Genomic DNA, 72,089 nt, shown 5'->3' with positions numbered 1-72,089 from the left:
AAACATCCATATCAGCAACATTATTTCTGGATGTTTATTGAAATGAAATGGAAGCTGTACAAGTGATAGCCAGATCTTTCTCTGAAATTTTACAAGGTCTCTTTGACATGAGTAAAATATGTTTCTGATAATCTTACATCTTCCTAGGAAAATTGTGAAACTACAAAATACCTTCTTAATATGTGTATAAAAGTTAATCCAAAAGGCAAAAGCAAAATTTTAAAATCAAAGTTGAAAGATAGCATATTTATTTTGGAAGCAACATGATATAGTGGGGAAAGCACCAGTTCTGGTGTCAGGGAACTTGGATTTAAATTCTATCTCTGACATTTGCAACCTGTGCGATCTTAGTCAAGCCATCTAACCTACTTAAGCATGAATCTAATTGAAGAGTTTGGACAAGATGGCATGTCAGGCTTTTTCTATTTCTAGGCCTCTTTAAACCATTATTTCTGTTCTCCTATCATCATTCTCATCTCCTTCCCACTAGAATCTTAGAATCTACTTCTAGAATGTAAATCTTCATTCCTTAGGACTGAGTAAACCTTGTCAAATATGGGAAAGAATTTAGTATTTTTATAACAATTGATATCTACTCTATCAAGCTATGCAAATAATCCAAAAACTGAGAGAATATTTAATTAAAGGAGACAGAGAAAGAGGAAAGATGGAAGGAGAGAGAGACAAAAGGAAGAAGAGAAAGCAATAAGGATGAGACAAAGTTGGCAGCCCTAGATTATCAGCATGACAAAATGTCAAAATCTCATGTGCCTATTACCCCTGGATTTAGGGGAAGAGAGCTCTCCCAAACTCTGCACCCATGACTTACCAATGAATGAATCTCCAATATATATGGGGCAATACCCGATGTGCAAGGGAACACAGGCAGTATAAGCATATAAGAAGTACAGAAAGCAATAATCGGAAGCACTGAATAAATGTTTGTTAATTAATTTACTGACAATTAATTGTTTTCAGTTCCTTTATCTGAATTCCGTTTGCTGCTCAAACTTCTGTATCTTGAGTTCTGGACACCATTCTCTGGGAACAGTTTCTAGATTGTTTTTATTGTTAGGAATTTTGTGTCAGCTCCCCCAAACCATGTGTCCATCTGGCAAAAATCTGGTTTTGAAATGAATTCAGCCCCAAGGAAATGTGAAAACTCTACCTAAGCATTAGTGACAGCTCTTCCTACTCCAGGTCCACAACAAATGCTATATGAAGGTGGCCATGGGAACATATTATAACTAATTTCATGTCATTTGCCTCCTCAAAAATTTCTTTCAAAAGTTAGGGATCCTTGCCAGTGCCAGAAAGACCATAATTAGATAGATATGAAAAGGAATAATGTGTTGATGAGATTGTGGGAAGCTACTACCCAAATTCCCATAGAAACCTTATCAGTATTTTACCCTTTTGTCCTAAGACAGACATATTAAAATTAGCAGCAGGATTCACAAATGATTGAACAGAAAGAACATGAATCCAAGGGGCTACTTTAAAATCAAAAGAATTATATACTTAGCTATAATAACTAGATCATAAAGCTGACACATCTCTAAGCAGAAGAGTCCTGGGGGTATCAACCCCTTCCCCAAAATCTACTGACCCTGCATCCAACCTCGCCCTCACAGCCATTATTCAGGAAAGCAAGTCCTGTGGAGAAGGGGCCAGTCATCCTCACCTACTAACAATCACAAGGCATGAAGTTCAACCTAGCTGAAGAAATGAGGCACCCGGAGGAAAATATGAGAGGAACCATGTGCCTGGAGTCAGACTGTTATCACTGCCTTGACCCCGTCTCCCCTTAGACAATGACGGAGACTCTCAGCAACTTGAACTAAGAGTTTTTGGGGTGGCCATGCTTCAGGTTCAATTCTTGTAGCTATTTTCCTGATGAACAATCCCTGTGGAGAATCATCTTGAAAGCTCTACAATCATATCCATAGAAAAGAAAGCTCTTGTCATCAAAGTCCTTGACACCATCTAATAGTTCAGTATTAGAAACTGATATGATCTTATCCATGGAAATGATATTATAGAAGAGACATTACTAGCTTTTTTTTCCCTTCGCACCTAAAGGACCTGAGATACTTTCTATCTGACTTGTAGCTGACATCTGCTTTGTCTCCCAGTAGAATATGAGCTCAAGAAGAGAGATTGTCTTACTTTTCTACTTGTATCCCCAGAATTTAGCAAATGGCTTTATATCCAATAAGTGCTTAATAAATTCTTCATTCATTCATCATTCTTAACTAAAAGAAATTCACTAGAACATACACAGGTAACATTCACAGGTTTGGTAAGGGACAATTAAGTGGCATAGTGGATAAAATGCGAAGTCTGGAGTCAAGAAGAGCTGAGTTCAAATCCAATCTCAGATTCCAACCAACTGTGTGACCCTGGGAAAGTCCCTTAACCTTGTTTGCCTTGGTATTCTCCTCTATAAAATGAGTTAGAGAAGGAAATGGCAAACGATTCCACAATCTTTGCCAAGAAAACCTCAAATAGAATCGAGAGAATCAAATAGAATTAAAACAATGGAGCAATAACAATGTTATGGGACCCAAGAGGGCAGAGTGAAGCAATGAGGCTGCTCAACCTCTTTCAGTTTCCCTTGAAAACCACATGAAATCAAACCTCGGAACAGAGTCTGATGGAATGAAATCACTCTCCATTTCAAGACAGATTGGAAGAACTTCAATGTCAGTGAGAGGATCTTAATCACAGCAGATCAGCAACTGGGACCTGCAGTTCTGGCTCAGTTGAGGAACAGACCAGTAGGACAGCTGCCTATTCCAGCTCAGAAGGCAAATCCTGGGAAATCAGGCTATTTCCTGGAAAGAGAAGATAAAGCTATTCCTGCAAGCCCAAGGGATCTCTGTGCTCAAAGCCAAGGCTCAGAACTATACAGGAAACTTGGGACAGCTCCTCCTTTACCCTAGGAGCAGAGTTCAATCATAAAGTTGAAAAAAGAAAAGGAAACAAAATGAGCAAGAAATAGAAAACTACCTTGATCACAGAATGTTGCTATGGTGACAGAGAAGATCAAAACACCAACTCAGATCAGGACAAAATATCCCACGGAGGAAATCTCAAAGAGGATATGAATTGGTCTCAAGCCCAAAGAGGCTTCTTGGAGGCACTCAAAAAAGGTTTTAAAAAACAAATAAGAGAGGTAGAAGAAAAAAAAAAAAAAAGGAGAAGATAAATGAGAAATATGCAAGAAAGATTCATCAGCTTGGAAAAGGAAGGCAATTCCTTAAAAAATACAATTGGCCAAATGCAAAAAAAAAAAAAAAAAATCCACTGAAAAAAACATGTTCAAAGGTAAAATTAATCAACTGGAAAATGAGATACAAAAGCTAACTGAAGAAAATTACACATTTAAAAACTAGAATGTGGCAAATGGAAACTAATTACTCTATGAGATATCAAGAATCAGTCAAACAAACTAAAAATAATGAAAAAAAAAAAAAGCAAGAAAATGTAAAATGCCTCATTGGAAAAACAGTCAATCTGGAAAATAGATCCAGAAGAGACAATTTAAAAACTATTGGTCTACCTGAAGGCCATGATCAAAAACAGAGCCTGGACTGCATTCTTCAAGAGATCATCAAGGAAAACTGACCCAATATTCTAGAAACAGAGGGGAAAATAATCATTGAAAGAATCTACTGACCACCTTCAGAAAGAGATCCCACAGGGAAAACCCCAAGGAACATTGTTGTAAAACTCCAAAACTATAATCTCAAGAAAAAAATACTTCAAGTTGCCAGACAAATGCCTTTCAAATATCAAAATGCAAAAGTCAGGATTACTGACAACCTGGCAGCTTCTATAAAAATGATAAGAAGTCCTGGAATACCATATTCCAAAAGGCAAAGGGGTTGGGGTTACAACCAAGAATTAGAAGGGAAGACAGAAACATTAGGGGGAAAACTAAGAGAAAGGGGAAGGATTGAGAGAAGGTAAGGTAATGAGTGGGGTGAGTTAAAAATAGAAAACACTGCTAAGGACAGGGTGGAAAGAAAAAACAAAAATATAAACAGGGGAGAAAATAGGATGGAGGAAAATACAGAGCAAATAAATTCACAAATCATAACTATGAAGGTGAATGGGATGAACTCTTCCATAAAATGGAAACAAATAGCAGAGTGGATTGAAAAACAGAATTATACAATATGTTTACAAGAAACACATTTGACATAGAGAGACACCTAGAGAGTAAAAGTAAAAGGCTGGAGTAGAATTTATTATGCTTCAGCTGAAGTTTAAAAAAAAAAAAAGCAGGGGTAGCAATTTGGATCTCAAATAAAGCAAAAGCAAAAATAAATCTAATTAAAAGAAATAAGAAAGGAAAGTACATCTTGATAAAGGATACCATAAACAATGGAGTAGTAACTATATTAAATATATATATGCACCAAGCATTTGTATGCTGAGAGAAGAGATTAAGCCAGGGACAGGAAGAAATAGATAGCAAAACAGTATTAGTGGGGGACTTCAACCTCTCCCTCTTGGAATCAAATAAATCTAACCAAAAAAGAAACAAAAAAGAAACTAGGGAGGATAAGAGAATACTAGAAAATCTAAATATGATAGTTATGTGGAGAAAATTTAATAGGGACAGAAAGGAATACACCTTTTTGTCAGCAGTATGTGGCACCTACACAAAAAATTGACCTTGTATTAGGGCATAAAAACCTCACAATCAAATGCAGAAAGGCAGAAATAGCAAAGTGCTTCCTTTTCAGGCCTTGTTTCAATAAAAATAATATTCAATAAAGAGCCAGGGAAAGATAGGCTAAAAACCAATTGATAATTAAATAATCTAATTCTAAAGAATGAGGGGATCAAACAGTAAATCACTGAAATAATACACAATTTCATCCAAGGAAATGACAATAATGAGACAAATGCAAAAACCTATGGGATGTAGCCAAAGCAGTTTTCAGGGAAATTTTTATATCTCCAATTAGCTACATGAATAAAATAGAGAAAGGGGAGATCAATCAATTGGGCATGCAACTAAAAAAACTAGAAATAGAACAAATTTAAAACCTCCAATTAAATATCAAATTTGAAATTCTGAAACTCAAAGGAGAAATTAATAAAATTGAAATTAAAAAAACATTTGAACTAATAAATAAAACTGATTTGATTTTATGAAAAAAAACAACAAAATAGATAAACCTTTGATTAATTTGATTTAAAAAGAGAACAAAAGAAAAACAAAATTACCAGCATAAAAAATGAAAAGAATTAACTTACTACCATTGAAAAAAAATTAAAACAACAATTAGGAGTTATTTTGCCCAACTGTATGGCAGAAAATCTGAAAATTTAACCAAAATGGATGAATATTTACAAAAATATAAATTTCTCAGATTAACAGAAGAGGAAATAAATTATTTAAATAGTCCCATTTTAGATAAAGAAATTGAATAAGCCATTAATGAACTGTCTAAGAAAAAAATCTCCAGGGCCAGATGGATTTACAAGTGAATTCTAGTAACATTTAAAGAACAATGAATTCCAATACTATGTAAACTATTTGGAAAATATGTAAGTAAATAAGTAGTCCTGCCAAATCCCTTCTATAACACAAATATGATACTGCTACCTAAACCAGAAAGAGACAATTAAACAAAGAAAGAAAGTTACAGACCAATCTCCCTAATGAATATTTATTCAAAAATTTTAAATAAAGTATTAGCAAAGAGATAAAAGCAACATATCACAGGATAATACACTATGACCAAGTGGGATTTAAACCAGAAAAGCAGAGTTGTTCAATATCAGGAAAACGAATCCCATAATTGATAATATCAATAACAAAATCACCAGAAATCATATGATAATCTCAATAGATATAGAAAACACAGCACCCATTCCTTTTGAAAAGCATAGGAATAAAGGAAGGTTTTTGACAAACAATAAACAGTATCTATCTAAAAACAACAGCAAGTATTATTTGTAATGGAGAGAAGCTGGTGTGCTCTCAATAAGAATAGGGATGAAACAAGGATGTCCATTGTCACCACTATTATTCAAGAGTGTACTAGAAATGTTGGCTTTAGCAATAAGAAAAGAAAAAAGAAATTAAAGGAGTTAGAATAGGCAATGGGGAACTATCATTCTTTGCAGATGATATGATGATGTACTTAAGAGAATTCTAGAAAATCACCCAAAAACCTACTCAAAACACTTAACAGCTTTAGCAAAGTTGCAGGATGTAAAATAAACCCATACAAATCATCAGCATTTCTATACTTTACTGATAAAGCCGCGTAGCAAGAGCTATAAAGAGAAATTCCATTTAAATAATTGTAGACACAATAAAATATTTGGGTGTCTACCTGCCAAGACAAACCCAAGAACTAGATGGACACAATTACAATGCACTTTTCACATAAATAAAGTCAGATTTAAACAAATGGGAAAATATCAATGGCTCATGGGTAGGCAAGCTATTATAATAAAAATGATAATTCTGCCTAAATTGATATACTTGTTCAATACCATGCCAATCAAACTGCCAAAAAGTATTTTGTAGAACTAGAAAAAATAACAAAATTCATCTGGAAAAACAAAAGGTCAAGAATATCAAGGAAAATAATGGGGAAAAAATACAGAGAATGATGGCTTAGCAGTACCAGACCTAAAACTATATTATAAAGCAGCATTCATCAAAATCATTTGGTACTGGCTAAGAAATAAAGTGGTGGATCAGTGGAACAAGTTAGATACACATGACACAATAATCAATGCCTATAGTAATCTTGTATTTGATAAACCCCTAAACTTCAGTTTCTATATAAGAACTCACTATTTGACAAAATTGCTGGGAAAACTGGAAAATAATATGTCAGAAACTCAATATAGACTTATGTCTCACCCCTTATACAAAAATAAGGTCAAAATAGATGCATGATTTGGGCATAAAGAGTGATACTATAAGCAAATTAGGAGAGCAAGGGATAATTTATCTATCAGATCTTTGAAAAAGGGAGGAATTTATGACCAAAGAAGAACTACAGAACATTATGAAAGGCAAAATTAGTAACTTTAACTAGATTAAATCCAAAAGTTTTTGAACAAACACAAAGAAAGTGCAAAGTTGGGGGAAAAAAATTTACAGCCAGTGATTCTCATTTCTAAAATATATGAAGAACTATGTCAAATTTATAAGAATAAAAGTCATTGCCCAATTGATTAATGGTTAAACGATATGAATAGACAATTTTCAGATGCTGAAATTAAGCCATCCAACCCTCTTTGTAGTGGCCAGAAACTGGAAACTGAGTGGATGCCCATCAGTTAGAGAATGGCTGAATAAGTTGTGGTATATGAAAGTTATGGAATATTATTGTTCTTTAAGAAATGACCAGCAGGATGATTTCAGAAAGGCCTGGAAAGACTTATGTGAACTGATGCTGAGTGAAATGAGCAGGACCAGGAGATCATTACATACTTCAACAACAATACTATATGATGACCAATTCTGATAGATGTGGCCCTCTTCAACAATGAGATGAACCAAATCAGTTCCATTTGTTCAATAATGAAGAGAACCAGCTACACCCAGCAAAAGGACTCTGGGAAATGAGTGTGAACTACTACATAGCATTTCCACTCCCTCTGTTTTTGTCCACTTGCATTTTTGATTTCCTTCTCAGGAAGGAAAATTTTTTTTTATTTTTACCTTATGTCTTAGTCCAATTTTTCTTGTGCAGCAAAATAACTGTATGGATATGTAAACATATATTGTACTTAACATATACTTTAACATATTTAATATGTATGGGTCTATCTGCCATCTAGGAGAAAGAGGAGTGGGAAAGAGGAGAAAAGTTGGAACAGAAGTGTTTGCAGGGGTCAATGCTGAAAAATTACCCATGCATATTATCTTGTAAATAAAAAGCTATAATAATAATAATAATAATAATAATAATAATAATAATAATAATAAAGAAATGAAAGCCATCTATGGTCATATGAAAAAATGCTCTAAATCACTATTGATTAGAGAAAGGCAAATTAAAACAACTCTGAGATACCACTTCACACTTCTCAGATTGGCTAAGATAATGATAAATATTAGAGGGATGTAAGAAAACTGCAATACTAATGCATTGTTGGTGGAGTTGTGAGATGATCCTACCAATGTGGGGAACAATTTGGAATTGTGCCTGAGAGGCTATAAAACTGTGCATACCCGGCAATTGTCAATGCTCTAAAATTACCCATGTATATAACTTATAAATAAAAAGCTATTAAAAAAATAAAAACAAAAACAAAACAAAACAAAAAAAAAAAAAACAAAACTGTGCATACCCTTTGACTCAGCAGTGCCATTACTGTCTGTATCCAAAGGAAATCAAAAAGGAGGGAAAAGGACCCACGGATGCAAAAATGTTTGTAGCAGCTATTTTGAGGTTAGCAAAGATTTGGAAAATGAATAGATACCCATTAATTGGGGAATGGCTGAATAAGTTGTGGTACATGAAGATAATGGGATATCATTGTTCTATTAAAAAATGATGAACAAGCTGATTTTAGAAAAGCCTAGAAAGATTTACATGCACTGATGCTGAGTGAAACAAGCAGAACGAGGAATACATTGAACAAAATAACAGCAAGTATGTGCAATGATCATCTATGAAAGACTTCTTTCTTCTCAGTGGTTCAGTGATCCAAGGCAATCCCAACAGATTTTGGACAGAAAATGTCATTTGCATCCAGAAAAAGAATTATGGATTTTGAATGTAAATTTACAGATGGTATAGGTTTACTTCTTTTTTTTCTGTTTTTTTTTTACCTCTCCCTTGGTTTTTCCCTTTTGTTTTGATTTTTCTCTCCCAACATGATTCATAAAGCAATGTACATTAAAAATAATTTTTTAAAAAAAGAATGGTATGGTAGAGAGTTGGGTCTAGCACTGGAGGACCTGCTCTGTTATTTAGGCTTTGAGGGACAAGGCAAATTAGTTTAACTTCTCCAGGCCTTAATTTATTTTTCTACAAATTGAGGGGATCAACAAGTTTCTTTTGGCTTTAAATCTATTCCTCTATGATCCCACAAACACTAAAGATATCTTTAATTTTCGTATCTATTGCATCTAGAACAAAAAAGAAAGAGAAATACTCAAATGGATCAGTAATTTCATAGATTTTAATGCTCTCTTCAATGATTTCAACTGAACCTTATTATATCCTTGTCCTTCATATCCTCCTATAAATTCACTGTAGGTGCCCCTCGCCCTCACAGTATGCTGGGCTTCCTCACTTTCTCCTCACCTTGTAAAAATTCCTGAAGCTGCCCACTTCTCATTTCTCATGTTCACCACCTGACCAGCCCATCCTCTTTTTTGACCTGGCATTTCTTTGATGGTCTCTATTACTCCAATTCTTGTCTGAAGATTTTTGTTGGGCATATGTTCTGGTTCTTTCACACTTGTCATGTACCTCTTCATTGCCTTCTGTACGATCCTTCTTTCTAATTCTTTAGGAACTATAGTGTTTCATGACATGCAGTTAAAGGAACAACCTGTAGAGCTTTTCCATGTCAGTGATTATATGTACATGCATGTGTATGTGAGAAAGGGAAAGACAGAGACAGAGAAAGAGAAAGAAAAGGAGAGAGGGAAACAGAGAGAAAGAAAGGGAGAGAGACAGAAACAGAGAAAGAGAAGGGAGGGAGGGAGGGAAAGAGAGAGACAGAGAAAGAGACAGACAGAAAGATAGAGACACAGAAAGAGAAACAGAGAGAGGTACAGAGACACAGAGAGAGAGAGAAGAGAAAGGAAGAGAGAGAGAGACAGAGATAGAGAGACAGAGAGAGAGAGACAGAGAGAGAGAGATGTGTTTGAGGTTTGCCAGGTTTCAGAGCACCAAATAATATGTTCAGGGTAGCAATTCCTAGTTCCAAATGATATGTTTTGGGTTTCAGCATCAAGGGATGGGATTAATATAGGCACCAAATGTTGGCGTTAGATCATGTGAAGAATTCACAATTTGGTAAAAAGTAAGTTTATTTAGGAGAAAAGATTACAGACAAAATGAAGAGATAATAGACATCAGGAATGATTAATATAAAACAGAGTTGGAACAAGATGATTCAAGGCAATTCCAATAGATCATGATGGAAAGAGCCATTTGGATCAGAGAAAGAACTATAGGGATCATTTTCACCTTCTTTTGTTATTGTTCTTGTTTGTTTGCTTTTTTCTCATTTTTTCACTTTTTGCTCTGATTTTTCTTGCTTTGATGAATATATAAATATGTTTAGAAGAATTGCACATGTTTAATCTATATTGGATTGCTTGCTGGGTATGGGAGTGGGTAAGGGGAAGAGAGGGAGAAAAAGTTGGAACACAGCTTTTGCAAAGATGACTGTTGAAAGCTACCTTTGCATGTATTTGGTAAAATAAAAAGATTTAAAAAAAAAAAAAAGAAAGAAAGAAAATTGGGAGAGCATATAACAATAATGGAAAAGACAAATTCCCTAGTGAAACTCACAATTATTAGGAGAAAGAGAATACCTTATGAAATTGGAGTGCCTAGCCAGCAGGGTAAATCCATAGAGGAGTTTAGCACCCCAAAAGAGTTAATTAGCAATAAGAAAGAGAAAGACACCATGAGGCATGGGAGGGGGGGAAGGGAAAGACATCATGAGGTAGAAGGCCATATGGACTGATCCAAAAGGGATTCAGCAATGATGGCATGAACCATAGACAGATTTATAGGGGAAATTTAACCTCAGGGATTTAACATAACTTGAATTTCTGACTGCACATAGCAAAGTGGGGCTACATGACATCCATTGTGGGTGGGAATGTAAGGTTGAATTGATCCCCATCAGTGCTCTTCCCTGCTTGCCGCAGGGAGCAATTGTATCAGTATTTTAGTCTTTCTCTGCCAACCTTACCTAGTATCTCAGGACTTATCATGTGTACAAGAACAAAAGCACAAATGGACAATGAGTTGGGCCAAGTTAAGCAAAAGGAGAAAAGTAGGCTGGATTGCATTCAGGAATTTCTTAAGCTCCCTTAATACCCTTATTTCTCTCAGAAATAAAAGGCCAACTTTTAATATCATTATACGTATTTTATGGCGACATATCAAGGAACACTATAATCACCAAAGAATACTATAAAAACAATGTCTCTCTCAGAAGTATTCAGTTTCCTAATATTGCCCTAAATCCAGATATTTAAATGTAGTTGTTGAGTTATTTCAGTCATGTTTGATTCTTCATTGGGGGTTTTTTTGGGCAAAGATACCAGAGTGGTTTGCCATTTCCTTCTCCACCACATTTTACAGGGAAGGAAATTGAGGCAAGCAGGGTTAGGTGATTTATCCAGAGTCACGCAGCTAATAAGTGTCTGAGGTCAGATGAATTCAGATCTTCCTGATTCCAAGCTGAGTGCTCTATCCATCCACCTAGCCACCCCATAAGTGTAGGTCATTGTAACTCATAAATCTATCAATAAAAAGAAAAAAACAAGTATTGATTAGCATACTTCATCACCTATTATCTACACAACAATTTCAGTTTTCATTTCACCCCAGGTTTCCATTGGCAAAGATGCTACTGATGAGGTTTGAGATTTGAGGGTAAGAAATCCCCTCTGGATGATGTCACAGATTCCTTGCCCAAGAATTCACAAACCTGAAGTTTGTGGCAAAATGGGATTTATTTGCACTAAGAAGACAGCTTGCTAAGACAGCAGCTTTCTTAGTGGGCAAGGTCCTGCTAGGACTATTGTAAAAATGGGTTGATACTGAGAAGAATATCTTCATCAGTGGGCTAAGTCTAGAAGAGCAAATAGCTCCTGATTAGGAATTAGCAAATGTTCAGGATTCAGAATTGTCTTTTATTAGCCTTCTAAGTCTTTACCTAGGTTTACCCAGTCCCTCCCCATCCCTCACCCCCCCCCCCCAAAGCTGGAGCTGTTGGAGGGAATAATCTTTAATTCAATAGAGGGTAGTGATTATGCCCATGACCAAGATTTCCAACTGAATGAGATTACTTATCTTGGGAAGAATGTTGTCGTGGAAAGGTGTCTCTCTTCCGGGGTTTGAGATCAGGAATTCCCACCAAAAGGGACACAGTTTACATCTGGGGCCCCCCAAATTTAAAGGGAACACAATTTATATCACTACCTTTGCAACCTTAACCTCTGATTTTCTCATCTGTAAAATGATAGGGTCCTTAATGTTTCCTTCCAACTATATATATCTATGCCCCTATTATTTTAAGACTAAGACTGGGTCCAATCCATTTTATAGCTAGCTCCCATTTTTAAGTACATGATTTTTTCTCTAACCTGATAGAATGGGATAGAGTTTTTTTTTTCTTTTAGAGGGAGGGTTTCTCATTTCTTTTAGGAAAGTCTTATATAACTTAGAAAGCATGGCATAGGACAAAAAGACTTGGATTTGGAGCAAAAGGACCTTCCAGGCTTCAAAATCTAGTTACTTACCATCTATATAACTGTTAATTTATGTGATTGAGATTGAGGCACTGAGTGATGTGATCTAGGAAAGCAATTGCTAGTTTCAAATGATGTGTTTGGGTTTCAGCACCAAATGTTGGGGTTCAGTCATGTGAAGAATTCGCAATGGCCATTCTTTCTAGCAAAGGGTAGGTCTGTTTAGGAGAAAAGGTTACAGACAAAATGAAGAGAAACAATAGGCACCAGGAATGGTAATTATGATATAAAATTGGGAGAGCACATAGTTAGCAAGGAAAGGAGTTTTAACAATTAATAAGAAAAAAGACAAGTTCCCTAGTGGAACTCACAATTAACCAGGAAAAAGGGAACACCCCATGAGGCTGGAATATTCTCTTAGCTGGCAGGTGAAATCCTAAAAGGGATTTAGTACCTTAAAGGAGTTAGCTACGAGAAGGAGAAAAAACTAGAGGCAAGATGGGGGCTGAGAGGAGAGAATGACATGGGAGATGGGGAGGAAAAAGAAACCGTGAGGCAAAATGCCCTGGCAAGCAGAACACAAAGAAGTTCAGCAAAGATGGCATGAGTCATAGACAGATTTATAGGAAAAATTTAACCTCAGGGGTTCGACAAAACTTGGATTTCTGACTGGACGACCTCCATAAAGGATAGGACTATAAGGTTAAACTGATGCCCATCAGTGTCCTTCCCTGTTTGCTATAGGAGTAATTCCATAAATATTTTGATCTTTCTCTGCCAACTTCATCTAATTACTCAGGACCTCATCAGTAATCAGTTACTTAATGGTTCCAATCAATATTTCCTCTGACTTTCAAGACCAAAACATGCTTCATTATTTGTATTTTCTTTCTTATTAAAATAGAAACTCCTTAGAATAAGAGACTTTCACACTTAATTTTGGATTGTCCATGCTTAGTGCAGCGCCTGGCTACAAATGCTACATAGCAAACATTTCATTCATTCATTCATTCACTTAACAGTAGTGCCTTACTATTACACTTAAAGTTATTGCTGTTTATCCTATTCTGTTTTCATCAAACTGGCCTGTGATGTCCTCAGGTTAGCTTGCTGCAGCTGTTTGGAAATACAGGAGAATTTAAATCCTTTTCTTTCTTTACCACCCCAATTTAGACCACTGCAGCATGGAGAGAAGGAACCAAAATGGATAAAGAAAACAGCCTGACACCGTTGTCTATAGCAAGCATTAGCTAAACTCTTATCATACAAACAGCACAAGTCTATTTTAGACATAACCAGAAAATCACAAAGCTGTCTCTTAATTTTCCTTCTTTTAAAGTCTCTCTCCAGGAGAAAATCTCTTTCCTCTGGAATCTCCCTTTTTGGTAATAGTGATTCTATGGATTTAAATCAGTATTTCATAAAGAACTGACAGGGATAAACTACCTATCTTTCTTTTCCTACTACTCTGGGAAACATCCCTTTGGTTTTAATTCATATTCCTCTAAAAGAAATCTCAGTATACACAAGAAACTATTTAACTCAGCTCTTTTACTTTGAGAAATGTGAATTTGATAAAACATCTTTCCATGAATGTTTGCCATTCTCTTAATAAGCACCTTTCATTTTTAGTCCTTTTGTCCCACAAAAAGAATCTAGTTATTCCTTGGTCTTGAGGCCTACTACTATCTGGCCCATCAAAAGTGAACCAGTCAGCAAATAAAGAAAGATGAAGAGTCTCAGAAAAGTCCTTTTTTTCCCCCTCAGCCTTTCATTATTATTAAGCATTGATGTAGTCATTTGTACTTTACTAAGTCAATCGAATTCATTGTTTCTTGTGGCAACCCTCAGAGGTAAGTTAGAATTGTTCATTTACATTTATAAAGCACTTATCACCATAGTACCCCAGCTACTAAGTCACTAATACTAAAATATTTGAATAAAAACCTATTAATCACCTCTTAAATCTCCCTGAGGAATTAGGTTGGCCTTATTTCCCCCCCAGCCTACAAATGAGAGGTTGAATATCTATATAAAGATCTTACAAAGACCTGAAGCTGAAACAAGGACGCAATAGTTTGTGATTATGCCATGTCTTCTTTCTTGTTGGATCCAGGAGATAATTCTGGAGAAGGAAATAGCAAATCACTCCAGTATCTTTGCCAAGAAAACCCCCAAAGGCAATCGTGAATAGTCAGACATGACCAAAATCACCAAACAACAAATCCTTTAGGCTGGAAAAGACTCTCTCATGCTTCCCTACAATCACTTTGTGAGTTGTCTGTATATGCTCGTGAGTTGTCTGTATATGCTCATGAGTTATCTAAATACAGCTTATGGGAAGGCATGTAATCTTGCCCACCCTTTCCAAGAAAGACTCCATTTCCTGCCGGGAAGCTGGAAAGGGAACCACAAGTCTGCTCTCCTCTGGGAAAGGGTACCAAACTAGAATTTTTAATATCTGCCACTCTAAATGGTACAGGTTTAGGGACACAATTTTTAGATTCTATCTATTTTCCTGGCTGTTATTTCATTGCTGTTATCTCATTCTTTCTTTCTTTTTTGTTAATAATAGCTTTTTATTTTTCAAAATACATGCAAAGATAGTTTTTCAACATTTGCCCTTGCAAAAACTTGTGTTCCAAATTTTTCTCCCTCCCCTAGAGAGAAAGTAATTTAATATAGGTTAAACATATGCACTTCTTCTAAACATATCTCCACATTTATCATGCTGCAGAAGAAAATCAGATGAAAAGAGGAAAAAATACAAGAAAGAAAAAAAAAAAACAAGCAAACAACAAGAAACAAACAAATAAAAACCTTTGAAAATACCATGCTTCCATCCTCACCTAATCTTCATATTTCTCTCTCTGGATGCAGATATCTCCTTCTATATCAAGTCCAATGGAATTGCCTTGAATCACTACATTGCTGAGAAGAGCCAAATCCATCACAGTTGATCCGTTACATAAATTTGTAGTTATTGTGTGTAATGTTCTCTTGATTCTATTCACCTCACTTAGCATCAGTATGTTGTGCCACAGTTCCCTTTAATTGTCCTGACTCAGTTTCCCAAATTGTCCTGACTCGGTTTCACTGAATTGTTCTGCCTCAGTTCCTAATTGTTCTGTTCAATCCTATAACACCACTCTTCCCTCTCAATCATCAGAATGATAGGATAAAGATCTTATATCTTAGAATATAGGGTACCTCTCCTCATCTCAATTAATTAGAATATCAGGTGCCTCTCACCATTATGTCATCCGAATTTATCAGAATGTCCCAGGCCTCCTCCCACCCTATCAGAACCGGATTGATAGTCCTGTTCCCACTCTCAATGCTCTGACCCCGCCCCTGCCTCGGTCTACCCCTGTAGCTAAGCCACATGTGGCTATGTATGTATATATGTATGTATGTATGTGTGTGTGTATATATATATATATATATATATATATATATATGTCATTAAGAACTCACATTGTTTGCTGGATTCTTGGAGACAATTAGTCTCATTCAGCCCTGGGACCAAACCATGGATCCATTTGATTCCAGTAAATCTCTCCCTTTCAAATAAAATATTAAAAACTCTCAAATCTCAATCTTGCCTCAGTTTCTCCAGCATTACAAGTTCATGTAAGTCTTTCCGGGCTTTTCTGAAAGTAGCTTGCTCATCATTTCTTATATAACAATAATATTCCATTACTTTCATATACTTATTCATCCATTCTCCAATTGATGGGCATCCACTCAGTTTCCAGTTTCTAGCCACTACAAAAAGGGCTGCCGCAAACATTTTTGCACATGTGGGTCCTTTCCCCGCTTTTATGATCTCTTTAAGATAACAGGCTGAAGTCTGTTCAGAGAAGGGCCACATACAAAGTTTGACAAATAGATTTTATGCACATGTCCCCTTGGGAGGCTTCACGTTGCTCTTGGTTTTTGTTGACACCTTTACTAATTGGGCAGAAGTCTTCCTTTGCAAGGCTGAGAAAGCTGAGGAGGTATCAAAGTGTTTGTTAAAAGAAATCATCCCTGCTTTGGCCGTCCCAGCTCTTTACAGAAGGACAATGGTCCAGTCTTCACTTCTCAAATAACCCAAAATATGGCTAAAGCATTTAAGATTACTTATCATCTCCACTCAGCCTGGCGGCCTCAGCCTTCTGGGAAGATGAAGAAAATGAATCACATCCTCAAGGGAGCCCTTACTAAACTGTGCCTGGAGACTCGAGAGAATGGGCAAAGAATTTCCCATTAAAAAGGACTATTTAAAGTCATTCTGACTACTCCAATTTCAGTCAACCTTGAAGGCTTCCCCAGCTGGACTCATGTTTCTAGAATTAAAAGTGCTACTCCTGTTACTTCTCAGACATTCCTGAATATTCCTTGTGAATCTCCAGAGGACCTAAAACTACTCTTCCACAGGACTCCTGGAAATACTGGAGACATAGTGGTTAGAGAAGGGTGAAACTGTCTGTTCTGTATAAAACTGCTTGCCATGGGGAGGGGGGGGTAGAGGGAAGGAGGGGAAAAATCAGAACAGAAGTGAATGCAAGGGATAATGTTGTAAAAAATTACCCTGGCATGGGTTCTGTCAATGAAAAGTTATTAAAAAAATAATAAATAAAAAAATAAAGAAACTGAAAAAAAAAAAAAAGAAAGAAAGAAAGAAACTGACTGTGTTCTCTTCTCCCTCACTCTACTTTTCTTTCTTTTTATTTTCCACTTTTTCCAGGTGTACCTTTAACAACACTCCAAGGATGAGAACTTTGCTCCTAGTATTTTCTCTCCAGCTCTCTCACTCTGTGGACCACACCAGTGGGGAGATAGTTCCTTGGTCTTTAGTCAGTCCAGGGGGCATTCAGGATTGTTGGTTGTGCCCTCAACATCCTCAAGTTGACCTGATGCATTATTTGCAAAGACCCCATTCCCAAATGTCACCATCCTCACCCCATTTGTACTAGCTAACCACCCCCCCCCTCAGAAGAATAACTTTAAGCTGACTATCCCCTGTCTTCTTGCCGGAAAGGATCTCTTACCCACATAATAATTGTGGGACACCCATTCCAAAATTATTCTGGCAAACTCACTCATAATGTTTCTGAACCACCTTCCTTGAAGCTTCTTCATCAACCTCCTGAGAACTAACATTCCTTTTGGTAGATTTGTTTCCTCCAGACTCCACGCTATGAGCTTCGAACTATTTGTTCACCCTGCATACCACTGGCTGATTCTGACACTCAACACCCCATCATGTCTCCCCTCCTCAATCTGGACCCCACTGGACAGGGACAACTCTACACCCCTTATCAGCATGAAGCAGCTCCAGAAGATAAAACCTCTCTCCCTTTCTCCCTTTCCCACCTTGGGGTACAAACTGCTTGAGAGGGGAAATGATGGAATATAGCAATAATTGTAGGGTCCCCTGACCTTAGAGTGCTTCTGTCCTAACAATCTGGCTTTGAAATCTGTGATCCTGAGGCTTTCTGGTCTAAGAATGCTATTGTTCTGTCAATGATTGTAAAAGTCTTGTGGTCCAGGAATATAATAATATTTCTTCTCTTAAACTTTAAGGAGACATATTAGTGATCTTGAGACTCTCTAGCCTTAGGATTTTATTGTTCTAACAATCTTGTCTGTCAATGATTCTAAAGTCTTCTAGCTTTGGGATAGTCCTAAGTCTGCTGGTCAGTGATAACCAAATTCCTGAGACCACTCCTCAGTTCTACCTAAAATTAGCATATCGATAACATGAAGAACTAATTAAATGTGCCTCCTTGCTTCAGTTTGCTTGCTAAATAAAATCTTTGGGCTTTAGCCCACTTCATTTGACATTACAATTGCAATAAACTTTGCTCCTTGACTTGGATATGGGTTCAAGCCTGCAAATTCTTTTGAGACACCTCATGACACCAGTTTGTGATCTCCAACTTTTTTGGGTCTCAACAATGAGACTTTTGGATAAAAGAACATACACAGTTTATAGCCTTTTAGGTATACTTCCAAATTGCTCTCCAGAATGGTTGGATCGGTTCACAACTCCACCAATAATGCATTAGTATGCCAATTTTCTCAATTCCCTGCAACATTTATCATTATCTTTTTCTGTCCCTTAGTCAATCTGCAAAGTGTGAAGTGGTAGCTCTGAGTTGTTTTAATTTGCATTCCCCTAAACAATGGTGATTTAGAGCATTTTTTCATGTGACTAGATATAAACCAACAAATTCTTTTTAGACACTTCTGCAACACTGGTCTGTAATCCCAATATACTTTTGGAGTCTAATCCTCCCTAACCACACTTCTCCCTAGTATGTGGTGAAACTCTATCATTTTGGTGGTACTGTACAGAGAGAGTCAAAATCAAATCCCATCACCCAGACATGAAAGACTATCAAAGAGAGAATAGTGAGTAAATCTGTCCATCCAAGCAGATATAAAAAAAAAAAAAAAATTTTTTTTTAATTGGAGAAGTTATACAGATTAAAATATACAAACAAAACAAAACAAAATAAAAAAAAACAGAGTAAATGAACTCTCCCAATGGAAATGAGATCTTAACTGCACAAAGAAACCCTAATATCACTGGAATCATAATTCTGGACCAAAAGAAATAAATATAAGAATTTATACCATACCATTTCATAAGTTTTTCAGAGAAATACTATATCTAGACAATGGAAAATAAATTGGCTTTTAGGGCAACCAATATAAGATAGTAAGCTTTTAGGATAGTCAACAATTTTTGCTAGTTGGCATAGAGCATTATAAGACCTGAAATTCTTGGCTCAGACATTTATTGCCTATCTAACCCTAATCACTGAAATTTTTTGAAAGTCAATTTTCTTATCTGTAAAATGGATCAACAATCACACCTATCTCTCAGGGTTGTTATAAGTATCCTCAAAAGTGCTATGTAAATGTTACCTCTTTGACCTCTATGCATGATTTATGTGATTAAACGAAACAGAAAGAAGAAAATCAAGTGTTTTGTTAACATTTATCTTTGTCAAACATTGCAGTAGCAAATCTCCCTGACTTATTTTCATTCTCTGTAGTTGTGTCTCTAAGACAGTCACTGCCATTGAGAAATTTACAATTCAAAGAGTGTTTATACAAATAATTGTAATGCTATGTAGGATATAATCAGTGCATAAGAAAGTGCTAGTCAAGAAGAAATGCTAGTGGACAAAAAGAAGAAAATAATTTTACTACAATCAGTTTTTTGCCCTCCCTCTGTCACAGAGTACAAATTATTATAGCATCAGAGTCTAAGTCAAGAGCTTTGCTTCCATTTGGTCAAAAGACTTGTGTGGTTATTCAAAGCATCACTCTGGTAGAGTGGGAAGAGTACTGGCTCTAGAGCCAGATAGATTAGCCTTAAGTCTGACCTTTGAATCTCACCAGCTGTATGACTGGGCAAAGTCACTGAAATCTCTGAGCCTTAGTTTTTTCATCAATAAAATGGAGAGAAGAACCTCCAACCATCTATCTGACAGGATGGTTCTAAGGAAAGTACATTGTAAATCTTAAGATTCTTTTGCAAAGATATTTAGCTATTATTATTTGTCTTGGACTTAGATTCTATGCCAGTCAAGCAAAAATAATGTCAATCTACTATGAACATATTAATTAAAATTATACCATCATTTCCAGGTTAAATAAAGTGGCTTCCATTGACTTTTAAAATTTTTAAGTGATTAAATTTCAATTTTTAAATGTTGTCTCCCCGTCTAGTTCTCAATATTCATATTTAAACAAGGATTCTTCTTCAATCATTTCAACCATGAGATTAAAAGCTCCTTCAGGGCAGGAGCTGTCTTTTGTTTCTTTTTATATCCCACAGCACTTAATACAGTAGGCACTTATCAAAATATTGATTGATTGATTGATTGATCTGTTTTACTAGGGACTGGGAATAAACTACACTTGATAGGGGCAAACTAAGGGAGGTTAAGGCAGGGTTACCATAGCTTCCGATCAAAGTGCATTCTGGGTCTGTATCATCAATTACAACTCTTTCTTATACCCTATGTTCTCCTTCTAGTAGAAAGTACCTCTCTATACATTTCAAAAAGTTTTAAAAGATTAGATTATAATTTTTGAATGCACTTCATCAGTAAAGGACAATAATTCTACTTAGCAGAAGTAAACTAAAACCAAAAACTGATTCCATTTATATTCTGATTGATGGATTAGATTTACTACTAACTGATGCACTGTTTTGGTGACCCAGACAAATTTTCTGCTTATAGATAATACGCCAACGAATGTTGGCATTTTGCTACCTGACAGGTATGAGGGTAGGCAGTTTTTCTTCAACAGTAGCCACCATTCAGAAAAAACAGGAGGTTTTTCTTTAGACCCAGAGAAACTCCAAATATGCAGCCATTACATCAGCTTGCTTCTTCTCAGAAAAAAAAATAATAATAAAGCAGCATATTACTCTCCATGTTCTTGTGAAGTCCTTGAAATCACATGGCTTTCATCGCCACAGGAGAACTCAATATAGGCTGCTAAAAACAGAAGGGCTGTCATTATATCACATTATAGGGGTTATTTCCTAAAAGATATTTTCATGACAGATCTGAAGTGTTATTTTCTTAACATGTTTTGCCTGCTGAATAAGAATTACACTCTGGAGGAGGCGGGTCAGAGAAGAAAGCATGCAAAGGCCAACTCTCCTAGGGCACCACAGGTTCTGTGTAAGGCAGGAAATTCCAGGCAAGCCCCTAGAATTATCAAGCCATCCGTTTTTCCCTTTAAAAGTGGAAACTCCAACATATAGACACTCATTCTGTCTCACTTGTATTGAGCTTGGAATTTTTTCTTTTCAGGCAAGGAAGTAGCTCAATGAACAGTTTTAGACTTAGAATGAGGAAGATGAGTTTAAATTTTGCTGTAGACATTCATTAGCTCTCTGACCCTAGGAAAGTCACTAATCTAGCAAAATTAATTTTCTGATCTGTAAAATGGGGATAATAATCAATAGCATTGCCTCACAAGTTTGATGTGATGCTTTGTTTTGCATATTTACATTTCTATGGCTGGGTATTATTGTTCTTTAAAGTGTTGGTCAATTTATTTGGGTTCTGTGAAAAGTTAGTCTCTTATTTTGGGATCAATCTCACTCATAAAAGCTTATGTCTTCCTTGAGTCCAACAAATATTTTACAATAAATTTAACTGCTAATCCAGAATCATCCTGAATAATAGTAACACTAATAACTAGCATTTAAATAATGCTTTAAGCTTTACAAAATGCTTTATATATCTTATGTCATTTGATTCTCACAATAATCCTGGGAAATGCAAGTTATTATCCACATTTTACAGATGAGGAAACTCAGTCTGAGAGCAAAACCCAGGGTGACGCAGGTGACTGAGCCAGGATTTGAAATCAAATCTTCTTGACTCCTAATCTGGCATTTTATCCATTGCACTGCCTAGGTGCTTCTAGCAAAGTATCAGAGTTTTTACTCTGCACTACTACCCTAATAAAAACAACTAGTATAGTATAGAGTAAAACTGAGCTGTGTTCATGTCAAACATACTGGTTGTGAGAGCCTGAACATGATATTTTCAATGTCTCTTTCAGTGTATCAGTTTATATCTATGATACTATACTACAATATACAGTCCACAACTTTCACAGGGATTATGTTCCTAGAAAATAGCACAAAAGTAAAAAGAAAGAAAAATAAAAAGAAAACCCACCTCATTCATATTATACAGACCTATAAAAAGTTCAAGAGACACTGTTTCTGGATAATTAATCATTTTATTAATCACATTAGCTAATAATTAATAAAAGGGGTCAGTGGAAATCTCAAATGTTAAAGACCCCTCATGAAACCCATTCCATGCTTATATTCCCTTAGAAGAGTGGGTATGCCTGAGAGTGGCAATCAACACTGATTGGTTAACAGTTAATGATAAAAATGATTATTATAATAAGAAGTGGAGCTATTTAATAAGGGACTGGGGGATGTGACTGATTAGTCTCACTCCCAGATCATCCTAGCCTCAGGCAATCTAGACAAAAGCTCTACTCCCTTGCCTAAACCAGCCTAAGGAGAACACAATGGGCCAGAATTCATCTTAGATTAATTTTTTTGTAAGTTTTTTCAGTTAGTGAGGGTCTCCAACCCAGGATCAAAGGAGGTACGTCAGAGATTTGGGCATTTTCATCCATCAACAATGTTTCTGAAAAAACAATTTCTAAGAAGAAAATCCTGGTTCTAATTCAATAACTGATTACTTATAAGAGAAATAATTATTTCTCTCAAATCTACAGGAAAATAGACCTATAAATTCTATGACCACCAAAACCTGTAAATTTTCACTAGCAATTGCTTCAAAATACACTTTTTTGCATATAATTCTTTTAAACAAAACATTGATTTGGATAATATGTACTTTTTCTAAATCAGTAACCAAGAAATAATCCATCAAATGCACTATGTAAAATAAAATTGGGAACATGCAAAAAACATCTTTTCTCACTAATAATTCCCTAGAATTCTGTGATCTTTTGTAAAAAACAAAACAAAACAAAACAAAAAAAAAACCAATGATTTCAGCCAATATTCACTTTTCATAACATGTGAAATCTATAGTACCATAAATATTTTCTTCTGTTTTGCAAATATAATATCATCCATTCATTAATGTCAAACCCATGGCCACAAGCAGCTGCAGAACATTCTAGTACAAAGTTATTTAACACTATTTTCTCTCTAAGCCGTGTCACTGACTTGGCATAACTTGGGCTTAGAACCCGAAGGACTTGCACTGTGCTTTGACAGCATAATTGAAACACAAAACTTGAATTTTAAAGATAAGGAAAATATGCAATGAATACCTGAAGAGCCCTTTACTCTACATTGGTAGGATGAACAAGACCAAAGAAGCACCTAGTAGGAATTAGGATGAACAAGACCAATGAAGCACCTAGTAGGATACCAGCTATTCCACAAACTTGAGGGCATCATGTGGTTGCCAATGCAAAAGTGAAAATAATGTTATTAATAAATGCTTGAAGTACCAAAAATTAAACTGGCGAATGTTGAGGATTGATTGTAGATGCACATTTGTATTAATAGGGGCAGTTTCCTTATCAGGGAGATAATTATATTACTAGAGAAAAAAATTGTGTAAAACTATGTCTGCATACAGAAATCTGTAGTTATATCAACTAGAAAGATTGGAAAGCAAAGACTAATAGCAATAAGCAACCTTTATGGTCCTTAGCAACTTAAGGAATCTGTTGAATGGCTGAAAAAAATCCATCCCAGTTGGTAATTCTAACTTATTTATTTAGATACCTACTCTCTTATATGTCATCTCCTTCACAACTTTATCATGGAAAGAAAACCAAAAAACAATGTTTTCTCTCAATAATCCCTTTCCTTTTAAATGTACTGCTGTTTTGAAATGCTAACCAGGCTTCTAACCACTCAATGCTTCTCCAAGACTTGAAAAAGATCTCTGCTAATATAAATGCTAGCATTTTTTCCAAAACTAAGTTTTTCTTCCATAATGCTGTTTTTCTTCCCCTGAACTCCTATGGCATCTACTATCTGCAGCACTTGTGTACCGCTAAATATTATTTGGATTATTAGCCTTTTAAAAATATATATATAGTTAACATTCATATAACATCTACTTTGTTCCAGGAACTGTGCTTTTACAAATATTATCTTGTTTGATCCTCACAACAACTCTATTTTGAGAGCATTCTCATTATCTCCATTTTTCAGATGAGTAAACTGAGTTAAAGCAAGATTAAGTGATTTGTCCAGGGCCACACAAGTAGTGTCAGAGGACCAATTTGATCATATCTTTCTCATTCCAGTTCTGCACTGCATCACATAAGTGCCTACTGTCCCCACTCCCTCATTTCTGAGATCAGCTACTAGAGCAACTTTCCTTCCTTCTGAATCCTCTCAGACAGTAGTGTGCTAATAAATATTTAACAATCAGCTTTACAGAGTTGAAAATACATCTATAGCACACTTTTAAGTTTAATATGCATTATTAATATCTTCTTCATCACTTTCTTAAGACTAGAAAACAATAAAATAAATCAACTCTTGATCTGTAGCATTTGCCAAATGCTCATACTGAAATTTAACATGGACTGTGTGTTTTCCTGGCATATTCTAATGTGTATAACTTCTCTGGTTTTTTTGTTTGCTATCTGCTTTAATAAATGGTTTTATTCACTATTTATTGTGTTTGTTGTTCTTTGTGTAACTAACATTTGGTGGAAAGGGAATCAATCTCCATATACAGCTTGGGACACAAATTCCCTTTCAAAATATAGTAACCATTTGGTCGGGTATACTTATTGTGTATCTAATTTATATTTTAATATATTTAACATCTACTGGTCATCCTGCCATCTAGGGGAGGGGGGGGTAAGAGGTGAAAAATTGGAACAAGAGGTTTGGCAATTGTTAATACTGTAAAATTACCCATGTATATATCATGTAAATAAAAGGCTATTAAATAAAAAATATATATATATAGTAACCAGGAAAGTGACTTGAACTTAAAAATTATTTCCCTTATGCTGATAATACTTAGCGTGGCAGATAGACACTGTTCTAGTTAGGTATCCCCTCTCTGAGGAGAGTATAATCAATCAGTCTCATGGCCCCAGTCTTCTATTCCCCTCCAAGAAGAAATCAAAGTTTCTCTTGCAGAGGGATGGGGAAAAATTCTAGACGAATCTATTTATGCCTTCTTTAAATTTACTTTTGAACAAACTCAGATGGACATACATAACCTACACAGGCAACAGATACACCTGACACTTAATTAATTATTTCTATTTCTCTTCTATCAGTCATATACCCCAGCTATAGAGTTAATAGGCATCAAGATTAACTGATAGCAATCTTTGATAACTGCTAATTAAGCCAATTCTGCCAGAGTACAAAGTGTGATGACTCAATCTAAACTTACGGAGAGAAACTAAGAACTGGTACAGCAGCACTACCTGACTTTTCTTCTTCCTAAGTCAAGATCAGGAATCTCTCTACACCAAACTTTGAAAGAAAAAAAAAAAACCCTAAATATATAGACTATCTTTATACCTACCTGCAAATCACTTTAAAATTTCTCTCTCTCCTAAACTTCCACAAAGATAAATCAAATATCATCTTACTTTCTTTCATCAACACACTGGTGTGCACATACTAACAACTTACTCTGGATGATTTCCATTGTATTAGCTTCCATGAAGTACTTGTTTTTTTTCTATATAGCACATTTTAATTTTGCCCCTAAAATAGTACAAAGGGACAAAAGGACAAAGGGAGGAGAAAGGGAAAGAATTTATATCTAGCTATTATCTTGATCATTGATGGATACATCACTTTGAGTGAGTCATTCTATAACAGTCAGAGGACTTCACATAATAGATCCTCAGGAATTTTCTGTTGATTTATTGACCCAGGAACTCAAACCTGGTATTTGCAAAAGATTCCCACCATTTTGGGGAAAAATAATCACTCAATACTCATGAGTATGTGAGGGAAGGTTTTAGTTGGCAAAGGCTTAGTCCTCCACCTGGGAGAAAGAACACATGAAATTTCATCAATTCCTTTTAATGTTAACTGCTCTGGCACTTCAGTTTCCAGAGAAATGGAAAGAAATGAGAAAGTCAGACTAGATTACTGCTAATGATCCTGTGATCTCAGGAATCTCAATAAGAATTGATGAACATTATGAAAGAACAGGATACCAACTTCTCTGTCTCTTATTTCTAGACAACCCCCCTCAGTCACCTTACACTTTAAATATGAGATTTAGAAGAAGTTATAGTTCTTTCTCTAATTTGTCTAGACCAGCAACAATATAAGCAGAAGCAGACAATGGAAAGAAGATTGTCTTGATAAAGGATTCTTAATCTGGGATTCATAAATTTCAGGGGGTCTGTGAATGTAGATGGGAAGAAATTACATCTTTATTTTCACAAACTTCTAGCTAAAAGTTAGTATTTCCTTCAATTATGATTTTTTTATTGCACAATATGAAAGAAAGAAAGGAAAGGAAAGCAACCCCTGCTAGGGACACTTTATCATGGAGTTCTTTAAAATTTCTCTCTCTTCTGATCCAAGGCAATTCCAATATATTTGGGATTGAAAGAGCCATCCGCATACAGAGAAAGAACTGAATGGGTATCAAAACAGTATTTTTACCTTTTTAATTGTTGTTGTTTGCTTGTTTTTTTCTTTCTTGTGTCCGTTTTTTCCCTTTTTGACCTAATTTTTCTTACAGCATGATGAAGGAGATGTGTTTGGAAGAACTGCATGTGTTTCATTTATATTGGATTGCTTGCTGTCTAGGGGAGAGGACAGGAGAGGAAGGGAGGAAGAAAAATTTGAAACAATGTTTTGCAAAGGTGAATGTTGAAAACTATCTTTGTGCATATTTAGAAAAATAAAAAGCTATTAAAAAATTTTTTTCTCCCTCTCCTAAACATCCACAAATACAAATCAAGTACTTTCTAACTTCCTTTCATCAACACAATGGCATGCAACTAACTTGTATCCTAACAACTTCCTCTAGACACTTTTCATTATATTGGCTTGCTGAAGCACTTTTTTTTAAAATACTATGTGGTACATTTTAATTTTGCTCCTAAAATAGTATTTTCCTAGAACAAGAACACAGAAAGGATGTATATCTTTCCTTTATCTTGGCCACTAATGGATGCATCACTTTTGATTAAAAACTTGAACTTTTGGGGGATGGGATAATATTCTGATAACTTTATTCAGTATAATTGAATCTTGTATTTTATTCTATTCATTTAAAAACATTACTTTTTTGAAGAGATCCATGGGTTTTACTAGACTGACAAAGAGGTCCATACTACAAAAAAAATTTAAAACCCCCCTGGACTAAGATGGCTATTATGGAAATACATTTTACATAATTGCAATGGCTTACCATTTTAGGAAGGGAGAGGGAAAGGAAGGAGACAAAATTTGGAACTCAAAAAAATTTAAATGAATGTTAAAATATGTCTTACATGTAAATGGAAAAAATAAAATAATATTAAAAAAAAAAAAACCTGAACTATAGAGAGTTAATTTCAAAGAATCTAGATGATACAATGGAAAGAATACCATGCCTGGAATCAAATCACAACCTTTGTTTGCTTCAGTTTCCTCATCTGTAAAATGGGGATTATAATAGTGATTATCTCCCAGGGTGGTTGTGAGGATCAAATGAGATAATATTTAAAATACTTAGCACAGTATTTGTTACATAGTAAGAGCTACATAAGTTTTAGCTATTATTATTCTTATTTTTATAGCATCTAGTTGAAATACTTCAGAAAAGGGGAAATCATTACCTTGACCTGTCTATACAATGCAGATGGGAATGACTTATAAAGCCCTCAAATGCAGAATATGTGGTCCAAAAAACAGGTAAAGAAGCAACCGTTAGCCACCTGATTTAACAGTCATAAATAATGGAAAAGCTGGATTTATATGCTCCACTAAAGCTAGTAGCAAACAGATTAGTATTATAAAAAGGAGTCAGCACAAAATCATAAAACTTTAGACCTCATGGTAATTATAGAGATCAAGTTCAGTATTTACCAAGTCATTTTGATCACAAAACACTTTGAAACTTGTAAAATATTGACAGAATTCAAAAATACTATTCAGAGTAGCCTTAATCTATTTAGTACCTCTGGGGAAAGGAGGGTTTGTGGAGAAGACTGGGAATATTTTAGAGGAAAGATCAAGAAAACTGAGTTTACGTTTGTACTTCACATAATGAGAATATTAATCAGCATAATTGGATACTAAATGTTTTAAAAGAGAAACACTTTTTTTTTTCTCAGAAGTTACACAGCAAAGGACTCCAGAGTTTCTTGTCATTTTATATATAGGTAAAATGAAGCCCAGAGGTACAATGACTGGTTTAAGTTCACATAGTTATCACTGCCATAATCAGGACAAGAGGATCCTCTCTAAGCAAACATCTCCCTCTGATCCCCAGTCTTGTGTTCCTTATGTGAAGCACTGCACATCCTCCTCCCCATTCATACAAGTACCTAAATTCTATGCATCAATGCTTCTGTTGGATGACATTGCATGCAAATGGTTTTGCTTAATAGATGACATAGGAAATGTCAAGTGTATGTTTTGAATGGAACTTGTAAGAACTGAGTTTAGATGTAATAAGAGTTGGGTGGATTTCAAAGAATGGGTTTTGATTGATTTGATTTCACGAGTCAACTGCCTTCATGGTTTCTTCCTTTCAAAGCTTACAACAACCACCAAAAAAGGAAGGGGTCCTAATCAAACCATATCATTTTGTAGAATCATGGAAGAGACTTTTAGATTCATTAGTCTAGGAGTTCTATACGTGACATTCACAGAAAGGGTCTATGGATGGATTTAATTTATAATTTTTTACAAAGAATTTAGAATTTTTTTATTTATCTAAATAGTATTCTACTTTTCCAAATACATGGAAAAATAGTTTTCAACTAAGATTTAATTTTCCAAATTTTTCCTTTCTCCCTTACCTATCCCCTCACCAAAACAGCAGGCAATCTAATATAGATTATACATGTACAATCCTTTAAAACACATTTTATGGATAGATTTTAAAGAATCTGGGAACGTGAGGAGGAAGATTACATCTTTATTTCTACTTGCCTCTAAGTAAAACTTATCATTTTCTTCAACCACGAATTTTTTAAAAGAATATTTTTTGTGAAGAATCCAAAAGCTTCACATTTTCCAAGGGGATCCACAACCCAAAGAAATATTAAGAACCTTTAATCTAAACAAACCTTTTCATTTTACAAAAAAGGAAGCTGAAGCCCAGAGAGGCTGAGTTACTTGTTCAATATCACATAGCTAATAATAGGTTAGCTCTTCGGTCTCTACTTTTAAGGTCTGAGTTCATATTCCTTTTGATTTTGAAAGAGGACTGAGAATTATAACTGTCATTTTCAAAGTACTTTAAGGCTTTCTAAATAATTTAAAATGTCACCTATTGGAGCCTCATAATCACTCTGTGAGTTAGGCAGTTAGTTTTACGGATCAGGAAACTGAGGCTGAGATAATAGGTGACTTGCCCATAGTCTCACAGCAAGAAAGAATGAGAGATAGGATTAGAAACCATATATTTTCTGATTCTAAGTGATTGCCTGTAGCACATAAATCCTTCTCTGATCTGGTGCTAGTTTGCCAATCAGACTCAGCTCCTTTCTATGTGAAATGCCCTCATCTTACTCAGTAGGGTCCAGGGATGATGGGGTTCTATTGCCCCACAACTAGGTCGGTGCATGTTCTTCTACACTACAGGTTTCTCTCTGTCACATATTCTATAACAGTCTACACCTGGGCTGTTTCCTAATTGATAATGTAATTATCAGCAGAGTCATATTGCTTCACACGAAGCATTTCCAACCATTTATCACAATGTTGATCTTTATTTTAAATATAAATCAGGCAATCATTTATGTCTTTTATGTTCTTTGTATTTATTCAAGAATATTTAACTGTAGACAAAAGGTGACTTATTCATTATTCATCCTGAACAAGGCGAGTATGGCAATTTGAAAAGCCTGACATTTGAGCTTTTTGCCAACACTAGCAAAATTATATCCTTCCCATTGTAAATCAATGAAGTAGAATCATTGTGCACAAAGGAATTAAATTGCCTTGTCACTTTAATAAGGCCACCTTATATACAACCTTCAGCCAATGCCATTGTACAGAGAAAGGGAGCATGGTCTGCCTCAGCTGCCTTAGATCTCAGTTGGCTTTCCAATTAAATGAACATCCTCTTAGTCTTTCACTCGACTCCACTCCTTCTCTTTCTTGAGAGACAATGTCAGAATGTCACAGGCACAACTTGCTATCAGTGGCATGCATACATCAGTGTGAATTAACTTCACCGGATGGAAGGCTTGGCTTTTTCTTCAGTTTGCTAACTTGCTAATAAATGTATGCTCCTGAACCTAAACCCTTCTCAATGTACTATTTTTTCCCCTCATCCTGCCACCATAATAAAAAATGGTGCTGGTAGGGATGTAAATGCAAGATTATTTGGCAGACAAAAGAGCAAAAATTGAAAGAAAAAAAGGCACAGGAGACTAAACAGAATAGAGCTCAGGAATGGATAGTAGTCCAAAGGCAAAGTATCTAGTTGATCCATTGTGGATTATAAAGTTCATCAGGGCAAGAATAATGTTTCATTCATTTTTTTTTTCAACAAATACTTATTAAGAAACTGCTGGATGGAATGCAAAAAGCTGGGTTTTTCTTTTTTTTAATTTTATTACTTTTATTTTTCAAAAGACAAGTATCTGTCCCTCCCTCTATGATTTTCATTGCTCAAGAAGCAAAGTTAAAGAAAACAAAACAAAACAAAAAGAGAAATTCCTCTGTATGTACTTCCATAACCCAATAGAACAAATTCTCACATTAGCTATGGCAAAAATGTATGTTTCTTTCTACATTTTATACTTCATCCCTCTCTGGCAGGAAATAAGTATCTTCTTACATCTGCATTCTTTTGATCATGGAGTTTATTAGTGTATTGATATGGATTCTAAAGGTTGCAAGATTATTGAAATATTGTTCTTATCTATGATATGGTTATCATGTATATAGTTCTCCACAATCTGCTCATTTAATTCTGCATCGGTTCATAGAGATCTTCCCAGTTTCCTCTGTAATTATCCATTTCTGCATTTCTTGTGGCACAATAATATCCCATTGCATTCGTATATTATAATGTGTTTAAGCATTTGTCCATCAGGAGAATACCTTCTTGAGTTTCCAATTTTGGGCCACCATGAAAAGAGCTATTATAAATATTTTTGTACATGTAGTTCTTTCTCCTCTTTATTTAAGTTCTTTGGAAGAATAGACCTAGTAGAGGTAAAGCTAGTCAAAAAGAATATGCACAGTATTTTTTCTAGGCATAGTTACAAATTGCTTTCCAATTTAGACCAGTTTTCACTTTTACCAACAATGCCCTAGTAAGCAAAGTCAACAAGTCAAATCAACAAGTCAATAAGTATTTATTAAATGCCTAATAACCCAAAGAGTTAGGAGTACAGCATGGGGAAAAGTAAAGACCATACCTGTCTTAGGCATTTCCTACAAATGAGGATTACAGAAGGAACTCAAGCTTCCTTGAACCTGAGTTCCAAACATAGTTTTGGAAGCAAGATGGTGTTCATTTTAGGATCATGACTTCAGATGATTGCATAATATAGCGAAAAGCGTACTAGATTTATTGTCAAAAGATATGGTTTCAAATCCTAGCTTTGATTCTTAATACAAATTACATTTATGGCCTTCTACAAGTACCAAATCTCTATGAGACTTACTAGTTTTCTTATCTGTAAAGTAGGAGACTGGACTGCTAAGATTTCTTCTAAAGAACTGGTTGTTCTTTAAATCATAGTATATAGAGTTGATTAACTATATTGACTATTTAGTTAATTATAAAGTTGACTGAAGGGTAGAGAGACTTTAAAGACCAGATCAAGGAGTACAATATTTATTACAATTATGCTGCACAAGAAAAAAAGAGAAGCAAAACAAAATGCAATTAAACAACAACAAAATGAGTGAAAATGCTATGTTGTGAACCACACTCAGTTCCCACAGTCCTCTCTGAGTGTAGATGGCTCTCTTATCACTAAACAATTAGAACTGGTTTGAATCATCTCATTGTTGAAGAGAGCCACGTCCATGAGAATTGATCATTTTATAGTCTTGTTGTTGCCATGTATAATGATCTCCTGGTCCTGCTCATTTCACTTAGCATCAGTTCATGTAAGTTTCTCCAAGTTTCTCTGTATAAATCCTGCTGGTCATTTCTTATAGAATAACATTCCATAACATTCATATACCATAATTTATTCAGCAATTCTCCAACTGATGGGCATTCATTCAGTTTCCACTTTCTTGCCCCTACAAAAAGGGCTGCCACAAACATTTTTGCACAAGTGGGTCCCTTTCCCTCCTTTAAGATCTCTTTGGGATATAAACCCAGTAGAAACACTGCTGGGTCAAAGGTATGCACAGTTTGATAATTCTTTGAGCATAATTCCAAATTGCTCTCCAGAATGGCTGGATCCACTCACAGTTTCACCAACAAAATGTATTAATATCCCAGTTTTTCCACATCCCCTTCAACATTTGTCATTATCTTTTCCTATAATTTTATCCAATCTGAGAGATGTGTAGTGGTATCTCAGAGTTCTCTTTGCATTTCTCTGCTCAATAGTGATTTAGAGCACTTTTTGATATGACTAGAAATAGTTTCAATTTCTTCATCTGAAAATTGTCTGTTCATATCCTTTGGCCATTTATTAATTGGAGAATGGTTTGAATTCTTATAAATTTGAGTCAGTTCTCTAGATATTTTAGAAATGAGGCCTTTGTACAAAAATTTTTAAACTTAATATAATCAAAATTATCTATTTTGTGATCAGTGATTATTAGAATCCTTACAAAGTGTTAACTCACTGGAACTGATAGAAACAATGCTTATGTACTTAAGTTTACACCTTTGAGAGGTCACACATTAGCTCGCATGTTAGAGTTTACACTTTTGGGAGATTCACAAGTCAGGATTCAGTATGAGATTCACAAGTTACACCTCCCACAATCCCACTCTCGGAGGAGGTGTCAACCTTTGAGTTCACACCTCTAAAAGAGCATAAAAGGATGAACCTCAATCGAGAGTCAGTAGAACCAAGATTCAGAGAGAGCTGAAGGCTGAAGCTGGCAGACCAGTTTTAAAAAAGCTGCAAGAGCTCTTGAAACCAAGGAGAGAGAGGCCTCTAAGAAAGCTAACCAGGCTATTTTGGAAGAGACAATAAAGGATTTGAACTTTTAACAGCTGGCTGCATTTGAGGTGATTATTACACTTAACTGAAACTAAGGCTGCCTCCAGAAGCCCCTCAAGAAATCTGCTCCCATTCTTTGACAAAGAGACCTAATTCAGTTTCAATTGATCAATGATGGACAGAAGCAGCTACACCCAAAGAAAAAACACTGGGAAATGAATGTAAACTGTTTGCATTTTGTTTTCTTCCCAGGTTATTTTTACCTTCTGAATCCAATTCTCCCCGTGCAACAAGAAAACTGTTTGGATCTGCACATGTATATTGTATCTAGGATATACTAGGACATATTCAACATATATAGGACTGCTTGCCATCTGGCAGGGGGAGGGTGGAGAGTGGGAGGGAAAAATCGGAACAGAAGTGAGTGCAAGGGATAATGTTGTAAAAAAATTACCCTGGCATGGATTCTGTCAATAAAAAGTTACTATAATTAAAAAAAAAAAAAAAAAAAGAAAGAAATCTACTCCCAAAGAATGATCATATTTGAGAAAAGAAGAGAACACTACAAATAATGATCTTCAGTTTTTCTTTGGTTACAAATTCCTTCCTCCTCCAGAGATCTGAGAGGTAAACTATACTATTTTCTTCTAATTTGTTTATAATATCATTTTTTATCTCCAGATCATGAACCCATTTTGACATATCTTGGTATACAGTGTTAGGTGTGAATCTATGCCTAGTTTCTGCCATGCTAATTTCCAATTTTCTCAACAGTTTTTGTCAAATAGTGAATTCTTATCCCAAAAGCTGGGGTCTTTGGGTTTGTCAAACTAGATTACTATAGTTATTGACTATTTTGTCCTGTGAACCTAATCTATTCCATTTGATTGAGACACTGTGGAGCTTGGTCAGACACTGAAAACCACAAGGTTTTCACACTGTTGGAGGGCCAGACTATAGTAAAAATAAAAACTTTGTTTTGTGGGCCTTTAAATAAAGAAACTTCATAGCCCTGGGTGAGGGGGATAATCATCCTCAGCTGCTGCATCTGGCCCACGGGCTGTAGTTTGAGGACCCCTGCTATGGGTACCAGCTGCCCACAAATTATATATACATATATATGTGTGTGTGTGTGTGTGTGTGTGTGTGTGTGTGTGTGTGTGAGAGAGAGAGAGAGAGAGAGAGAGAGAGAGAGTCACACAGCTAGGAAGTGTTAAGTGTCTGAGAACTGATTTGAACTCAGAACCTCCTGACTTTAGCTCTGGTGCTCCATCCACTGCACCACCTAGCTGCCCCCTCATTTTGCTTTTTTGCTCTTTTTTTTTTTTTTTTTTTTTTTTTAAAGTTCAGGTCTACTTTTAGGACAAGGGAGATTCTCTAAACTTCCTCTACAAATGGAAGTGGATGCTCTGGGTCAGTGCTGACTGACTTCTGGTGCTAAGTGAGTGTGACCAAGTCCCATGAAATTCTGGCATTTTGGGGTTCACTATTTACCTTTTGTGTTTGTGTTGGATGTTTTATAATTTCTCTGATGACCTACTGGCTTGCAACCAGGGCAGAGTAGCCAATTCTGCTATAAATTCCTCCCTGTAGATTCTCTGGCTGGGACTGTGCACTGCCTCAGTGTCTGTGCTTAGCCTGCTTGCGCTTGGCCAATCTCCCTGCCCAATTGAAACAGACCTTTTCTGGAGATGTTAGAAATTATCTTCTGCTGGTAATTTGTTACACTTTCAATATCCATGGGTAACAAAGCAAAAATGATGGAACAATTGGATTTGGTCATTTTGGTCATTGGTGGAATGTTATGATAGGGTCCTGCATCTCTACATGAGTGTTAGTGGGAAAAGCTTGAAGCAATGATAGGATTATAATACTCCCTAAGACAAGCAGAAAAGGGATTATTATTTCTGCCTTTTGTTCAAGTGAACTTTTCACTGCCATGGTGAGGGTGAAGTGGGGTAGGGACCTCTAGAAACCCCTAGATAAGAGAGAGCTTTTCATCTAAAGCAAAGATAACAGGATAACAAGAATTCAGGAAAATTCAGGATAATAGGAATTTGAGCAAGGTAGAGTCAATGGTCCAGAAGCTTTACTTAACACCTTAAGTAGTCATGAAACACAAATGAGGGTGAGCAGTTTATGGTAAAGTAGATGAAGAAGAAAGGGTTATTGTTAGCCAAAAAAGTAACTATTGTTTATATATTATATTATATATTATATTTATATATTATAACTTTCAGTTCAACATGTACTCTTGTCCCTTCTATTGCTATTCCTTAGGACAAACAAATTTTTGAGAGAGTAAATACAGTTATTATATTAAATATAGTTATTATATTAAAAAGTAAAACCATTATATTTTAAAGATGAGAACACCACAATGGTTCTCTCTGGGAGCAGGTTTCTTGGGGAGGTTTTCTGAAGACAGCCTTAGTTTCCGTTCCAAGTAATAATCACTCCAAATACAGCCAGCTGATAAAATCCAAATGTTTATTTTCTCCTTCTTTAATTCCAAGAGCCCTTGCAGCTTGTCCTTTGCCTCTGCTTTCTTCAGCCTCCAGCCAGCACAAAGGTGGAAGGAAGATGGAATGAATCTGACTCCACCTCCGAGAGTGGGCTTATGGGATTCTGTATCTCCCAGAGTGCTCTTTGGCCCTAAGAGCTTCTTAGCTTATATGCGCTCTCTAAAGGTGTGAACACAAGCATTGTTTCTAATAGTTCCATTTAGTACCTTGTTTCAGGTTCTGGTCCATAACATATCCTTGTAAGAGCAGATCAATCATACTGAACCATGCTAAATTAGATAATTATTGTCTCTATCAACTCTAAAGAGTTAACATTTTGTAAGGATTACAACATCTTCCCCTTTCTTTTGATTTAGAACATAGATGGTCATGACCTTCCTGACTTCTCAAGGAGGTGATCAGGCCTTCCCTAACTGCTCAAAAAAGAAGTAAAAACACCATAAAAAGGAGGTGGTCACACCCTCCCTGACTTCTCAGGAAGGGAGATGAAAACATCAAAGGAAATGGGAAATCAAATCAGATTAGTGGGTTTCTGAAAGGGCTCACTCTTAAAATAGGTATACATAAATCCATCAATATGGGAGACATTACACATGATTACATAGATTACATAAGCACATAGCAATATAAACACAGGCTAGTAGTGATGTAACAAATAACATGAATCAACATGAGAATTTATACATGTCCATAAGTCCTAGAAATAGTTCAAAAGGAATCCATTGTCCATTAGTTCATGTGCCAGGAATCCAATAATTCCTGCAAGCTTTGAAGTACTGCAACAGTCTCATCAACAATTTTTCATCTCAAGGAATCCAATGATTCCTGCTGAAACAGTCTCACTGTCAGCCATGCTCTTTCAGTGTCAGATGTTTCTTAAATCCTCCTTTGTTTTGAGGTTTTTCTCTTTTTCCGTCTCTCTCCAGGTGCTCATTGCCATCCATCTGTTTCCTTCTCCATCTGTTTCCTTCTCTATCTGCAGGAACATAAGCAAATCCTCTCTTCCAGGCAGTTAACCTATTTACCACTTTTGGGATTTCTCCTTATCAACTGGCAATTATATTGGAGCTGTTTGCACTGGACACTGCCTTGCTGGGTTAAAAGGCCTGTATATATGCAGGTCCATTATCTGTTTTTATTTCTTGTGGCACACCTATAATCGCAAATGCTTGGATAAAGAATTCAGTGACCACTCGGACTGTCTCTTTTGCTGCTGGTATTGCAAAAGTGAATCCTGAAAAGGTGTCTACCACAACATGGATAAAAGACAGAGGACCAAAACATTTATAATGGGTCTCCACTACTACCATCCCACATTTGAATTAAGGGCATATTTTGTATTGCTTACCCCAAATATTTTTTTAAATATTTACCCAAAATTAGTTGGCTCTGATGACTAGTTTGGGAAGGTTTAGTTTAAAAAGTTCACAAGCTATCACTGTGAGGACTAATTAAAATTCTGTATAAACATCCCAATCAGAAAAAAAAAAAATCTTTGTTCAGAAAATCCTATACCTGATGACATATTTAGCACAATGTAGTAGAAAGAGAATTAGAATAGGCATCCAAGGACCTAAATTTTTATCCTGGATCTGCTACTGACTGTGTAATACTGGAAATGTCATGTTACTTCCCTGGGCCTCAGTTTCTTTTGATGCAAAATGAGGGATTTAACTGTATATGATTTCCAATGTCCTTTCCCAAATGTAAAATTTTATGAGTCTTGGGATGAAAAATGTCACCTGCATCAAGAGAGAGTCTAAATGTTGATTGAAACATAGGATTTTCACCGTTTTTGTTTGTTTTTTCTTTCTTGTGGTTTTTTTCACCTTTTGGTCTGGTTTTTCTTGGACAACATGCCAAATATGGAAAAATGTTTAAAAGGATTATACGTGTTGGAGCTATATCTAATTACTTGCTGTCTTGGACAGGGCAAAGGTAAAGGGGGAGAGAAAAATATAAAACACAAAATCTTACAAAATTGAATGTTGAAAACTAATATATATATATATATATATATATATATATATATATTATATAATCATATATACGTGATTCTATTTGAAATTTCTATCATTCTTAAAGGGGTAATTTAATGGTGCTCTACACAATGACTCTAACATAATCATAGTACCTGGCACAAACCAAATAATTAATAATAAAAAATAAAAATGTCTATTAATCTATCCCTCTGAGACAGTTGCCCTCACGTTTGGGAGAGCAAAGAATCAAGTTGACATCATCCTGTGGTGGCTGAAAGCTCTTCAAGAACTAGGTAGTTCTGGTTTCTTGCCTCCAGCCTCAAAAACTAATGGATGTCAGCCATTCTGGAAAGCAATTTGGAACTACACTCAAAAAGTTATCAGACTGTGCATACCCTTTGACCCAGCAGTGCTACTACTGGTCTTATATCCCAAAGAGATTTTAAAGAAGGGAAAGGGACCTGTATGTGCAAGAATGTTTGTGGCAGCCCTTTTAGTAGTGGCCAGAAACTGGAAACTGAATGGATGTCCATCAATTGGAGAATGGCTGAATAAATTGTGGTATATGAATATTATGGATTCATAATGACCAACAGGATGATTTCAGAAAGGCCTGGAAAGACTTACAGGAACTGATGCTGAGTGAAATGAACAGGACCAGGAGATCATTATATACTTCAACAACAATACTATATGAGGATCAATTCTGATGGACCTGGCCATCCTCAGCAATGAGATGAACCAAATCAGTTCCAGTGGAGCAGTAATGAATTGAACCAGTTACACCCAGCGAAAGAACTCTGGGAGATGACTAAGAACTATTATATAGAATTCCCAATCCCTATATTTTTGTCTGCCGGCATTTTTTATTTCCTTCACAGACTAATTGTACACTATTTCAGAAAAATAACTGTTTGGACATGTATACTTATTTTGTTTTTAATTTATACTTTAACATATATAACATGTATTAGTCAACCTGCCATATGGGGGAGGGGGTGAGGGAAAGGAGGGGAAAAGTTGGAACAAAAGATTTTGCAATTGTCTGAAATTTAATTGCTGAAAATTGCTGAAATTGCTGAAATTGCTGAAATTGCTGAAAAATAACCCATACATATATCTTGTCAATAAAAAGCAAAAAAAAAAAAAAAACAAACCTAATGGATGTTGCCCTCCCCCCACTCCACCCCACCCCACTCACAACTGAGCATAACATGTGGTAGACTCTTTACAATTGCTTTAGATTCCTTTCCTTGAGCTGTCTTGCTTCTCATCTTGCTAATTCCTTGCTTTGGCTCCTGGTCTGGAAGCTTTCCTGGATTCACCACTGACTCTATTCCTTTCTTATCTAAATATATCCTTTGGACACAAATATGGTTAATCCAGAAAAGAATTCCTTGCTTTAAATAGCTCCAGTTTCTGCTCTTGACCTTAATCACTATCTTGTCCATCCCAGTTGAAAGCTCATAAACCCACCTTTGTTTTCTCCACTGGATGGAGCTTAATGGGACAGAATAAGGCAACATTAGCTTACCTTTAGCAAATGTGTTACTCCCTTCTGACACGAATCTCATGGGGAAAGGGAAATAGATTAATACAGTAATAAAAAGGCAGAATCTACATAACTCCTCATCAGTAGTTGAATCACAAGAACCTAAATCAACCTCTTTATTTTCAAAAACATATCCACATACATGTTATAACAGTAAAAAACTTTTCTATTCTCAATATTGTGATCTGTTTTGATAGTTTCTTGAAATGTATATGGTTTAAAAAAAAACACATGTAAGTAGAGCATGTGGTGACAATAGTCTTGATGCTGCTTACATTGCTGGCTTTAGTCAGAAAATGTTAATGCCAAATGACCTTTTTCTGAAGGGTATTTTAAGGAGACAAAGCAATTTTCTGTAATATGGTTACCATAGTGATTGGCCCTTTAAAAAGACTGAAAAATTGATGTACATCTGTAATCAGCCAGCAACTGCAACAACAAATGGGTTGATAAAACAACATTTGAGGAGATTAATTTGAAACAGGAAAGTCTGTGTGTTTTAAAAGTCAACCAGGAAAAAAAAAATTGAACAAGGTTGAACAAGCAGGGTCTAGGTAACTAGCACATCTCAGTCAGGCAGAACCGGGAACATTTTACTGTGTAAAAAGACATGATGCAACACAAGTGTCTCAAGTATTGCCTCAAATGTGTCTTCCTCATCATGTAGCCTAAGGTGGATGAGCTGCTTGCAGAATAAAGGTGAGTGCTCTTATGACTGCTTCCAAGCTGCCTCTCCTGGCTAGGTTCCAATTTGCCCTTATTAATTATGCTTTTAAAATTTTAAAAAGCCAAAAAAAATCTTTAGAAAGTTTATTATAAATCTCCAGTGTACAATACTGAAGGCTCATTGTTTTTCTATAAGCACTTCTAAACTAGATACTTTTTCTAAATTAATCATCCCATTAATTAAATTACATTTCTTACTTCTTTGAAATTGCCTATCCATCTCCTATCTCTTATTCTTATAATCCTTGTCAGGTAGAGAAAGCAAGTATTATTATTTGCATTTTCTGTCTAGGAATTTTGAAGTCTTGAGAGGTTAAAGGACTTGAATAGTGTGTTAGAGTGGAATGAATGTCCACTTTGGAATCAGTTCAATTCTACCTTTGTCACTTACTACTTTTAGTTAAACCATATCATCGCCCTTAGCATGTCTCTTCATTTATAAAATTAGAGCAATGGACTTAGTGACTTTTAAATTTCTTTTTGCTCAAATTCATTCAATTATCTTATTCATAACAGAGAAGGATTTGGAAGCAATGTCACCTGCTAAAATGATATTTTTTTCTTTAAGAAAGTCAAAGTGCTTTAGAGTCTAGATTTTCATTGCCCTTCCAAAGAAAGGCTTCCCCTTATAAGCCAAGGTTTTGGCGGTTGAAAAACATCCCTTAATAGATATCAACCATCAAGATAGATGAAAGAGTACCCATTAAAAAGAAAAAAAGCCTCATTTTGTTCAATTTTTGTAACTGGAAACAACTTTCTCTTTTACCTCTACTTTTACTCTTTCTAGAAGGGAAGCTTATTAGAATTAAGCTTTAGGTATGAAACAATTATAAAGAGATGATTTGGGGATGTCCACAAAGATCAGCAATAATAAAAAACAGCTGACTTTTACATAGACTTCATGGTTACACTGCATTCTATAAACTGTTTTCGCATTTGAGCCTTATGAAAATTCCAAGAGATAAGTCATGAAGATATTAATTATTGCATTTTTGTAGATGGAGAAACTAAAGCTCAGAGAATTCAAGTAATTTGACTACCATAATGCAGTTAGCAATTATCAGCTCAGAATTTGAATCCAGGTCCATCATAAGTCATAAGATACAGCTGAAATAAAACTTAGAAATGATCTACTCCTCTGATTTGATAAATGAGCAAAACAAATCTGTTGCTCATTCCTCTACACCCCCCATCCTTCCAATAGTGAGATGTATTTACACATCCACAGGAAGTAAGAATGTCAGAATACTTGGGTTATATACAAACCTCTTCCCTATATACAGTAGTCAAGAAAGAGGCAGAATGTAGAAGAGGGGAGAAGGAAATGGATACAAAGTACACAGGATGAGGTTTTGATTCAAACTAGAAGAAACAGTAACCCCACAAATGAGATCATAAATCTCTCAAAATAAGGCTCAAAAAGCAGAAGCCCAAGGGATGCTAGATGGTGCAATTAATAGAGCACCAGCCCTGAAGTCAGGAGGATCTAAGTTCAAATTGGACCTCAGATACTTAACGCTTACTAGTTGTGTGACCCTGTGCAAATCATTTAATTCTAATTTCCTGACATAAAAGAAATCAGAAACCCAAAGAGGTGAAGCTGAGAATCAGGAACATAAGAAAACCAAGACAGAATCCTAATAGCTTTGGCAGAAATAGCATTTTTTTTTAAGTAATCTCTAAAACAACTAGAATTCTGAAACTTCTAGGAGCCTAGATGGTGGAGTAAACACTAAATCACCATAACAATCCCATTTCACCCCCAAACAATCACAAATAGTGCCCCAAAACAAATCCTGGAACAGTAAAAACAGCAAAAAGAGAGGATGAAAAATCCCCCCCCCCAAAAAAATTGAAAGATTGGCCAAAAAAATAAAAGTCTGTTTCACTCAGGTGAAAGGAGAATGTCATTTAGAATAAGAAGCATTGCAGCAAGCCAACTCCAAGCCTCTAGGAAGCACCAGAAAACTTGTAAGAGAACTTGATATCCCCCCCCCAGAGCAGTGGACCAGGCAAATGCCAATGCCAGGACCCCCTCCCACATACCTCAGCATACCCAGAAAAACTGGCAAACTCCAACTCTGAGAACAGCATGTCCCTGGGCAAACAGACAGTAGCAACCTTGCTTCCATGTAGCCCCAAAGAAACACAGAAACATCTCACCAGCTTTAGTGCATGCCAGACACCAGCACTAGAACCCAGCTTAGCATCAAGCAGGCTGCCAGACTCCTATGGCCTCCAGCAGTGCTGGCCACCATAATCCCATTCCTTCAGCACAGCACCAAACACTAAAGTCCCCCTGGAGCTTCAGAGCAAAATCAATGCAGCACCAGATAAAATCTGCCAGAGCTTATTCATGGTACAAGAAGCCTAAGATCACTAGTGCCCCCTCCATCCCAGGAGTAGAGCTCAAATTTAAAAGAAAGTAAAAAGACCAAAAAAGAGGGGCAAAAAACAACAAAAAAAGAATCAGACAATAGAAAATTATTATGGTGACAAGAAAGATCAATACATAAAGTCAGAAGAGAACAAAATATCAAAACACCTGTGGGAAAAACCCCAAAGAAAAAAGAATTCGTGGAAGAGCTCAAAAAGGAGTTGTAAAATTACATAAAAAAGAATATAAATATTTTTATATATAAAAAAAGAATAAACAGCTTGAAAAAAGAAAACTGCTTTAAACATATAATTGAATAGTAATACAATTGAAAGTACAAGAACTAACTGAAGATAACTCCTTAAAGTTAGAATTGAGCAAATGGAAGCTGAACAGTCTATGAGACATTACAAATCAATCCAACAAATTCAAAAGAATGAAAAAATAGAAGAAAATGTAAAATACTTTATGGGAAAATAACTGACCTGGAAAATAGATCCAGGAGAGAGAATGTCAGAATCATTAGACTACCTAAAAGCTACAATCAAAAGGTGGATCTGGACAGCATCATTCAAGAAATTATCAAGGAAAACTACCCCAACAGCCTAAGTACAGAGAAAAATAGGCATTGAAAGAATTCACCAATCATGTCAGAAAAGAGATCCCCAAGTGAAAATTTCATGGAACATTATAGTCAAATTAGGCTATATAATTATAGAATTACAGAATCTTTTAGAACTATCAGGTCAAGGAAAAATACTGCAAGTGGACAGAAAGAAATAATTCAAATATGGGGAGCCACAATCAGAATTACACAGGATTTAGCAGCTGTAACACAAAAGAATGAGAGATCACAGAACATGATATTCTGAAAGGTAAAGGAGCTAGGACTATAACCAAAATCACCTACCTGGTAAAAATTAACCATAATACTTCAAAGGGATCATTCAATAAAATAGGATTTTGAGTTTCATTAAGGAGAAGACCAGAATTGAACAAAAAATTTGATTTTCAATAGTTAGGCACGAAAAGCTTAAATAGACAAAAAAAGACAAGAAAACATAAAATATTCAATGGAGCTGAATTCTTTATATCCCTGCATGGGAAAATAATACTTATAATTCTTAAAAATTGTACCACTAATAACATAACTAGATGGAATAGACATAGACAAAGAAGGTATAGCTACAAGGTGAATTTGAGGGAATGACATAAAAAAAATTAAGGGATTAAAAAACAGGAATACGCTGAATGCAGAAACAAGGAAGAGGTATAAGAGGTAAATTGTTTCACATGAAAATGTACAAAAAACCCTATTACAATAGAGGGAAAGATGGAAGGGTAGGAGGTGGGGCACTGCTTAAAACTCAAGTATTGGTTCAAAGAAGGAATAATATACACAGTCAATAAAATATAAAAATCTATCTAATCCTACAGCAAAGTAGGGAGGGAAAAGATTAAATAAATGGGGCAAGAGGACTAACAGAAGACAGGGTAGATAGAGGGGAAGTAGAAAGAAACAAAACATTGTTGAAGAGGGAAAGGGTGAAAAGGGAAAAAGGACAAACAGAAGGAAAAATAGGTTGTAAGAAAATATACAGTAAGTAATCATAACTTGTAATGTAAATGGGTTAAACTCTCCCATAAAACAGAAAAAAATAGCAGAGGTAGCAAAACCTAGAATCCTACAATATATTGTTTACAAGAAGCACACAGAGTAAAGATAAGCTGGAGCATAATCTGTTTTGCTATGACTGAAATAAAAACAGCAGAAATATCAATGCAAATGCAAAATGCAAAAAATAGACCTAATTAAAAGAGGTAAGTAATTAAAATTATATCATGTGAAAAGGTACCATAGACAATAAAAGTAATATCAATACTAAACATATATAATTCAAATGATATAGAATACAAATTCTTTTTTAATTAAAGCTTTTTATTTTCAAAACATATACATAGATAATTTCCCAGCATTAACCTTTGCAAAACCTTGTGTTCCAAATTTTCTTCTCCTTCTCCTACCCCCTCCCCTAGATGGCAAGTAATCCAATATATGTTAAATATGTTAAAATATATGTTAAATTTAGTATATGTATAAATATTTATACAATAATCTTGCTGCACAAGAAAAATCAAATCAAAAAAGAAAATAAAATGCAAGCAAACAACAACAAAAAGAGTCAAAATGCTATGTTGTGATCCATACTCAATTCCCACAGTCCTCTCTCTGGGTGTAAATGGCTCTCTTCATCACAAGATCATTGGAACTGGCCTCAATCATCTCAATGTTGGAAAGAGTCATGTCCATCAGAATTGATCATTGTATAACCTTGTTGTTGCCATGTATAATGATCTCCTGTTTTTATTCATTTCACTTAGCATCTGTTCATGTAAGTCTCTCCAGGCCTCTCAGAAGTCATCCTACTGATTATTTATTATAGAACAATAATATTCCATAACATTCATATACCAGAACTTATTCAGCCATTCTCCAACTGCTGGGCAGAATCCAAATTCTTAAAAGAAAAGTTGAGTAACAGATTAATGACCAAATAAGAGATAGTGAGCATTATGAAACCAAAAATAGATTATATTGATTATATCAAATTAAATAAATTTTTATACAAACAAAACCAATATAACCAAACTTAGAAGGAAAGCAGAAAACTAGGCAACAATCTTTACAGCAATTATCTCTAACAAAGGCCTCTTTTCTCAGATCTATATAGAACTGAATCAAAAAATACAAGTCATGTCTCAATTGATAAGTAATCAAAGAAAGGCAGTTTTCAGATGAAGAAGTCAAAGTTATATATAGGCATATGAAGAAGTGCTTTAGATAATTTTTGGCCAGAGAAATTCAAATCAAAACAATTCTGAGATACCAGCTTATACCTATCAGACTGGCTAATATGACAGAAGAGGAAAATGATAAATGTTGGAGAGGATGTGGGAAAACTGAGACACTAATGTAATGATGGTGAAGTTGTAAACTGATCCAATCATTCTGGAGAGCAATTTAGAACCCTCTCCAAACTGTGCATACCCTTTGACCCAGCTATTCCATTACTATCTGTATCCTAAAGAGATTTTAAAAGGGAAAGGACCTCTATGTGCAAAAGAAGTAATAGCTCCCCTTTTCATGGTGGCAAAATATTAGAAATTGAGGGGATGTCTAACAATCCAGGAATGGCTGAACAAGCTGTTGTATATGAATGTGATGAAAGACTATTGTGCAATAAGAAATGATGAGCAGACAGATTTCAGAAAAACCTGGATAGTCTTATACAAACTGATGCAAAGTGAAATGAGCAAAACCAGGAAAGCACTGTGCATATTATCAGCAGCATTGAGTGATGATCTACTATGCATGATTCAGCTCTTCTCAGCAACACATTCAAGATAAATACACGGGACTAATAAAAGAAAATGCTATTCATATCCAGATAAAGAACTTGTATACTCTGAATACAGATTAAAGCATACTTTTTTCACTTTATTCTTTATCATGTGTTTTTAACATGGAAATATTTTACATGATAACACATGTATAACCTATATCAAGTTACCTCCCATTTTAGAAAAATTTTTAAAATATCTTTTGACAAGTTAACAAGAATTTATTATTTTGTTTGACCTGGATTAATTGCTTCAGATAATTAAACTCTTTAATTTTTAACCTCACATTTGTGTCAGACATCTCAAGAAGGCATACAAAATGCATCGAATATAATTAATTTGAATTCTCTGTAATTTGAAAAGCAAATCTCTATCATAAAGCACCCAGAACTACAAGAGAACAAAGTGAAAAGAGTACAAAAGAAAAAAGAATTCCTGATTCTGATTATCTGATTATCATAGAAATTTCTAATAGAAATTGTTGAAATTCAATAATTAGATTTTTCTGAGGAACTAGAAAAAGAACAGAAGTTGTCAGGTTTTCAACAGCTTGCATTTGGAATCTGTTTTATTATGGAAGAGATTTGGTTCCCTGTTCCACGGAATAGATGTAATTCATTAAAAGTAAAAAATAGATAGCAATGGCAATAGGATGTTAATGTATTAACAAGATGATAATATCTCAAGATTTATAAGGTGAACCTTCTTTTCTGATGAAATTAAAAGAAACAATCATTTTGGAGTAGCAAAACTGGAAGAAACTCTTTTTAGGCTTAAAATAGTCAAGTCCTGGAAGAATTGGTCCATTTAAAGAAGTTGTGAAGGAGGCCACTCTATACCAGAGGCAACAAGGATGAGAAGAGGATACTTTCTCTCCTTTCCTCACCAGTGGTCATGTCACTGTGAAACAATGCTACCAGACCAATAATGGACATGTCATTTAACAACTGGAAAATCAATTCCAGAGGGTTTTACGGACAATTAAAAGAGTAAAGAGACAAATCCAAAAATAAATGCATATGGAGATACAGTCCCTCAATGCAAGAAGTATAATCAATTCTCAACATTCAGGTTTAACTTTCAGGACTTTAAGCATTCACAGGTTTTATTAATAACCTCATTTTCATCTCCTTTGGCAACTTGGCACATTCATAACTATGTGCAGTAACAAAAAAATGAGAGATACAATAGGCAAATTTGTATCCACAAAAAGGAGGGAAGTATTCATAAAAGTTTTTGTAAATCCCATTCCGGAAAGTCTCAAAGACTTTCAAAGTAAACTTTGAAAAAGTTTCAAAGTAAACTCTCAAGGGCATAATAAGGAAACTGAAGAAAAAAATGGAAAAACAGCCAAATTTAGGAGTAGATGAGTTGGTGGTCACCTCCACCCTCTGCTTATGTGTTCTCAGAGCTTCTGTCATCCCCAGCTGCTCTGTGTGCAAACTACAGGGAGTTATGTAATCTCCACCATGGCCAAAGAGCGTTACAGTCTAGGAAGGGAAGGTCCGAGCTCTAACAGGGGTTATGGGATTCACCCCAGATATATGTTTTCACTGAGGAACAGTTTAGCCAAGGAGCAGAAGGGGAGATTTAAGAAGGCAGTTTGCCCCCTTTCCTTTTTTTTCTTTCTTTCTTTCTTTTTTTTAACCTCTGGATTCTTCTAACATCACAACTCCTGGCCCTCCCCATACAATTAGCTGTTACCTCTTCTCTCCCTTGCATTTTATGGATAATTTTACGGTTCCTGTGTTAGAAAAAAAACTAAATTATTATTGTTTCATTATAATGTTTATTATATTATATTATAATATATAATATATATTATATTTTTTATTATATAATTATAAAATTATATATATTATATATTATAAACATTATCAATGTTTCATTATAAAAAATTATATATAAAAAAGTTCATTTTCAGCAATCCCTAGCAAAAAATTATAGTTTTTGATGGTCATAGTAAATTAATGTTTATTTATCTTTGTTTCAATGTAACATCTGTGTTGTTGTTTTTTCATGCTATTTTTTAGGAATATTACCCCTACAAAAGTTGAGATTAGATTGTACTTGAAAAGAGTGGGACTTCTAAAATCAGAAATGAATGAATGCGGGCATGATGCAGAAAGGAAAAGTTATTTGACTAACTCACAGAGAAGACCATGTCTATCATGCATTCTCTGATGGGAGCCATGAGTTTTCTTTATGCCACTGGGCACCATGATCTGAATCCTGAACTTATTTTCCTAGATGACAATTTGCAGATTTGACTTTCTGAATGTGGTTTTTCCCTGGAACCTGGCAAGAAAACTTGAGAATTGTGTGGGACCCCAGGATACTTCACCCCAGAGATTATGAAGTGCTCAATGGGTGAAACTCACCCTGGCTATGGCAAGGAAGAGAAACTGAATGTTTCTCAAAAGAGAAATAGCCCTGGAAATTTGGAGTAAATATTGGGGTTAATAGATTCACCTCTAAGCATTTAATAGCATTGCAAACTTGATTTATTTATGTAAAAGAAGGGAAACTTGAGGATATTGTTCTATTTGAAAATACTTGAGTTCCTAACCCAGTTACTTAGATTTTTTGTATTCCTCATACTTTTGGGACTCCATCAGTGAAAAGATTTTTCTATAAACACCTGTTGCCCTCAATCAATAGTATACTTTAATTTGGGTCACGTTAAAAAAAAAATGTGCCTATCTTACAAAAGAGTAACATTCCAGGATTTCAGTGGGAGTAGAAAGATCCTGTGGGCTATCTTCTGTCTATTGAAATAAAAGAGAAGTTTACAAATAAGGTGACTTTCAAACTTAGACTACAACTGGAGAAACACAGAAGTTAACTATATTTTCAATAGCCATTCTACTGACCTCCTTGAAAACCTGAGTTGACTTTAAAGAGACCATACATTTGAAGGGCATTGATTCCTAAGACAGAGAACCCAGAGCACATTTATTCTTCAATTCTGAATTTTCACACTCTGAAAGGCTGAAAGTCAGAACATTTGGGAAGGGTCATTTTTTCAAACAATGCATGAAGAATTTAATTTGCAGCCTTAGTTAACAATACTTGAAATTACTATGATTATGCAATTATGTTTGAGACTATTATTAGTAATATTAGATATAGTTCCCTCCCAAGGCTTTCCTTTCTCAATTTTTTTTTGCATGTTTTCTACAGCTTTCCCTTCTTTTGCATAGTCTTTTAAGTCACTTGACACCTTGCCCACTGCTTCCTGGATAGTGTTTTTATTATGCTGCTATTCTTATCATTAGAAAGTCTTGAATAAATGGCTCAAAGTATAAATCATAACTGTGCTAAGAATTCCACAAAGTCAGGAGAAACCAAAAAGGTCCCAGACCTAATTAAGTGCTCCCAGGATATACTATAAATTGCTCCACCTCTGCCTTCCAATGATTGGCAATGGACAGATGAAATAGCTGGAGTTATATTGGCCTTCACAAGTTTATAGGTATTGCTTGAATAAAGTTCCCACTGATTAGGAAAAAACTTAGTACGTTCAGCCTGTTAGAGACTTCTCTCCCCAGATCTCTAAATGTATTTTAACACCTATCTCATTTTTAAGAAATAGAGATAGTCTCTTCATCTGACAGGAAGCAGTGTTTTATAGTAGGAATTCTAAGCTAAGAAGTCTTAACTCTGCTCTCAAATGTCTATGTGACCTTGGATAAATCATTTGAACTTACTCATATGTAAATTTGAAAAAAGAATAATGGAAGCATTTCCTACTAAGTTCTAAACCCCTCTAACTACATTACCTTTCCTCCTCCATTCCATAAAAGTTGTGTGATTCAGGGCATCTGGAACTGGAGACAAAAGAAGTATTTGTAAGGAAATTATGGTCAGCATATATACTTTCTTCTGTTCTAAACTACCCCTTTTCAGTCCCAATTCTCCTCCTACTTCTCAAGTTACTTAAAAGATTTGGAAGGAATGTGTGGAGGAGGAAGGCTTGGAAATAAAAAGGGGAGATTCTGCTTGAGGTAAATCATCATAGACATTCTCAGGTTCAGAAGTTACTATGAGGAACTTGACCAATTTTATGAGATTACAAGGAGGCCAGCCATTGATTGGGACTTGATTGCATCTTGGTAATGGCCATTATCTGTCTTCTTAACTTTCCTTTTTCTACTGGACTTTGATGACTGGAAGTGAGAGCAAGGTTGATGACTTTACACAGTTCTGCTTCATTTAAATGCAATTCATGCAAAAGTCAAGATATCAGTCTGCTGATGTTATTGGTCCTCTTCAAGAACAAAGGATAAACAACAAGGCAGATTGATTAGGAACCCCAATTAAATGAGTCCTCCCCTCTCCAGTTCTCATGATGAAAAAATAGAATACAATGAGCAGATATTAGAGCTCCCTTCCCCCAAAATATGGAATCGTCAAATTTGTAATTTGTTAAGATCAAAAGTGTGAGATGTTAACTGAATCATACAGAGTTATCTGTTCACAATTATTATGTAAAATAAGGGAAATTGTGTAGAGGTGTCATCATTATCTTCATCATAGCAGTTATACAACACTCTAAGATTGACAAAGTGTTGTGTGTGTGTGTGTGTGTGTGTGTGTGTGTGTGTGTGTGTTTTACAGATAAGAAAACTAATTGAGAGAGGTTAGTTTTCTAACTAAGTTAGGGATACAAAGCTAGTAAGTGTCTGAGGTAAGATTTAAATTCTAGTCTTCCTGACTCCACCCAAATTTACAATGAGTTTTCAATGCTTATATTTTTCCCATACCAAGTAACTGTCATTTGTGTTCCAAAGCGCATGGTGATAGCCTTCCTAGGGTAAAAGGTTAAAGCATTCAAGAGATGTCTCTCCATCCTCCACATTGTTAGGGAGAATAGTAAGTCCTAAAGGAGACAGAATTGAGGAATATATGAACAAAAAGGATGTAGTGTAAAGGAAAGACTTCATCCTTGTCAGAATCTTGTACAAAAGAAATGGAACACAAAAGAGACAAGGAAGGAAAATGATAGCTGTACAATTAAAGCTTAAAAACAGAACTGAGGGTCTTCCTGAAAAAGGAAGGAGGTGAATTCTCTGAGGAGGAAGAAGCTGCTTGTACTCTACAGTAGCTATCAAGTAAGAAATTTTCTAAAAATGCTCAAAGGAATTTGTAAAAAAAACCCCACACACATTAAAAAAAAGTAATGCCAATTCCTTGCTTAAGGGTGCTGAGGAAGATATTTATTTATTTAAAAAATAGTAATAGGTTTTTTATTTTTCAAAATACATACAAAGATAGTTTCCAACATTCACCCTTGCAAGACCTTGTGTCCCAATTTTTTCTCCCTCCTTCCCCACCTTCCCCCTCCCCTAGATAGCAAGTAATCTAACATAGGTTAAACATGTGCAATTCTCCTTAACATATTGGGGAAGATATTTATTGATCTAAAAAAAACAATTCAAAAGTCTCTTACCTTTTTAGGGCTTGTATTGAGGATATATGAAAGAACCACTAATGCTTATTAAAATGAATGATAACTTCTATTCAGGAAAAAAAATGACCCTGCCAAGAAAAGATATAATAAGTATTGTCCAGAATTATGAACTATTTGGCAAGAAACTAAATAATTTTAGATACAAACTTTGTTTTCCTCATTGTTGTCCCTTAAAGGCAAGGAATGAAGAGGAGAAAAATTAATTTCAGAAATGATCAATTGAGTTAGCATGATAATATATAAATGTTAGTTTTCATTATAGTACTATTAGTAGTTCTACTAAAAATAATAATTATGATCATAATCTTAACTGAACATGATGCCTGAGAATGGGGATTTGGACTTCTGCACCATGATTTAAACTATAGGGATGGCAGATTCTTAACCAAAGATAGAGTAGACCTAACAAAAGCTATTAAGGATGTTTATCATAAATATTGAAAAGCATAGAAAAATAGAAAAACATTGCACTGATAAGTAAAATTAGCAGATTAAAAAAATTTGACAATTAGTTAATCTGATTAAAAAGAAAGGAAGAAGAATGATAAATGATCTCAAATGAAATAGTAAAACTCATACCAGCATGCTATGTGACAGAGCTGGACATGAGTAAATGACTAAACAACAAAGCCTGAGTGAATATTTTAAAAAGTGATGCTATTTAGATTAGTTTACTTATTCAGTGCTATACCAAACTTTTAAAGGATTATTTTTCAGAACTGAAAAAAATAACAAAATTAATCTGAAGATAAAAGGTCAAAATCCTCAAGTGAAATAATGGGATGGGGAGGAGGGGAATGAGAAGAGAGGAAGTTTCTTAGCTGTACTAGATCTCAAATTATACTACAAACAGTTATCATCTAAATGATTTGTTACTGATGAAGAAATAGAGATTAGAGTAGAATCTTTATATTTCAGAGGATGTAAAAAAATTCAGAGTTAGCAAGCAATATGATCTCAGACAAAGCAAAAGCAAACATAGACTTTAATAAAGAGATAATCAGAGAAATTACATTTTGCTAAACGGCAATAAATTAGTATCAACATTTTTACAGAAAGTTTCTCTGATAATGTCTTTCATTTCTCAAATATATAGTTAAAAGCCACTCCCCAATTAGTAAATAGTCAAAAGATATAAACAGGTAATGTTCAGAAAAAGATATCAAAACTTTTTGTAGTCATGAAAAAATGTTCTAAATATGCCAATTAAAGAAATGAAAATTAACTTTGGGGTACCACCTCACACCCATCCGAAATGACAAATGTTGGAGGGATAATGAGTAAATAGGTTCACTAATGAACTATTGATGGATTTGTGAACTGGTTCAACTATTTTGGAGAATAATTAGGAACTATGTTCAAAAGGCTATAAAAGTGTGCAAACCTTTGAGCCAGTAATAAACTAGGTCTGTATTCTCAAAAAGCTCAAAGGAAAAGAACCTGTATGTACAAAAATATTTATAGTAGCTTTTTTTTTTGTAGAAGCAAAGAGCTGCAAATCAAAGGAATGCTCATCTATTGGAGAATGGCTAAATAAGATGTGGTATATGATTGTAATGGAATACTATTGTGCTATAAGAAATGACAGGAAGATTGGTTTAAAAAAAAAAACCTAGGAGACCTTTTGATGCAAAGTAAAATGAGCATAATCATGAGATCATTGTACACAGTAACAACAATATTATACTGATAATCAATTATAAGAGATAGCTATTCTGATCAATATGATTCAAGACAATGTCAAGGGACGCATGATGAAAAATAAAATCTATCTCTGGAATGTAATTTTCTTTCTTTTCTTGATTTTTTTTGGGGGTAGAGGGACAACATAGCTAATATGGAAATATGTTTTGCATGATTTCATATATATAATCGATATGCTGCCTTCTCTGTGGATAGGGAAGAGACTGGAGGGAGAAAAAGAATTTGGAACTCAAAAATTGTTTAAAGAACATTAAAAATGATTAAGTAATAAATATAAAAAATTCACACCTTTAAAAATAATTTGGAATTCTATGTTGTTCTGAGCATCACTATTCAAGAAAATTATTGACGTGCAGTATAGTTTTCAAGGGAGAGTCAGGATAGCAAAGGGCCTTGTTGTAAAATTACTTTTACTTTTGTGTTTTATATTTAATAATATATAGAGGAGGATATAAGTCCCTTGAGAGCAAGGGTTATTGTTTGATTTTTTTCTCTTTATATCTCCATTATTAAACACAGTATTAAGCACATATAACATATGCTTAGTTGTTCATCCATTTAAAAAACTAGTTCAAAACAAAAAAACAAAACAAAAGGGTAGATGGCTAAAAAAAAAAAAAAAAAGCAAATAAAATAGAGAAATCAATTAATACAAGAGACTAGGAATTCAACATTTATAATTAAATGAACTCTGTGGCTTGGTGCTATACAAAGCCAAAGGTTCCCAAATGCTAGGATAAGAACTCACTATTCAGTGGCTAGAAGCTGGAAAATGAATGGATGCCCATCAATTGGAGAATGGTTGAGTAAATTATGGTATATGAATGTTATGGAATATTATTGTTCTGTAAGAAATGACCAGCAGGACAAAGAGGCTGGGAAAGACTTACATGAACGATGCTAAGTGAAATGAGCAGAACCAAGAGATCATTATATACTTCAACAACGATACTGTATGAGGATGTATTCTGATGGAAGTGGATTTCTTTGACAAAGAAATCTAACTCAGTTTCAATTGATCAATGATGGACAGAAGCAGCTACACCCAAAGAAAGAACACTGGGAAATGAATGTAAACTGTTTGCATTTTTGTTTTTCTTCCCAGGTTATTTTTACCTTCTGAATCCAATTCTTCCTGTGCAACAAGAGAACTGTTCAGTTCTGCAGACATATATTGTATCTAGGATATACTGCAACATATTTAACTTGTATAGGACTGCTTGCCATCTGGGGGAGGGGGTGAAGGGAGGGAGGGGAAAAGTCGGAACAGAAGTCAGTGCAAGGGATAATGTTGTAAAAAAATTACCCTGGCATGGGCTCCATCAATAAAAAGTTATTAAAAAAAAAAACTTCTGGAAAAACTGCAAAGCTGACTGGCAGAAGCTAACTACTATAGTTCACTACCTCATACCATATACTAAAATAAGCTCCAAAAGGATATTCGACTTAGATATGCATCAATATTCTTGAATATTCATATTTCAAGGGGTTTGATTTTTTTCTTTTATTTTCAGTTGAAAGAAGATGGAGATTGGAGAAAGAAAAAAGAAGGTTTTAAATTGAAAAAAATTAAATTAGATTTTTTTTAAAAGACAATTTTATGGACTAAAATACTACAGGGAAAACCAGCCCAAGAAGAATCGAAGATACTCAGGAATGAGTATTCATTCATGAGTCTTCAAGAATGAAATTCTAAGACACAAAGAGAAATAATCCTAATAAGAAGGAAAAATGTGAGATCTTTTAAGAGATTGGTGTATAGACAACTTACCAGCCAACTTAGATTTTATAAAGAAATGAAAGCAAGACCAAGTAATGGGACAAATATAACAGGTAGCCACAGTTCTGTTAAAATAAATTAAGAAATACCAAAACTCTGGATAGAATTAAGCTGGTGAGAGAAGCTAATAATTATCAAAAGGGCTACTTATTGTTTTTTAAATATATTGGGGAAAATACATAATTATAGAAGAAGTATAGTGGAACTTTGCTTAGGGCAAATGGGATGATAACTGAAAACAGGAAAATGATAGAACTATTCAGTTGTCTTTTATTTGTTTTATTTGGTTACCTATTTTTTCTGTCAAGAAGAATGATTGTTTACAAAACAAACATGCAAAAATGTCTAAATCAATGACCAAGATAAATAAGAAAGTAGTGAGAGAGGAGCTAGTTGTCTGATGAATTTGTCACCCATCCCAGATAAATTACATTCTTGAGTGAGTACTGAAAAAAACTGGAAAATGTGATTTGCTAAGCCATTGTCATTGATGTTTGAAAAATCATAGAAAAATGCAAGAGATGCAATAATAGCATTAGAGAAGAGTAGGCTATAAAACACTGGGCTGAACTTAATAAAGATAAAATTCAATGGATGTAAATGTAAAAAGTCTTTCAATTGGCTACAAAAAAATCAGCTTCATAAGTACAAGATAATGTAGATGAGGTTAAACAATAGTTTTTATAAACATCACCTGAATATTTTAGTGGATTTCAAGCTCCCCCAAAGATCTATTCTCCTCATATTTTCTCTCTCTCTCTCTCTCTCTCTCTCTCTCTCTCTCTCTCTCTCTCGCTTTCTTCACTGAAACCTTGCTACTACTTCCTCAACAATTGATATCAATTTGGCAAGTTATGTTGTCTCTCTCTTAAGTATGAAAATCCAATAATTAAGTTCAAAAATTCTTAATGCTTTTCAACAGTACAATCATTCTCTGGATATATTTTTTGATTCATATAGGTTAAGTGGAGACAATTTGGTCTATCTTCTTGATCTTTAGTCAGACAGTACTTACCTTCTAAAAGTTTACCTTCTAAAGACAACATAATAGGGATGATAGTGGAGAGGATGTCAAAGAAAGTTGGGGAAATAGTCAGAAGCTGGGCAAGCTTCAAAGTGAGCATGACTGATAGATGCCCATGCTGGCATGGGTACTTCCTTAAATGTAGGTTCCATGGGAGAAAATCACCAATAGGAGGAGGTCACATCACAGAGAATAGCCTTTGGAATAGAATTGAGTCAGGGAGTATCAAGGGTTGGGCTAGAACAGAAGCAACAATTGCATACTTGAGTCTTCAGGAATATGGCAGTCATATAAATAGGACCTAAAATCTAAAATAGAGAAATATCCAGTTGTTCTACCAGGACTGGAAATTTCAAACAAGATATTTTGACTTCTCACCCCAAAACAGGCAAAGATAAAGAAATACTTCTTGAAAGCCTAATGGGTGGGAAGAAGGGGGAGTTTTGAGTCAAGAAAACCATTATAGAGAGAAAAGAAGAGGAGGCTTAATTTTTTTTTCTTTTAAGAAAGAATCAATAGCAACCACTTTGTGAATTAGTCCCCAAAATACAGTGCACTAAATGGTATGACATATCAATATATACCCATACAGCCACACATAGAATAAGGACACATATGAGGATTTTGCTGAATTATATGAAAGCAGAATTAAATACACTGAATCCCAAATTAAGACTTATCAGCAAGTTCATTTCTAAAAATAAATCAGGTTTTCTTTGCTTCATCAAAAGATCACATTATAGTGTATGCAGCCTTAACGTTTAGAATGTGTTTTTTTTTATCCTCAAGACAACTGAGGACAATGAAAATTATTACATAATCTGTCAGAGACTGTATAGTCCAATTGTAAAGGGGAATTGTTCCTACACAATGGAGATTATCTAGTCGTTCCCACCATTATAAAGGTACAACAGAGTACTGCAGTTGAGAATTAAAACAATTCATAAATGTAATATAGTTCTTAAGACACTTAACACAAAGTGATGGTCCAAAAGTTATTTTCTTGTGCTTTTTGTTGATTATAGTCTGAGAGTTTAGGAATAAAATACTCCTAAAAACAGGACATCTAGGTGCTCATCTGGGCCATATTCCTCCTTTTGTGATGTCGTCTATGTCACTGGACCTTTCTGTGAATTTGCAAAATGAAGATAATTATAGCTATGTCTATCATCTTTGCAGGGGTGCTGTAAGGATAAAAAAAAGATAATGAGTACTATCCTTCTTACATAAAGGATTTAAGCAGGTTTTAGAAAGGGAAGCCTAGAAATAGAGGCAGGAAATTATCCTCTAGCTACTAGGGACTATACTGACCCATGATTGCAAAGTCAATACAGTTGGGAAAAAGGTATGGCCCATGGTAGGATGCAGTTCATCATGACAGAACTGCAGAAATCCCTTTTTCAACAATAAAGCTAACTAGCCCAGTAGCCTGGAAACATTCTGGGTCACTCTTTTCTCCAACAAGAACAGAATTGGAAATGAGGATATTTGAGTTATACTTGAAGTTTTACCACTAACTAGTGTTAATCAACTGCCCCCCCCAAAAAAATATCAAAAGTTTGTAAGACATTGCATTACAACTAGATTTATTACCAAAGAAAAAAAAAATGAACATGCCTGTGGAACCCAAAGCCAGAGCAAAGAATCCCCAGTCCATACTGAAGTTAACATATTGATTACTGTAGGATAAAAGGAGGAGGAAATACCAGAAATCTTCTCTTAAAGGAGTGCAGTAAATGTTGGAAAAAGACAAAATCCTTCTCAGAGAACAGGAGCAAGGTGATGGCAAAAGCAGTATTCTTTTCCCTTGGGGACCATGAAAATATGATGGTCTACTTATCCCCAAGGGTCCCAGCTATGTAGTTTCCCCGTCTGATACAGAGTGACTAGCACTTGTTTTGACTCCCAAGGACACACAAGGAGTCGGTGCAAACAACAAATTATGTCACCTCGTGAGAAATTTTGTCCTTAATACATTCAGAGCTCCCTGCATACTCTGGATCCATTGTTTCTGAAAAATATGCCAACTCAAAAAGACTTGTTAACATTCATTTACACTAGCTACATAACCTTATGCCAATTGTTTAAGTTATGTGCCTCAGTTTCCTTCTCTGTCAATGTCCTACTTATTTTCTGAATATAAAATGGAATAATACACTTGATAACTAATTGAAATATTATGCAAATTTCTTTGATTCTGAACCTGTGATTTCAATAGTACAGAGAATTACTAGGGAGGAAACTCCTTCTCCCAATCTAAATTGGCACTTGTTCTGCAACTAATACCCTTAGAAAGAATTCCTGGACTTCTGAGAGGTAAAGTGACATCTATGGCCCAGGCTCATACAACCAGTAAATGTCAGAGATGAGATTTGAACTCGGGTCTTCTCGACTCTACCATGCTACTTCTCATTAGATAGAGATGGAGCATTATTATCATTCAATATAAGTGATAAAATTTGGTGGAAAGGATAGAATATCTACTTTTGGACAAGTCCAAAGACCTGGATTCAAATCCTCTCTCTTTTTTATGTTAAACATGGTAGAAATATTTGTTAAATCCAATATATGCATTCATATTTATATAATTATCGTGCCACACAAGTAAAAAGAGAGAAGCAAAATGAAATGCAAACAAACAACAACAAATCCTCTCTTTATATTTGCAAGCTATATAGCTCTGGATCAGCCAGCTTAAACGCTTTGAGCCTCAGTTTTCTTATCTCTAAAAATGGGGATAATTATACCCATAATAATTATTACTTGATGGGATTGTACAATTTTGGTAGAAAGATTTTTATTCTCAAGAATCACGTATGCCAATTAAATCAGATACAGTAAAAAAGAAAAAAAATTCCACGTACAGAGTTATTGTGTCTCAAATGACATATGTACAAAGTGCTTCACAAACTTTAAAGTATCATACAAATGTCTGCTACATTATTATTAATGCTATTATATTATTATAATAACTACTTAATCATAATAGTCCTACTATTTTTTACTTATCATGTTTGCTTATCAATAAGGATTCACACACTGTACAGTATTATTTTAGATGGTTTTTCCTCATCTTAAAAATGAAAATAATTTTTTAAACCATTTCTAAAATATTATCTTAGGGGAAATGACATGCTACTCCTTCTTTTTTCAAGTGATTAAAAGAACAGATGATTTAACTACATTCCCTGGAAAGTCCTTGTATGAAACTGTCACATAAATGACAGATTTTTTTTCTTCTACCTCAGTACTCTACTAAGCCTCATGCTTTTATATATATATGTAAATTTTACATATGTGTGTGTGTGTGTGTGTGTGTGTGTGTAATTTGTGGGAAGCTGGTACCCATAAGGGATGCAGTGGATGACCTTGTAGTCTTCAGTGTCTGACCAAGCTCCGCAGTGTCTTAATCAAATGCCTTCATGGCCATTGGAACAATAAAGTCAAAATGAATAAACAACCTGAACATTAAAGATAAACACACACACACACACACACAATGTTAGAAAAGCAACAGATCAATTTTCTTTAACAGCCAAGGCTTAGGGGAGAGTTCTTAACTTAAAAAGGTGTAAAGGCAATCAAAAAAGATAGAACAGGTAATTGCGATTACATGAAATTGAATTGAAAAGCTTTTGAACAAACAAAATCAATTTGACTGGGATAAAAAGAACTGTCCATTGGGAGAGCAAAGTCAAAATAGGAGACAAACAAGAAAAAGTATAAAGGATTCCCCCCTCCCCACAACAAAAGTCTCCAAACACATCTAGAAAATGCCCAAAACCAAATCAGGAAATTCAAGAAAAAGATACCGTGAATTATTTTTCCAGCTCAGATTGGGTGAATATAGAGACAGAGAAATAAATCTGTGGATAGTGGAACAGGGTTTGACCATCATGTAATAAGTAGCACCTGAAATATTCCGGTACCCAGAAACTGAAAGAGGACTGAAAATGTGTACTAATTCAAGACAAGTTCTCAGACCCATACTAGAGCATCTTGATCTTATACAGGATGCAGGATCAGGTGCCAGCTCCAGTAGTGGAGTAGGATATCAGTTATAAATTCTAACCCAGTCAACAGCTGCAAAAGGATAACCAGGTCAGAATTCTCAGACCAAAAAGGCATGTAGAATTCTGTCTTTGTGAACTATCAGATCTTTCTAGCTGGCCAGCTTCAGCAAAAGAATACTGAAACTACAAAGAAGGTCAGACCATATGCCTGTTGCTCAGACCCAAATCAAGTAGAGAACTTTCAGACCCCAGAAAAAATAGGCAAGGGGAGTGGGGAAGTTTGAAGACTGTCTCATATCACACTACTCTGAGAGCACTGAAATCTTCCAAGTTCCCAACCTGAGCTATCCTTGAGATTCTGGAATATCAGAGCACTCACTCAATATCCCCAAGAAAGTGACAGGACCATCCCTGAGAAGACACAAGACATTCCCCCCAAAAGCAGGTAGAACCTGATTATAACAAAATCCGAAGTCAGAAAGTAAGCAGGAACAATGATCAAAGAAAATAATCTCATCATAAAAAGTTATTACGTTACTAGGAATGTTTATGACACAAAACCAGAAGAGAATGAATCTAAAATATCTACAAGCAAAGTTTCAAAGAAAAATACAGCTTAGACACAAATTCAACTAGAATTCCTGGAAGAGATAAGGCAAGAATTGAAAAAAAAAAATGGTAACATTTTTTTAATAAGGAAAATGAGAGAGTTTGAGAAAATAAAAGGGGAGGGGAAACCATGAAAAAAAGAATTAGAAATTAACAGTGTGACATAAGAAAGCCTCATATAAGCAACAAATTTGCAGAAAATTAGAATAGACCAAACAGAAGTTAATGATTTCATGAGACAACAAGAAATATTAAAAACATCAAAAGATTAGGAGGGGAAAAAAAGAAAAGTAAAAAAAAATTCTGAACAACTTAACTAGAAAAGAGATTAAGAAGAGAAAATTTAAGTATTAGTAGACTATCTAAAAACATAACCAAAAAAAAAAAAAGCCTAGATGTTATATTTCAAGAAATCATGAAAGAAAACTGCCCCAACTCTTAGAATCAGAAGCTCTATATTTTGTATAAACAAAAATACCAAAATAATTTCAAAGAAATCTAAAAGACATAGTAATTGATACAAAATAAAGTGAGCAGGAGCAGGGAACAATTTATATGAGGGTAACAATAATGTAAAATTAAATAACTTTAAAAGACTCAACTATGATCAGTCTAATGAATAACCTCAATTCCAAAGAACTAAACAGTAGGGCAGCTTGATGGCAGTGGAGAAAGTACATGGATTCAAGAAAACCTGAGGTCAAATCTAGATTCAGACATTTACTAGCTGCGTGATTATGAGCAAATCATTTAACTCTGTTTGACCTCATTTGAGAGTCTCTTGACAAAAATATTGGAGTGATTTGCCATTTCCTTCTCCAGCTCTTTTTACGGATAAGGAAACTGAGGTAACCAGAATTAAAGGTTGTGAACAGTCAAACTAAACAACAACAACAAAATGATACAACATTTTACCCTCCTCTTAATAGCAAGATGACTGGGAATGTAAAATACTTTTTTTTTTTTTTTTTTTTGGATATGGTCAGTTTGGAATTTTGTTTTATTTAACTACACATTTTTGTGATGGGTTTTGGTTTTTTGTTTGTTTCTTTTCTCAATAAAAGGGTCAGGGTGTGAGGGAAAAAAGATGGATTTTTGCTTTTCTAAAGAAAAAATATTTAAAACAAAACTAATTGAGAAAAATATCTTTTTCTTAGAGAAATATCTGTTATAAATATGGAAAAGCAATTCCTTTCAGGCAATACTGAACCCACAGAAAACAAGTCTAGAATTCAATAGCCAAAAGACTATGGAGAAAATGTAAGGCATTGGCAGAGTGAGGCCATTAAACCAAAAAAAAAGAAAAAAGAAAAAAAATTCCAAAATCTTGGAAATTATCTGGGGAGAATAATGTCTCTGAAAAGGCAATTACTCCCCATACAGACATGTAGAATTCTGGTGATTTTCCAGTCTAATTTCCCAGATAATCCTGATAGAGATGAAGATAAATAGATGAAATCATTATATTAAAGCTTCAAATACTGAGTATTTTTGTCAGAGAGACTTTACACCACACTATAGACATTGAGTCATTTGGCTTTGAGTCTGATCTCTTTAAACTGAAAGAGAATATAGAATTGATAGATATTTTTTGAATTATAATTAGATGGAAGTTGAGTGTTTATAAAGCTAATTGGATATGTCATGCTTTGGTGGAGTATATCTAGTTGATGCTATTAGCTAGGAAAACTATTATACGGCAGAGTCCATCTTTGTTGTGGGTAGTAATTGATGGACAATAGTGCTGCACCTCCATAGCTATAGCATTAACAGTGTAAGTTTTACTCTGTAGTGATTTTTTAAAATGCAACCAAGTGGAATACCAAAGCTTAACACACAAACATGCTAGTAATAAAGGTTCTGATAAAGGCCTCATTTCCAAAATATATAGAGAATTGACTCAAATTTATAAGAAATCAAGCCATTCTCCAATTGATAAATGGTCAAAGGATATGAACAGACAATTCTCAGACGAAGAAATTGAAACTATTTCTAGCCATATGAAAAGATGCTCCAAGTCATTATTAATCAGAGAAATGCAAATTAAGACAACTCTGAGATACCATTACACACCTGTCAGATTGGCTAGAATGACAGGGAAAGATAATACATAATGTTGGAGGGGATGTGGGAAAACTGGGACACTGATACATTATTCGTGGAACTGTGAATACATCCAACCATTCTGGAGAGTAATTTGGAACTATGCTCAAAAAGTTATCAAACTGTCTAGGCTTATATCCCAAAGAGATCATAAAGAAGGGAAAGGGATCTGTATGTGCAAGAATGTTTGTGGCAGCCCTCTTTGTAGTGGCCAGAAACTGGAAACTGAGTGGATGCTCATCAATTGGAGAATGGCTGAATAAATTGTGGTATATGAATATTATGGAATATTATTGTTCTGTAAGAAATGACCAACAGGATGATTTCAGAAAGGCCTGGAGAGACTTACACGAACTGATGCTGAGTGAAATGAGCAGGTCCAGGAGATCATTACATACTTCAACAACAATACTATTTGATGATCAGTTCTGATGGACCAGGCCATCCTCAGCAATGAGACCAACCAAATCATTTCCAATGCAGCAGTAATGAACTGAACCAGCTACGCCCAGAGAAAGAACTCTGGGAGATGACTAAGAACCATTACATTGAATTCCCAATCCCTATATTTTTGCCTGCATGCATTTTTTATTTCTTTCACAAGCTAATTGTACAATATTTCAGAGTCTGATTCTTTTTGTACAGCAAAATAACGGTTTGGTCATGTATACTTATTGTGTATCTAATTTATATTTTAATATATTTAACATGTATTGGTCATCCTGCCATCTAGGGGAGGGGGTGGAGGGAAGGAGGGGAAAAATTGGAACAAAAGGTTTGGCAATTGTCAATGCTGTAAAATTACCCATGCATATAACTTGTAAATAAAAAGCTATTAAATAAAAAAAAAAAAAAAAAGAAAGAAATGTTATGTCTTCTTCTCCCTGCTAGTAGCATAAAAACTTCTTAAGGGAAGGAATTATTTTTCTTTTCTTTTTTTCTTTCTTTTTTTGTTTTATTTATGTATTTTTTAATATTACAAATATTTACTTCCTGTTTTATGAAGTCTTTTATAACAAAGTAAAACTAATAATGAAATGACCTCATTTGAAACTTCATGCAACATTCCACTTCTGTGGCACCATTCCCACACCTCAATATTTTAAAATTAAATTAACAGAGTCAAATACCATTCCTCCAATACCATTGAAAAAGAAAAATAACAATAAATATGCATGTTAAAATAAATTCCTTCAATGTCTCTCAGTATGTGTATATATGTATATATATATATATATACACACAGACATTGAAGAATTGTATTGTATGTAGTATACATATATATGTATGCATCAATACATATATAGATATATATATGTATATGTATATACACACATACATATGCACATGTGTCTCATTTTGCACCCTAAATCATATATACATACATATATACATAAATGTGCATGTACATGTATATATGTCTTATTCTTCCATCCAAAAAAATTCACTCCTTTGTAATGCATAGCATGTTCCATCGTCCTCTAGAAGCATGAATGATCACTCTCAATATTATACAGCTCTTACAGCTTTCAAAGCTGTTGGTTTTTACAATGTTATTATTGTATAAATTCTTTTTCTTCTTCTATTCACTTTATTCTTTATCAGTTTTTGAGTGTTTTCAAAATTGTTTATTTTTATAATATTCACATTATAACAGTTCTTAAATAAAAGTTTAAATAACTTAAATAAAAAACTTAAATAAAAAGTTTATATTTATATTCATATTTTTATAATTTTAACTAATATTTAATATTTATAATAATAACTATTTTTATATTATAAAGTTTGTTTTTTAAAAGTCAACATTAATGAAAAGGAAGGCAGGTAAGCCATGTAGATAGAGTGACTGTTATGCTGGACTATTAACTGCAAAATAATGAAAGAATCAGACAAAGGCTTCAGCATACTGGGTATGTGCTCTATGAAAAATTTATCATAAGTCAGAGATAAGAATTATCCAGTATAAGAAGGTGACTTGTTGGGAATATAAAATCCCTTTGTGTGGATTGATTTTTTTAAAAACCATCTTGATAGCTTCCAATATACCAGATACAGCAGGAACAGGGGTTCCCACACCAGTGAGATGTATCAGAATGTATTGGAGGGTAGAGGAATTTCAGAAAAGTAGCCAAGAGCTGAAGATCCACACCAGTTTCTTGGGGCCATTTGATCTGAAATGGGGAAGAGGAAGAAGATCTCTTAATTTCTTTGTGAATTCTATTAGGATTTCTATTATGAGTGAGACAGTCACTTTCACTCTCAGAAAGAATGCAACAAAAATCCAAGTCATTGCAGAGTCATTTTAAAGACCACTCGGGCTCAAGGTGCACAGTCCGTGGGGAAAGGCTGCTGTGGTGTGATTCCCATTTGGGTAAAGGAAGCAGAGTCTCCAATTTGGCTGGAGAATGGGGGCCAATGTCAAAGCACTGCTCCCCCCACAGAATGTTCACGTGACCTCTAGTCGTCCCAAAACAGATCCCTGTTTCTTCCTCATGAGGGAAGCCAAATTCGGTCCGCTCAGCTCATGCTCAAACCCCACTATAAGAACATCAAAATAAATTGAGGAAAATGTTTCATAGCCACGGATGAAAGGGAAGAGAGGAGAGATGTGGAATCATAAAATTGGAAAAACTGAACCTTGCAACAACTGAACTCAGGTGAAGAGAGTGCCAAGGGAGGAATGAACCAAGGAAGTTTCGAGATAAAGTCAGGGTGACAGTAACAAAAGAGGATAAAATAATTCTGCATTCACACAGTGTGCATAATGACTAGGATTATCCTCTGGAGTCTGCAGATTAGCAGCGCTGAGAAAGCTGCTTTGATGGCAAAAGCCTGAATTAACAAATGGATATTAAATCATGCCCTGAAATCACAAAGGCCTAGAATCCCAAAGCTGAGGTTCCAAGAGAGAACGTGCCCCATAACCAGGACAGGCTGCCCTAAAGGGTAATTGGACTTTTGACCAAATTTTCCTGTTGGAGCAGTGTCCTCTTCCTCCTCTCTCTCTCTCTTTCCCCTCTTCCTCTTTTCTGTGTGTGTGTGTGTGTGTGTGTGTGTGTGTGTGTGTGTCTGTCTCTCTGCCTCTCTTTTTCTCCTCCTCCTCCTCCTCCTCCTCCTCCTCCTTCTCCTTCTTCCCTTCTCTCTCTCTCTCTCTCTCTCTCTCTCTCTCTCTCTCTCTCTCTCTCTCCCTCTCTCTCCCCTTTCTCTTTCTCCCTTCTCTCTCTCTTCTCCTTTCCTCTCCCTTTGTCTTCCTCTGTCCATATATCTATCTGTTTGTTTATGTCTGTCTGTCACTTCCATCATTACTCTTGTATGGAGCAGCAAGAAAGCAGAAGTGGCTGGCACCCTCTTTAAGCTCTCATGTGTATCCCAGCATCACAGGGACTCATATGTCTGCTTAGTAGAGGAACAATAAGTCCTTGATGGGCAATAGAAAATATATTATTCTACACTGGCTTCTTATAAACAACCATAAAGTTTCTGAGCCCTTTCACTCCCAACCCCTGGCATCAAATGGTGAGTGTTCATGGAATATGAACTAATTTCAATATGAAATGTACATAAGTTGAATTAAGAATATATTTAACAGGAAAAGTTGATATTGATTCTTATTGGAAAAGCTTCTAGGTTATCCCTGATAGAGATAATGCTTGCTGATGGTTTTAGGTAGATCTTTCTTATCGTTTTAAATCTTATGCTTTCAAGTGTTTTAAAACTGGAATAGTGTTGTATTTTATTAAAATCTTTTTCTGTCTTTTGATACAATTACATGATTTTTATTAAATTACATTAATAGTTTTTGTTATATTGAACCAGTCCTGAATATCTAGAACAAATCCCACTTGATCATAATGTATAATCTTCATGATTTATTTTTATAGTCTTACTTTTTAAATTAGTTTATCTAGTTCTGAGAGGGGAAGGTTGAAATCCCCCACTATTGTGTAATTCATTTACCTTTTCCTTTAAACAATTGAATGCCTGAACTTAATAGAAAATTTGACATATAAGATCTAAGAGTAATATGTTAAATGAATGAAATGTGAGATCAAGAACTTATACAGAGGAATTAGATGAGGAAGGAGTGCTGATAGTTCTGGAACCCTCTCTTATCAGAAATGGGTTAAAGAGAAAAAAAAAATATATATATATATATAGAAAGAGTATGTGTGTGTATATATAGTATGTATGTATAAAAAATAAGAGGAGGAGAATTAAGATAAGGTGTAGTGTAGAAAGGTGTATAAATGAACAGAAATGACATAAGGTATATAGATTAATTGGAATGAAATAAAGAGGGAGAGATAGAAATGCAAAGAAAAATCAGACCAAAAGGGAAAAAACCATGAGGAATAAAAAGCTAACAAAAAAGGGTGAAAATACTATGTTTTGATCCACTTTCAATCTCCATAGTTCTCTCTCTGGATGTGAATGACATTTACCATCCCAAGTCTACTGGAATAGTCTTCAATCACCACATTGCTGAGAAGAGCCAGGTTCATCACAACTGATCATCATCATGTATTCTTTCTGTGTACAAAGATCTCCTGGTTCTGCTCACTTCCCTCAGTATCAGTTTGTGTAAGTATTGTCAGGCTTTTCTGAAATCAGCCTGCTTATCATTTCTTATAGAATAATTATTTTCCATTGCATTACATATGCCATAACAGTTATTTCCTAAATGATGAGCATTCATTCAATTTCCAGTTCCTTGCCATTACAAAAAGAGCTACTACAAACATTTTTTTTGCACATGTGGGTCTTTTCCCCACTTTTATGATAGTTTTATGATACAGACTCAGTAGTGACACTGCTGAATCAAAGGGTGTGCACAGCCCTTTGGACATAGTTCCAAATCACTCTTCGTAATGGTTGAATCATTTCATAATTCCACAAACAATGCATTAGTATCCCAGTTTTCCCACATCCCTCCCAACATTTATCATTAGCTTTTCCCATCAATCTTAGCCAATCTGAGACATGTGAAGTGGTACTTCAGAATTGTCTTAATTTGCATTTCTCCAATTAATAGTGATAAATAAATAAAATATTAAGATAATTTTCAAAAATACTTTTACAAAAATATGAATGCTACACCATTTGGTGCTTTCATTTTTATCGTTGCTATTACTTTACTATTTTGGGTGCTTTTTAACAGAAATGTAATTTTTCTGTTTATCTCTTTTAATTAATTCTACTTCAGCTTTAAATTTGTCTTAGATTAAATTGCTACCACTTCTTTTTTCCCATCAGCTGAAGTATTTTAAAAAACTACTCCAGCCCTTTATTTTAATTCTATGTGTGTTTCTCACTTTTAAGTTGTTTCTTATAAAAAACTATTTTCACATTCTGGATTTTGATATATTCTACTATCCATATTTGTCTAATGGAAAAGTTTATCTAACTCACATTCAAAGTTGTATACTTCCCCTACATCCTTTTTCTCCTCACTGTTTTTCCTTCTCTTTCATTATTCTATCCCTCCTCAGAAATCTAATTTATTTCTGACTACTGTCTCCCTAATCTGCAGTCCCTTCTAACAGAACCTCCCTTATCCTATCTGCTTGCCCTCTTATTTCTCTGTAAGTTAAGAAAATGTTTATGCCCTACTAAATGTATATGTTGTTCCTTCTTTTCCCATTTTTGATGAGAATAAGTTTCCTACAATACCCACTTCCACTGTATACTCCTCTCCACTGTAACAATTCTTCTACTCACATATCTTTCATATCAGATAATTTGCTCCATTTTACCTCTCCCTGTCCACTTTTATTTTTTAGGATCATCTTCTCACAATCAAATCAAAACCAAGTCTTCAATCTATGAAAATTGTTTTGAACTACTCTAGTAATGATAGCATTCTTAAAAGTTAGCAAGATAGGGGCAGTTAGGTGGTGCAGTGGTTAGAGCAATTGTCCTGAGTCAGGAGGACCCGAGTTCAAATCTGGTCTCAAACACTTAACACATCCTAGCTGTGTGACCCTGTGCAAGTCACTTAACCCCAATTGCCTAGAGGAAAAAAAAGTTAACAATGTAATTTCCTATGTAAGAAGTAAACCTTTCCCTAAAATTTGCCTTTCATATTTACCTTCTTACGCTTCTTCTGATTTTTCTAAATCAAATTTTCTCTTCAGTTCTGGTCTTTTCCTCAAAAATACCTAAATGTTTTCTAGTTCATTAAATTCATATTTTTTGTTTTCATTGCAGGATTACATTCAGTTTTTTTGAGTAGGTTATTCTTGATTACAATCCCAGCTCCTTTGTTCTTTGGAATATTATATTCCAAGTTCTTTAGTCTTAATCTAGAAAATCCTAAATTTGTGTTATCCTGACAATGGAATCCTGGCTCCACAATATTCAAATTGTTTCTTCCAAGTTATTTGTAACATTTTCTCTTTGAACTGGGAGCTTTGAAACATAACTCTACAATTTCTGTGAATTTTCATTTGGGGATTTCTTTCAGATTATGATCTGTAAGTTTTTTCAATTTCTATTTTATTTTCTAGTTCTAGAAGTTTATAACAAACTTCTTTGAAAATTTCTTGAAATATAATGTCTAGCTTCTTATTTATCTATTTATTTATTTGGCCATAACTTTCAGGTAGTTTAGCAATTCTTATATTTTTTCTACTTGAGCTATTCTCCAGGTCAGTTGTTTTTCTAGCAAGAAGTTTCACATTCTCTTCTTTTTATTTTCTACTTTTGGTTTCGATTTATTATTTCTTGATGCCCTATGACATCATTAGCTTTTTCTTGCCCAATTCTAAGTATTAAGGAGTTATTTTTCTAATTGGTTCTCTTTCCAATTTTTTTTATAGTTTTCTTGATTTTGTTGTATTATTATTTCTTTTCCAAATTTTTCCTCAAACTCTCTTATTTGATTTTGCAAAGTCCTTTTTAAACTCTTCCAATAACTCTTTTTGGACTTGTAACCATTTTACATTTTTCTTTGATGCTTTATAAGGTGTTTAGTTTTCTTCTCGGTTTGAACTCTGATTTTTCTCTATCACTATAGCAGGTGTCTATGGTCAGATTTGTTTTTTGTTCATTTTAATGGCTTATTTCTTGGCTGTTAACTTTATGTTAGAGTTGAACTCTGATCCCAGAGTTTCAGGGATAATGAATCAGGTTACAGATTTTTCATGCTGCTGTTTTCTGAATTCATTGATTTCTTGCTTCTCCCAATGTTCTATGATCCAAGGGCAGGAGTAGGTACTGCCCCTTTAGCTGATGCTTTGGCTTATGAGTGCCTTTAGATATTCCTCTCAGTTTCTGAGTCATGACCAAAGCCTCCAGCTAACACAAACACTCTTGCTTCCTCTGATCATTCAGGATATTGCAAGCATCCTCTGCTCTGGAACCAAATCAGGAACTCTGATCACCTGTGAGTGAACACAACCAGTAGAACCCCAGTACCACAACCATAGCCTGGGACTGGTCTCATCAGTATATCTGGGCCTTGTGGGACCCTCCTGTAATTTCCCCTATCTTCTGCAAGACCATCTGTGGGGAAAATCCACATGCACAGCTGCCCCCAGGGATTGCTGTTTGTTAACTTGGAAGTTGGAGGTATCTGCACTTGAGTCAAGTTTGGCCATTACCTTAAGAGATCAGATCTTTCCTAACTTCCTCCCAAGTTGTCTGAGGCTGAAAGAATGCTTTACTTTAACATTTAATTATTTTTGCCATTCTAAAATTTACTTTCAAGAATTATTATTGCTCATTTTGGGAGGGCAGGATTTGGGGACACCAGGTAGTTTCCTCCCTTATTCCACCATCTTCCCACAATTCTCAAAGCTTTGATTGACTTTTCTTAAGAGGAGCTTTTGTAGTTTTTGTTATTCCCACCAAAGTTTGCATTTACCAGACTGACTCTTCAGAAGTCAAAGAAACAAAGTTTTTTCTCACAAAGTCTGAACCCATAAGTCCAGCTTTTCTCTATTCAGTATCAAGAATAAGTTTTGGAAACTCAGATACAGTAACATGACTTAGAATACATTTGAATCTAAGTAGGGGACTGGGGAGGTTGAATATAAATTGACTTTTATTGTGCGCTACTTAAAGTCAAAGAGTCCAAGCTTAGACAATAAAGGAAATAACTGTAATTATTGTTCCAGGCAAGGATTAACATATAAATTAAGATTTTAGTAAAAGCAAAATAGAAATAATTCCATTGCTAGAAAGAAGATGGAAAAGAAAATAAAGTCTGAATTTGATAGTAACTGAGACTTTCTGTCCTTGAGCTCAAAGATAAGTTTTGAGTTCAATAGTGTCACTAGTATCAAAGTCATGGGATAATACTTTTTTTTGTTATCAAAAAGGTTTCAAAGCCTGTTTCAAAAAAGGTACTCGTTAACAGCCTTTTTGTCAATCTGAAAAGATATCTTAAATACAATTGTTAAAACAGTCATAAATATGGAAAATCTTTTTTTTCCAAAATTAGATCATACTGAAAAAAAAGCAAAGGAAAATATGCAGAATAATTAAAGAACCTTGAACCATCTCAAAGAGCTCTGTGTCTTACTAAGATTTCATTGTTGATTATAAATAAAAGAGTGTGTGGGTAGGAAAAAAAATCAGAACTCGGCTCTTAGAAATATAAAAGATATATGATATTCATCACATGTGCTGTAAGTGATCAGAATGATAGTGAGCCTATATTTTTAAAATTATCATATAGCTCTTTATTTTTTTTAACATGCATCAAATCACTAACCCCCAGATAGCATAATTAGAAGAACTTTTCTGTGGCTATTAAGGATAATAACAGGATCACATTTTCTATTCCCTATTCAGAAGATCTTAGTTATATGAACTATGTCATAGTTATATAGAATGAATTTTAAATATCTTCTCTCTGGGAGGTGGAGCCAAGATGATACAATGAAAGAAAGCAATACAGTGAGCTCCTTTGCACAAAATTCTTATAAGAGATCTTGAAAATATTCCAGACCAAATCCTGATAGAGAAATCAAGAAAAAGTCAGTGATCCTTTGTCCAGCCCAGCTCAGCATAGAAAAACTCACAGGGAAGTCTAGGCTTATCAGAGCAGACTCAGATTATGCTCATCATGAAACACTCAAGTATCCGGAGAAAAACTAGACAGCACAGCTAGAGGAGGTACTAGACCCATACAGGAGCATCCTCAGATCCATACCGGAGCACTGCAATGGGAACAGGTGCTGAATGGCATCTTTGTTAACCATTTCCCAGTCCTAGATCATAAATCTAAGGTGGAATGAGAAGGGGATTAGTGCAATGGAATGGCCTTCAGGGTAGAGAGGCTCTGGATTATGTATGGAGAAAGAAGGAAGTTCAGAAAGTCAGAGGCAGATCTAACGAGACTCATTATTCACCCTTCAAAAAAAAATAACCAGAGCAAAAACCAAAAGGGAACCAGCAATTCTCCTAAGTAATAGAGGTATCACTTGGCCAACAGAGGCACAATCAAATCAAATAGTAGTACACACTTATTCAGACCCAGACCCAAACATTCAGGGACTTGCAGATATCATACCAGACAGGCAACA

General features: G+C 34.9%; 1 long non-coding RNA gene across 1 annotated transcript; it reads right to left on the bottom strand.

Moving 5' to 3' along the window:
* Positions 1–48,414: 48,414 nt before the first annotated feature.
* On the bottom strand, positions 48,415–51,401 carry LOC116423022. The gene is made up of 4 exons (XR_004233513.1): positions 51,306–51,401; positions 49,636–49,683; positions 48,727–48,844; positions 48,415–48,621 (listed from the first exon to the last, which is right to left on the bottom strand). It is a non-coding gene; the product is annotated as an uncharacterized LOC116423022 (long non-coding RNA).
* Positions 51,402–72,089: the final 20,688 nt, after the last annotated feature.

This window comes from Sarcophilus harrisii, chromosome 3 (assembly GCF_902635505.1).
Source record: "Sarcophilus harrisii chromosome 3, mSarHar1.11, whole genome shotgun sequence".
NCBI classification, from domain to species: Eukaryota; Metazoa; Chordata; class Mammalia; order Dasyuromorphia; family Dasyuridae; genus Sarcophilus; species Sarcophilus harrisii.
The sequence above is the reverse complement of the archived record's forward strand: the minus strand, read 5'-3'. Positions and strand labels throughout refer to the sequence as shown.